This window comes from Dermacentor variabilis, chromosome 3, assembly GCF_050947875.1.
Source record: "Dermacentor variabilis isolate Ectoservices chromosome 3, ASM5094787v1, whole genome shotgun sequence".
Lineage (NCBI taxonomy): Eukaryota > Metazoa > Arthropoda > Arachnida > Ixodida > Ixodidae > Dermacentor > Dermacentor variabilis.
The window spans coordinates 171,668,499-171,740,587 of record NC_134570.1 but is presented as its reverse complement, the minus strand read 5'-3'; the positions used below and the strand labels follow the sequence as shown (position 1 = coordinate 171,740,587).

The following is a 72,089-nucleotide window of genomic DNA, read 5'->3' as shown; positions in this document are numbered from 1 at the left end:
CCTTGATACCTTGTAGCCTGGACCAAGGGCATCAGTTAAGGACCTGGAAACTAGAAAAGGGGAGATATTTCGGACTTGTTTATCGGATTTTTCAGAGTGGATGACATGGTACCGTGGGAAGTTCGGTCTTTGACGACCAAAGAACTGAAATACATCTTCGGTGCGCCCTCTTTTTTGAGGGCGATCAGGAATTGAAGGGAAGGAACTTGCCATAGAAAAATGTAGTTTTCGGCAATAACGCCAGCCACCCACCATGGAGCCCTACGAGGGGACGCTACGGGGACTGTATGAACAGGTCCCGTAAACGCCAGCTGTACGTCATCACTATAACCAAATATGAAATAACCTAGGTTGGCTATTCACACAAGGTTAACCCTTGCTGCCTGGAAAAATTGGAAGTAAGCGGAAGCTAGGAGAAGACAGGAAAGATGGAAAGTGCGAAAAAGACGAAGGCTGGAGGGAGAGAGAGACAGGAAAAGGCAACTACCGATTTCCCCCGGGTGGGTCAGTCCGGGGGTGCCGTCTACGTGAAGCAGAGGCCAAAGGGGTGTGTTGCCTCCGCCGGGGGGCCTTAAAGGTCCGAACACCCAGCATCGGCTCAACCCCCAGGATCCCCTTTTCCCCGGACACGGCTGAGCCGCGCACGGCTACACGCGGGAGGGTCCAACCCTCGTGTGCTCGGGTCCGTGGTGTCGCAACACACCAAACGCCTGCTGACGCAGACGCCCCTGCGGGGCGCGAGGGCGAGCAATCTTACCAATTCGGATTTGCCCAGGGGTTGACAATTTGGATTTTCTCAATTGAAGGAAGACGAGGGGAGCAAGATCACAAATTGTTTTCATTGATATTCCGAGGGAAGATTTCAGTGCGAGATTCCCTGGTGGTGGCTTACTGAAAGCAATCATGAGTGCAGGTATTTGTAGGTCCACGCATCACTACAACATGATGACAAAAAAGAAACCAATCATTGTCATCAATGATTGCACAGATCGACTTGTTGAGCATCTGCTGACAAACGAAGGATTCCTATCTTTTGTAAATGACGGATTTGTGTTGAGCGCTCTCACTCAGACACGAAGGAGATTTGCACAGACACTTCCTTCAATAAATCATGATGCAAGCCAAACTGTGGTGGATCACCTACACAGTCTCTTGTCACAGGTTTATCTTCAGGCACCTTACAAAGATTAGTCCAAAACCCTCTGGGTGTTTTCTGACTTGCAAGGACCCAAGATGATGACACTTGCAGTGTGTTGGCAGCGTCTGTACAGATTGTTTGTTGGGAAACTCTACGAGGGCCAATTTCAAAAGCAGGTTGCATCTTTGAAAGCCATCCGAACTCACTACTCCATTAAAGTCCAGGGGGATTCAGAAGACCGCCGCAAGTTCTCAGAGATCTCGACTGTTCACCCTATGTCAGAGACGTCTACTATACCCCACAAGACATACATTTTGCAGGATCCTGTCTACCTCTTTTGCCTGGGTCCCTGTCTGTGGAGCCCAGTCCATGGGAAGAATATGTGTGCGCTTCAACAAGTGTGCGAATTAACTTTGCCGCGACGAGGTCACCTTCATTATCACACTTGGTAATGGTTCACTTGGACGTACCACTGGTTTCTGGGCTAAGATTGGCTCAACTGGCGACAGGTGCACATTATAAAATCAGAGGGGTCTTGGCCATAGTTTCCTGGAAAGTTGACGTGTTGTGTGGCGGAGACGGCTCAGGGGGATGACCGCGGCCATTCTGAGACTGAATCCTACCTGCAAAGCCATTTTCAACAGTTTGGTTGGTCTGACTCACTGAAATCTCCGCGGTGTCAAACCAGGTCCGCCGTCTGCATTGATCACGATGCCCGAATGTGTCAAGAGAAGGTAATTAGCAGTCTTGTGCAATGTCACCATCCAATTTGGCTAGAGAAGAGACATGGAATTATTTCGACGACTTGATTGCAGAACATTGTAGTCTACTCGGACTATGTGTGCTGGACATGCAAATGAGAAACTCAGGCGAGTTTGAACACATTGTTTGGTATGCACTCAAATACTTGGAAAAGTGGCTGATGCCAGACGGGGTCCTTGTGTTCAGACCTATGCATCATTTTTGCTGGACACTGATTTTGAATTGCTGAGTAAATTCGGGAAACTATTCTATACCATCGAAGCAGTGACAACTGAATTGAGCAGTTCTCATTCCTCTGAGGTGTACATGGTTCGCCAAGGTATGAAAAGAGAGCCAACACCAGATGTTTACCCTACTTTACTGTCTGAGACCCAGCTAGCAGACCTGTGTGGTGCCAGACAAACTATGGGAGACGAGTTGCTCCGCGCTGTTAAGCTGAAAGCGCGAAATCTACTCATAGGGGTACCCCTAGAGTTCACACCAGAACCTCGACAGGAATTAGTCCATTTGTTAGTATCCTTTGGTGAGCCGGCGCGAGATGCTATCAATATTGAAGGTCACCTGCACTTCAAAATCCATGTTAGGCACTGGAATCTAGCGCTAATTTTATGTCTAAATGCTCTGATCAAGAACTGCCTTGTTAACACAAGAGGACATCTTGCTTATTGTGCTCCCCCTTCAGATCAAAGAATTCGACAACTCATGACTTGGAACTTTGCTACTTGGTATCTTGTTCCATGGATTACCGAAAGTCAACTACTCTACGAATCATGTGTCCAACGTGCCCAAGAAACCCTCTTCTACTCTTGTGAATCGGTTCGAGCCACAATAGGCCAATCGCAACTCTACCATTGCAAGTGGCAGTGGAACCACGGTTTGAAGATAAAAAAAATGCTTTACAAAGTAAAGAGTTGGGGACAAGTTGCATTCATAAAGAGAACCCTAAGATTATGGCCGGACAGTAAAGTAAGTGCCGTTCTCCCGTCACTGTGTGAGATGGCAACACCGGTTCAGACGTTAACCACGAATTGGAACAAGAACTTGACTTGGAAGCACATCTCCAAGCACATACAAGATTTAAAGGTTACATACAAAATATCATACAAAATTTAAAGGTTACAGGAGCAGGTCTGGACGAAATCAGTTCTATTAATATTAAATTAGTAGCTCATCTTATCGCTCGCCCGTTATCTCATGTTATCAATTTGATCTTTGACTGGAGTATTTCCTAGTCAACTAAAAAAAAAACAAAAATTATTCCAGTATTTAAAAAGGGTGACCGCTCCTACATTTCTAATTATCGCCCTATTGCTATTCTTCCTTTCTGTAGCAAGATTATCGAAAAATGTATTGAAAAATGCTTAACCAAATACTTCTCAAAATTTAACATTCTTTCGCCAAATCAATTTGGCTTCAGGGTAGGATCCTCGACTGATTGTGCTATACTTTCTTTCACGGATAAAATAAAAGACGCTATAGATGCCGGTTTCTACGCAGGATCAATTTTTATCGACTTATGCAAAGCATTTGAATCAGTAAACCACGTCATCTTACTTACTAAACTACGAGCAGTAGGCATCGATGGCCCAGCATTAGCACTTATAAAAAGTTACCTAACAGATAGACAACAAGCTGTGTATTTTAGTTGCTCACTTTCTAATTTCAGAATAACCAATAAAGGGGTCCCGCAGGGGTCTGTACTTGGCCCGCTACTATTCCTGCTATATATAAATGATTTACCCGGTTGTTTAACAGAAACTGAGGCCTTTCTTTACGCCGATGACACTACATTACTTGCAACCGATCGTTCACTAACTTCCCTGCCTACTAAGCTAAACACTGATCTGAAAAATATTTTAACGTGGTGCCAGGTTAACTCGCTAAGCATAAATCCTACCAAAACGTCTTTTATGCTTTTTCATTCGAATCATAGGACACCAGAGTTCATTCCCACTGTCAACCTAAACTTTCTTAACATCAGTGCAGTTAATGAATGCTCATTTCTTGGAATAATTCTTGACTCAAACTTAAAATTTACGAAGCATATTGCCTATTTGAAGCGCAAAATTTCTCCCGGTATTAGAATTTTACTTAAATCTAGATATTATTTTAGCAAACCAACATTGCTGACCTTGTATTATTCTTTTATTCACAGCCATCTTAATTATTGCATTACAGCATGGGGTAACACATATCCAACTCATATTGCACCACTACAGCATTTGCAGAATCAAGCCATACGGATATTGTCATTCAGCTCATACAACTGCAGTGCTTCTGATATGCTTTTCAACCACAGAATACTTTCAGTAAAAAATATTGTTAAATATAAATTAGCCATAACGTTATTTAAGGTAATACGTAATTCTTCTCCAGTAAATATATTTTCTGCGGCTACTTTGGTTAACTTGAACCGCACAAGGTTTGCAGCTAACAACAATTTCTTATTGCCACTAATACATACTAATTATGGAAAACAATCTGGATATTTCGCAGCATTATCCACTTGGAACAGCCTCCCATTAAATGTCAAGCACTCTTCGTCTTTGAGTTTCTTCAAGAAAACATTATTCACTTTTCTACTAGATAGCCAAAATAATCCACATATCTAAGCTATTCACCTCACTCCTGCTCATTTCCTTGCCGTTTTTCTTTTTCTCTCATTTATAGCCTCTATAAGTATTTTGGTTTGTTATGTTGCGAATACCCTAAACTACTGTTTTAATTGTACGACTAGCTATTGATTTTATATTACTTTACAGTTTGTACTTATACTTTGAATAATCTTCCTCATAGTGACTACTGTATTGCTGTTTTATGCCTTGTATTTCCTTTAATGTATATATTTTCTGACAGGAGGTCCCCTTTCAGCCACATGCTCTGGGACCTCCTTCTGTATACTTATGTAAACATGTATGTCTCCTCCTTATTAAAGAAATAAACTGAAACTGAAAACTGAACCGATCTATGGGTGTTTTTTGAAGATTATGTAGTTGCAGAAACTGCAACTGGGTCCGCTGAAGCTGTTGGTTCCCAAGAGGCCACACCTGATCAGTCCCCTCCAGAGCTCCAGGAGGCGTCAGCATTAAACCTACCTACTGATCCAACTGGCTTCAATAGAGAATTTGCTATACAAGATGATTCATGAGCATTGGCGGTGTTCAGGGTTAGTCAGAAATAAGGAGACGGCTTTATTTTTAACAATAACAAAACCATATGATTGGTTAAGTCAACTTGCCTGGTACGGCGGCTACGGCACTCTCCCCGACATCCAGACAGGAGCCAGCCACTCGGTCGCCGGATCCACGGCCTTAATGGCCAAATACCGAGGATTAGAATGAAAAATTCGAATCGAAGCACTAAGAGTAGTAGGATATTGTCATTTTGCCCTTCTTGGGGCCGACACCCAAGAACGGTTACGGTGAAATCTTGCGGAAGACAAGTCAAGTACAGTTGAGAAACACGGATGTTCGTTATTCGATTTACATTTTAAAAAGTAGGAGAAGCTTAGACATGTTCTGCGTAGGTGTAAGGACCACTCGATCGTCGTGACATAGACTTTCCACAGGACTTGTCCTAAATGGGCCTGTTGGCAGCCGTATACCTTGGTTGTGGACTGGGTCGAGGATTTTGAGAGCACCATCCGATGCGGATTGGTACAGCACGGCTCCGTAGTCGAGGCGCGAACGTACAAGGGTCTTATACAGGCTAAGCAAACACCTCCTGCCACTGCCCCTGTTTGCTCGAGAAAGTACCTTAAGCAGATTCACAGTCATCAGGCAATTCGCTTTAAGATATTTCAAGTGGGGAATAAAATTAAGTTTTGTGTCTAAGATAATACCTAACAATTTGCGTTCAAGGCCGACCGATAGTCGTTCTCCATTAAGGTCATTAGCTGGTTCTGGTGATACGCCTCTTTTCTTTGAGAAGAGAACACGTGTGCTGTTTTGTGGTTTACATTTAAAACCATTTTCTTGTGACCACTTTGAGAATTTGTTTAGTCGAAGCTGTAGCTCTTGCGCAAATGCTGTTAAGATTGCACGACCTAAAAGCTATCTGTACATCGTTTACATAAACGGAATAAAAGAGTGTGCGAGGTATAAGTATGTAAGGAGTTCATTTTCGCAGCAAAGAGCATACAGCTCAGCACTCCACCTTGCGTTACAACTGTCTCCTGTATGAATGATCGAGACTACACATTGCCAACTCTAACACGAAACGTTCTGTCAGACAGGTAGCTCTCAATAATGGTCAGCAAGTTGCCACGTATACCGATTCCAGAAAGATCCCGAACGATCCCAAAGCGTCACGTAGTATCATACGCCTGTTCCATATCAACGAATATAGGTACGACAAGCTGTTTGTGGGTAAAGGCTTCCCGGATGTACATTTCCCTGCGGACAAGGTGGCCTGTCGTCGATCTACCTTCCCTGAAACCGCATTGGTATGGGTCTAATATTTTGTTGGTTTCACGATAGTAGAGCAAGCGTTTGTTGACCACCTTTTCAAAGAGTTTGCATAGGCAGCTTGTCAATGCTATAGGCCTATAACTGTTTGCAAAGGAATGTCCTTACCATGTTTCAGAATGGGAATTATAATGACCTCTTTCCACAGAGAGGGAATCTGGCCGGATGACCATATACCATTGTAAAGAAGATGTTGATGTTCCGTTTAACGGCGCATAAGCAACTAAGGCCATCATGCGCCAATCGCAAGGTATAATGTAGCAAAAAGCTGGGTAACCTCAAAAGGTCCTTTTCTAATAGAGGACACCGAGGATTCCAACAATATCAGCGTATCAGCAAAGTTTCGTCATATCAGCAAAGTTTCATCGCCTGGCCGTATGACACGTGCTGCTGGAGGCCTGTGACGTAACCTGGACAGTAATTCCCATTGGCTCTTCGAGGAGAAGACTACTACAAAAGCTGCGAGCGCTCCCGCTCAAGGTTCATTTTGGCAGCAGCGGCAACGGAAAACAGCGACGACGTACTCACAATCGTGTGCTTCTTCCACGCAGGTCTGTGCTGCACTGTTTTACTGAATTTATTTTTTTCATTTGGTTTCCTGCTGTTGCTGCTGCTGCCACGGTGTATTTTGCATTGCCATGTCTAAAGAAATCAGGGCTCTTTTCGAGGAACTGAAACATGAACTTCATGCAGAGTTCAAAGATTTTAGAGATACATTCGAGAGAGATTTTCGGAAAGAAATGAGGGAGGTGAAGAACAGCCTGACGTTCATTAGTAAAGAGTATCATAGAATGAAAGTGGAGAACAAAGAACTGAAAGAGGCGAATGTTCATCTTGAAAGTCGGTGCAGTGCCCTTGCACAGCAGTTGAAGGCTCATGACAGTCTTCTCCTCCATGCCGAACAATACTCTCGAAACACAAATGTTGCAATTAAAGGTGTTCCTTGCAACATGCCAGAGAACCTAACAGAGATAATAGGTAGAATTGCAGCAAAAGTGAATGCCTCTACTTTGCCAACTGACATTGACATAATTCACCGCGTCCCGACAGCGAACTCGGCAGTAAAAAATATACTTGTACAGTTCAATCGGAGGCAAGTCCGTGACGCTTTTCTTCAGAAAGCGCGCGCTGCAAAATTGGTATGCTCTGACATTGGTCTTGATTCTGACATGCGAATTTTTGTTAATGAGCACCTTTGCCCTGAACTCAAGCGCATTCTGGGTGAGGCAACTGCGCAGAAGCGCCAAGCCAAATGGAAGCATGTTTGGGTGCGCAATGGTAAAATCTTTGCTCGTCAAACCGACGATACGCCCACAATCAGAATTACATGCAGAGAGGACATTGCGAGGCTCACTGCGTCATCAGATAGTGACTAAAGCAAAAGGTGTCACTGGCTCAGAAAAGGTAACCTTTGAAAATATGTCGCATGTCTATGCTTCTGAAACCAAGCGCACTTGCAGTGCAACATGTTTATTCTGTAGAAGTTTTGTCATACCCTCATACATCCCTTGTGAGTATATTATACCCAAAATGAATTGCGACATGTTACGCTGTTGTGTCCCCGTGCTTAAGGTTGTGGCACTAAACAGTTTCAGTCATGATGAAGCATCCAGTTTGATTGCCCAAGTTTATATCGTACAAACTAACAGTCCCACGTGGTTATTGTTACTGTACCAGGGATATCTGCATATGTCAGCAAGAACTCGGCCTTGCAGTTGCACATGTTGCGTTTGCACACCATTTTCCGTATGGTCACGTACTTTATTCTTATCATTTCTTGATGACAGTCAATCGGTATTTTGAACGTGTTTGCCCCTGTGAACTGGGATCTAGTATGAAAAAGAAAGGCTTGTTCTCAGCGTTGCATTTAAACGTTCACTCAATGTGGCATAAACACGAACAACTAGATCAGCTGATACATAATCTTCCGGTATCTTTTGATTGTTTTATGTTTACTGAAACATGGTCTCATGATCTCATTTCGATGGAATCATTCTCGCGCTTTTTCTTGAACAGAGGGACCCGCGGGGGCGGCCTGGCAGTTTATATTAAATCTTGTTACGCATTCGAGCTTGTTGATGAATTTACAGTTATAACAAATGACTATGAAATTCTCACATTACGTCATAACCATCATATCTTATCGGTAGTGTATAGGCCCCCGAGTGGGAACAGTGACCAGTTTCTCAATTATGCAAACAAATTTCTAGAATTCTGTTCTAGTAACCGTTATATAGTGGTCATGGGTGGCGATTTCAATATAAATATAGCTGAAGATAATTACACGTCACTTAGTCTTGCCAACATAATTGAATCCAATGGTTTTACAAACGTAATAGTGTCTCCCACAAGAATTACGGCTTTCAGCCAGACAACTATAGATTTATACGTCGTGAATGCAGACACTACTGTCGAATACGCTGGTACATTGTCGTCCGACCTTAGCGACCACTGTCCAATTTTTGCGTCAATTGTACAAAAACCTTCAACTTTCACTAGAAAAGCCCTTACTACCTATCAGTCAATTAATGACACAAATCTTAATAAATTCAGAGAAATGATAAACAGTGCTGACTGGTCCGAAATTTATACTTATAACAGCGCAGATGAAGCGTACAATATATTTATAAATAAATTTCGTGAAATATATGATGCATGTTTTCCGTGGTCCACAAAGCGCCAATCTAAAAAAATGAGAAAACCATGGATTACGCCGTCTCTTTATAAACAGATAAAAAGAAAGACAAGATGTTTCAAAAATTTTTATCCAGCCGAGATTTGGCCGATCTGACTGCCTTCAAACAGTTCAGAAATAAATTAAACAGCGAGTTGCGGAAGGCGCGTAAGGAATATTATACGAATATATTTGAGAAAGACGGCCGCTGTGATGCAAAATTAGTTTGGAAATCAATAAACGCAGTCCTTAACATGCCCAAGCCCTCCAATTCTATGGGAGGTCTTACAATAAACGGTGTAACCTTAATGGGTACTGAACTAGCGGATAGCTTTAACAAACATTTTATCGGTCTCCCTAAAACAGACTACAACAAATATGCTACCTGCCTACTTTCTGTACAGACACCTGACTCCTTTTTTCTCCACCCTACGCACCCATCCGAAGTTTTTGCTACACTAATGGCCTTAAAGAATAGCTCCAGCCTTGACGCAGAGGGTCTGTGAGTAAAACCAATAAAATTTGTAGCTGACCTTCTTGCACCTCACTTATCGTATATATTTAACCTATCAATATCTTGATCTGCCTTCCCAGACAGACTAAAACGAGCCAAAGTGATCGTTATCCATAAATCTGGGACGACACAAGACATGGGCAACTATCGACCAATATCGATTCTGCCAATTTTCTCGAAACCACTAGAAAAAATTTTGCTTAAGCGTTTGGAAATTTACTTTAACGATAATCGCCTTTTTACAGATTCCCAATTCGGTTTTAGACAAGGCTTATGTACGGAATCTGCGCTACTTAAACAAAAAGAACTGTACTGAAGGCACTGGGCAGCGGGCATGGTGCTAGTGGATGAGAAGACGACGAGGTGTGCTTGCTTCCCCGTTTCGAGATAGCACCGACCTGTTTTAAGCCTACCGCTGCAACCTAGAGCTAGTGCTGCTAGGCGAACACCCCCCCGTTGCATTTGGTGGAGCTGCTGGGTTTCTCTTCAACATCCTGGAACTCCGCAGTCGGACGCTACTACCAGCTGTTACAATGGATGAACCGGGACCGTCCCAGGCTGCTGCTCCCGTGCCCCCGGCCATCGTCTGCTCTGCTGTTACCCGCCAGCGCGATCCGGCTATATTTAGCGGCACAGACAACCACGACGTGGAAGACTGGCTCGCCGAATATGACCGTGTAAGCGCCTATAAGTGGGACGACCGCGCCAAGCTCACAAATGTCATATTTTACTTGACTGACGTGGCCAACCTATGGTTCCGCAATCACGAAGCCGATTTTACCACCTGGTCGGCTTTCACGGCGACTTTGGCTGAGGTCTTCGGCCGTCCCGCAGTTCGCCGGCTTCGCGCTGAGCAGCGCTTGCGTGGTCGAGCTCAACGCCAGGACGAGACCTTCACCAGTTACATTGAAGACGTGCTCTCGCTCTGCAAGCGCGTCAACTCATCCATGGATGAAGCAGACAAGATCAAGCACGTCATGAAAGGCATCGATGAGCATGCCTTTCAAATGCTCGTCGCGAAGAGTCCCCGGACGATTGCCGAGCTCATACAGCTTTGCCAGCAGTACGACGAGCTGCGCAAGCAACGTGCATCAACACGCGCTGCTCAGCAGGACACTGCGGATCTATCCCCGTTGGACTTCGGTCGCGACGCTGCCGACATCTCTGCTTTAATGCCGGAGATAAAGCAGTTCATCCGCCAGGAAGTCGCACGCCAACTCTCTCTGGCGAATAGCGCACCCGAGCAGTCGACAACCCTGGCTCCTTCGCTTCGTCACGTCATTCAGACGCAAGTTGCCGCGGCGCTGCCATCTGCCCCTCCTCCGCAGCCTGCAGCTGATGATGATGATGTGTGTGGGTTAGTGGCGCAAGGGCCAGATATGGCCAAAGAGCGCCATGTCCGTGTTAATTTGTTTGCAGTGAAATCATGAGTACTAAGAAGTTGGTGTGCCGTGGCTGTAGAAGGGCCTTAAAAATGGTAGCGCTAAAGTGCGTAAAATCTGTATAATACGATTATGGCGATGATTTATGAAGTGTACTATGAACAATAAGACAATTAAAAAGAATGATATGATGTCTAAAGATATATCAGGTTATATAAGATATGCTAGAGCACTAATGCCTCCTTAGAGCCCTTGAGACACAAGGGCATGGAGGCATGTGCTATTTAAAACAATTATCGCAGCGGCATCCTCTGGAGCGAGGATGCTCTACGAATTTAATGGGCTTATGACGTGTAGAACTACATCTTTTAAGAAGTCGAGGACTGCCTTGGTATTAAAAAGCGGTTCATGACCAAGAAACATAGCCGGGTGCAGAGGGATGTAATAACGGTATGCTAGCGGAAAATGTTTCTTTCTTTCAGGTTCGGCTTTCCGACACTCCAAGAGGACATGGAGGACGGTCAGCCTCTCACCGCATCTACCACAGGTTGGAGGATCGTTTCCCGTGAGTAAAAAGTTGTGGGTCCCAAATGTGTGTCCTATTCTGAGGCGACAGAATAGGACTTCTGTTCGCCGAGATTTTGTTGGGGAGGGCCAGAAACCTAACCGGGGCTTTATAACGTGCAGTTTGTTATTTGTTTGCGCGTCCCACGTGCACTGCCAGTGACTTCGCAGTTTATTTCGTACGAAAGGCCTCAGGTCTGTGACAGGCACATCAGCGGTAGGGTTAACAGCTTGCGATGTGATTGACGTGGCCATCTCGTCCGCGAGAACGTTGCCTTCGATTCCCCTATGGCCAGGGACCCAGCATATTATGATATTCTGGTTAGATGAGTACGCTTTACATAATGCCGAATACAGTTCATTGAATACGGGATTTTTATGTTTGTAGAGTGACTTTAAGGCCTTCACGACGCTTAGAGAGTCTGTATAGATCGCTGCTTTTGAAAGTTTTGATCTTCTTATATGCTTCACGGCAGAGAGTAATGCGTAGGCCTCGGCCGTAAAGATGCTTGTTTCGGGATGCAGTACATCGGATTCCGAAAAGGATGGGCCGACTGCTGCATAGGATACCCCGGCATTTGACTTCGAAGCGTCTGTGTAGAAATCTGCGCAGGAGTGCTTGTACTGTAGTTCTAGGAAATGCATTCTGATTTCGATCTCTGGTGCGTGTTTTGTTATTTCTAAAAAGGATATGTCACATTCTATGACCTGCCACTCCCAAGGCGGTAACAACTTGGTTGGATGCATTAGGCGAAGCTCGAGGAGTGGGACATGTATCTCATCACTAAGCTCCCTCACTCGAAGCGAGAAAGGCTTTCTTACAGAAGGACGATTATGGAATAGTGTAGTGCAGGTCATATCGTTAACAGTGTTAAAACATGGATGTTGATGATTGGAGTGTATTTTTAGGAAATATGTAAGGCTTATGTAACTTCTCTGAAGATGGAGCGACCATTCATTTGATTCCGCGTATAAGCTTTCAATCGGGCTTGTTCTGAAAGCACCAGTGGCTAAGCGGATACCTAGATGGTGGATAGGATCTAGGATCTTTAGTGCGCTCGGAGCGGCAGAGTTATATACGACGGCACCATAGTCCAATCGTGATCGAATTAGGCTCTTATAAACATTCATCAGACACTTCCTGTCGCTACCCCATGTTGAGTGGGATAGAATTTTAAGTAGGTTCATTGTCCTTAGACATTTTTCTTTAAGATATTTAATGTGCTGTATAAAAGTAAGCTTGGAGTCTAGTATAATACCTAAAAATTTGTGTTCTTTGTTTATGGGTATTTGATGTCCACACAGTTGAACACACGGATCTGGAACCAGGCCTCTCTTTCTAGTAAAAAGAACACAAGTGCTTTTGTGGGGGTTGATCTTAAATCCGTTTTCGTCAGCCCACTTGGAAACCTTGTTCAGGCCCTGCTGTACCTGTCTCTCGCATACTGCGAGGTTGCAGGATTTAAAGCCTATTTGTATATCGTCGACGTATACGGAATAAAAAATGGCCGGTGGCAGTGAAGCACGTAGTGTGTTCATCTTAACAATAAAAAGAGTGCAGCTTAGCACACCTCCCTGGGGTACACCAGTTTCCTGCGTAAAAGGACGTGACAGTGCATTACCGACTTTTACTCGGAAGATACGATTGGACAAATAGCTTTCTATTAGGGCGAGCATATTGCCACGGATGCCCATTCCCGACAAGTCTCTCAAGATTCCGTAGCGCCACGCTGTGTCGTACGCCTTCTCCATATCTAGGAACACGGATAGGAAATATTGCTTATGTAGAAAGGCGTCGCGAATGTTTCCCTCAATGCGCACAAGGTGATCAATTGTGGACCGCCCTTCCCTGAAGCCACACTGAAAGGGATCAAGCATTTGGTTTAATTCCAGGAAATGTATGAGCCGCCGATTAACCATTTTCTCAAACAGCTTACAAATGCAACTTGTGAGGGCTATCGGGCGGTAACTTGACGCCAACGAAGGATCTTTACCTTGCTTCAGAATGGGAATCACAATCGCTTCTCTCCATGCAAGTGGAAGATACCCAGCAGCCCAAATAGTGTTAAAAAGTGCAAGTAAAGTCAATTGTGTATCAGTGTGTACGTTCTTAATTATGTCGTACATAATTCTGTCAGGTCCTGGAGCAGAGCTCTTGCACGTGATCAAGGCAGCTCTTAGCTCGGCAATGCTAAAGGGACGGTTGTAAGGCTCATTCTCTCGACCTTTTCTTGTTAATGGCTTACGTTCTTCTGTTTCTTTGTATTTGAGAAAGGATTGTGTATAATTTGTTGGACTTGACACGCTCTCAAAATATTCCCCAAGTGAGTCTGCCTGGTCTTGCAGTGTATGTCCCTGTGTGTTTACCAGGGGGAGTGCATGTGTTTGCCGCCCTCTAATCCTATTTACTCTGTCCCAGGCTTTGGCCTCATCCCTGAACGAGTTAATACTTGATAAAAACTTGTGCCAGCTTTCTCTTCTGGCCTGTCGGCGGGTTCGCCTGCCTTGGGACTTTACTTTTTTAAAGTTCATAAGATTTTCCGCTGTGGGAGAAGCGCGTAGCAACCCCCACGCCTTGTTCTGATTCTTACGGGCGATCCTACATTCGCTGTTCCACCACGGCACACGTCGTTTGCATGCCAGACCACTCACTTCGGATATGCATTTTGATGCGGCATCTATTATGAGTGATGTAAGATATTCCACAGCCGCATCAATTTCTAAAGAAGACATATCGGCCCATGAGATGTTAGTGAGAGTTCGATATTTCTCCCAGTCGGCTGTATCTATCTTCCACCTAGGAGCTCGTGGAGGAAGTTCATTTTCTTTAGATGTTCTTAGTAATACGGGGAAGTGATCGCTCCCGTAAGGGTTTCTCGTAATTTCCCATTCGAGTTCGAGCAGTAAAGAGGCGGAAACTATACTAAGATCTATTGACGAAAAGGTTCTGTTCGCAAGAGAGTAATATGTGGGTTCTTTCTTATTTAGAAGGCACGCTCCAGAAGAGAAAAGGAACTGTTCAACGAGGCGACCTCGCGCATCGATACGAGAGTCTCCCCACAAGGTGCTGTGTGCATTGAAATCGCCAAGAACAACATAAGGTTCTGGCAATTCATCTATGAAGGACTGAAATTCATGTTTGCTTAGTTTGTAGTGTGGGGGTATATAAATCGAGCAAATAGTGATAAGTTTGTTTAGCAAAACTATTCGAACCGCCACTGCTTCAAGGGCCGTTCGTAGCTGTAAATGTTGACATGCTATGCTCTTTTGGATTACAATTGCAACACCTCCCGATGATGCGATTGCATCATCACCATCTTTGCGAAAAGTAACATACTGTCGGAGAAAGTTGGTGTGTTGTGTTTTTAGGTGTGTTTCCTGTAGACACAGCACTTTTGGATTGTGTTTGTGTATGAGTTCTTGTACGTCATCAAGGTTCCTAAGAAGACCTCTAACGTTCCATTGAATAATTTGTGTATCCATATTGAAGGTTAATAAGTGCTGTGTGTATGGAAACAGGTGATGCCTTAGGTTACAGAGCTCTTTCGAGGCCCTGTAACAGGGGTTCTGCCCTTTCTGGAGCGTTCGAGTGAGCCTCGCCGCTCCTTAGGCGCTTGGTGCGCCTTGGGAATAGGTGTAGTGTCCATTGCCTCTTGTGAGGCGCCGGACACATGCTCTTGCGAGCGAGAAGTTACTAGAGAGGGTCCCGCCTTGGAGGGCAAGACCCCTGCGCCCACCAGCCCGGAGGTCGATGGGGCTCCCCGAGAGATTTGGCTGCGCCGGCTGTTGCCAGCGCAGGAAGGGACCTGGGAAGTTGAGGCAGCCTCGGCTGCGCCCACCTTCGGGGTCGATGGTTCCTTCTCCTCGGTTGACGGAGCAGCGCTAGCTGCAACCGTCGCGGGGGCAGATGGCGTGACTGCCGACTCACTGCTTGTGGGTCGGACAGCCGCCGGAGGCCGTTGTGACGCTGCCCCCTGACGCGCCACTTCGGCAAAGCTTTTCTTTGGCAGGTATGCTACCCGCCTTCGTGCCTCTTTGAACGATATATTCTCTTTTACTTTTATGGTTACAATTTCTTTTTCCTTCTTCCAGGAGGGGCACGACCGTGAGTACGCGGCGTGATCCCCATCACAGTTTACACAGTGTAGAGAGTTATTACATTCTTCTGTTGCATGTTCAAGGGCACTGCATTTCGCACATGTTTGGCGGCCTCGGCAGCTCTGCGAGCTGTGGCCAAAACGTTGGCATTTGAAACATCTCAAGGGATTTGGCACATACGGTCTTACACGGAGCTTGATGTACCCGGCCTCGATTGATTCGGGCAGGACACTTGAATTGAAGGTGAGGATTAGGTGCTTGGTCGCAATTTCTTTACCCTCGCGCCTTATCTTGATTCTTTTGACATTTATGACATTTTGATCACTGAAGCCCTCCAAGAGTTCAGCCTCAGTGAGCTCAAGCAAATCATCATCTGACACAACACCACGGGTGGTGTTCATTGTACGGTGCGGGGTTACTGTTATGGGGGTCTCTCCAAATGATACTAGTTGCGGTAGTTTCTCATACTGTTTTACATCGCGGAGCTCCAAGAGGAGGTCGCCGCTTGCCATCCTCGACACTTTGTAACCTGGACCAAAAATATCAGTTAGGGACTTTGAAACAAGGAATGGTGAGATGTATCGCACTGCTTTGTTTGGCTTTTCGGAATGAATAACATGGAAGCGGGGAAAGTTCTGGGTTTGGCGTCCAAAAAACTTGAAGACATCTTCGGTGCGCCCTCGTTTTTGAGGGCGATCAGTAAGGGAGGGGAAAGAAGTTTCCATGAAAAAATGTATGCTTTCGGCAACAGCGCCGACCGCCCACCACGGAGCCCAACGAGGGGACGCGGCAGAGCTTGCGTACAAGTCTGCACGACGCCAGTCGTACGCCGTCACTATAACCGAATATGGTGTACCCAAGGTTGGATAGCCACACAGGGTTAACCCGTGCCGCCAGGAGAAAGGAAGTAAAAAGAAGAGAGAAGGAGACAGGAAAGGTCAAAAAGTGAGAGATAAAGACGAAGATTCGAGGAGGGAGAGACAGGAAAAGGCGACTGCCGATGTCCTCCAGGTGGGTCAGCCTGGAGGTGCCGTCTATGTGAAGCCGAGGCCGAAGAGGTGTGTTGCCTCCGCCGGGCGGCCTTAAAGGTCCAGACACCCAGCATCGGCTCAACCCCCAGGATCCCCTTTTCCCCAGACACCGCAGCCTGCAGCTGGTCCGCTAACGTACGCTGACGTTGTCGCGCGGCCTTACACTCCTCCGGCTCCTGATTCCTACCGGGCCACCGGCACCTTCCATGTACCGCCGCCACCTTCGCGTCCGATAGTCGTTCCTTACTCGGCTGCTGGAGCCCCTGTCGTCAACCCGTGGCGAACACCTGATAACCGGCCAATATGTTATTCATGCCATTTTCCGGGCCACGTAGCACGATTCTGCCGACGTCGCAGCCCCCGTTTACCTGACAGTGGGGGTGCCTCAAGCTACAGGCCTGCTCGACTTCCACGTCAGGACCAATCTAACCTTCCTCCGGACACCTCTTACAGTCGCCTCCCCTTCGATTCACGCCGGTCGCCTTCCCCACGTCGCCGATCCATTTCCCCGATGGTTCGCCGACCCAGCCCAGCCCGAGAGGAAAACTAGCAGTCTCAGTTCCAGAGGCAAGAACTGCGTTTCCGTCGAACATTTCAAGGCCTCATTCTGCGCCGGCGAACGAAATTGAACTGTCCGTAGACGGCGTCACCGTACACGCACTTATCGACACCGGAGCCGCCGTTTCTATTATTAGTGAGAAGCTCTGCCGCAATTTGAACAAAGTGACCATTCCCCTTACCTCTCTTTCTCTGCGTACGGCAACCTCGCATCGCGTTCAGCCTTCAGCGTCGTGCACAGACCGGGTTGTCATTCAAAGCGTTATGCATGTTATCGAATTTGTCGTCCTGCCTCGTTCCTCGCACGACGTTATTCTTGGTTGGAATTTCCTATCTGTAAATCAAGCTCTTATCGACTGCGCTCGTTGCGAACTTACGTTATCAGTGCCGTGTTTTGACCCTGACAACCATTATTCTTCTAAAGTTGTTGCCGCCTCTGACATCCATATTGCACCTTTCTCCGCCGCTCTGGTTCCTGTGTTATGTAGCTCTGCTGCGAACTCATCTGTCCTTTTTACGCCGTCGACCACTTGTGCGCGCCGCGGGAACTTTCTGCTTCCGTTTGCTGTCGTCACTTTTTGCGAAGGTTCTGCTGCCCTTTACGTGTGCAATCCGTCCGCCTGCCCATCATCCCTACTCCGTGACGAGTGCCTGGGTACCGCTGAAGCTTTCGATAGCATTCTTCCGGCCACCATGTTTGGTGATACGGCATCACTTCCGATTTGTGCCGTAACTACTCCCGCCGCGACCGATGCCCCTGTAGACGTCTTCGCTCGTGCCGTCGACGCAGAACTCACACCTGCGCAGCACACCGAAATCATCAAGCTCCTCCAGCGTTTTCGTGCCTCATTTGACATTGGCCAACCATCCTTGGGCCGGGCGTCCGCAGTCGTTCACCGTATCGACACCGGCCAACAAACACCATTGCGCCAGCGTCCGTATCGTGTGTCGGCCGCTGAACGCCGTGTCATCGACCAGCACGTTGACGACATGCTGGAGCGTGGCATCATCCAGCCCTCTAACAGTCCCTGGGCATCTCCGGTTGTCCTGTTAAAAAAAAGACGGCTCCATTCGGTTCTGCGTCGACTATCGCCGCCTTAACCGAATAACGCGCAAAGATGTCTATCCTCTGCCACGCATCGACGATGCCTTGGACAGTCTGCAGGGAGCGGAATTCTTTTCCTCGCTGGATCTACGCTCCGGGTATTGGCAAGTGCCAATGGCAGAGGGCGATCGCCAAAAGACAGCCTTTGTAACTCCTGATGGGCTATATGAATTCACCGTCATGCCGTTCGGCCTCTGCAACGCGCCTGCCACTTTCGAGCGAATGATGGATAGCATTCTTCGAGGGCTGAAGTGGAAAACGTGCCTCTGTTATTTGGATGACATTGTGGTTTTTTCCACCGACTTTGCGACGCACCTCAGCCGCCTCGAGCAAGTCCTTGCGTGCCTCTCCACTGCAGGACTGCAACTCAATCTGAAGAAATGCCACTTCGGCGCTCGCACACTTACTATTCTCGGTCATGTAGTTTCCAAAGACGGTATCCTCCCGGACCCCACGAAACTTAGCGCCGTAACCAAGTTCCCCAAACCATCCACCATGAAAGAGCTTCGCAGTTTCATCGGCTTGCGCTCATATTTCCGGCGCTTCATCCGTAACTTTGCCTCTATCATCGCCCCCTTGACGCAGCTTCTCACCGGCAGTTCTGACCTATCAGCCTGGTCACCGGCATGCGACGACGCATTCCAAGAACTGCGACGCGTTCTCACCTCTCCTCCAGTACTGCGACACTTCGATCCATCTGCACCAACTGAGATCCATACGGACGCTAGCGGTGTCGGGCTCGGCGCTGTTCTTGCACAACGCAAGGATGGCTTCGAAGAGTACGTCGTCGCGTATGCCAGCCGCACCCTTACCAAAGCCGAGGCGAACTACTCGGTTACTGAAAAGGAATGTCTGGCCATCATTTGGGCAATCGGAAAATTTCGTCCTTATGTGTACGGGCGTCCATTTGACATCGTGACCGACCATCATGCCCTATGTTGGTTATCTTCATTAAAAGATCCAACTGGTCGGCTCGCTCGTTGGGCATTGCGCCTGCAAGAGTACGACATCCGCGTTGTTTATCGCTCCGGCCGAGAACATTCAGACGCAGACGCTCTATCCCGGTCACCCCTGCCCTCCGGTCCTGTCCACTCGTCTATTTCCACACATGGAGCCTTCGCCTTCAACATTACCGACATGCCATCAGAGCAGCGAAAGGACCTATGGATCTCTTGGCTTATTGACTTCCTGTCTAGCCAGTCGCCAGCGCCAATTTCTCTGACGCTCCGTCGTCAAGCCGCGCACTTCATCATTCGGGATAACCTGCTGTACCGCCGCAACTACAATTCGAGCGGTCGCAAGTGGTTGCTTGTTATACCCCGACACCAGCGCCCTGACATCTGCGCCACGTTCCACGACGATCCCCAATGCGGCCACGCTGGTGTCTTAAAGACTTACTCTCGCATCCAGCTTCGGCACTACTGGCGCGGTATGTACCGCTTCGTTCGCCAGTACGTCCGGTCCTGCCTCATATGCCAACGACGCAAGACGCCACCTCAACATGCCACCGGTCCCTTGCAACCTTTACCATGCCCCGCGCGCGCGTTCGACCGCGTCGGCATTGACCTATACGGTCCGCTTCCCAACACTCCAAGTGGCAACCGCTGGGTTATTGTCGCTATCGACCACCTCACGCGGTACGCCGAAACTTCAGCCCTAGCATCTACCACAGCAAAAGACGTCGCCAGTTTTATCCTTCGAAACCTGATTTTACGCCATGGAGCACCTAGAGAATTACTAAGCGACCGCGGTCGCGTTTTTCTCTCCGACGTCATTGCAGCATTGCTAAAGGAGTGTCGCATCATTCACCGCACCACCACGGCATATCATCCTCAAACTAATGGGATGACAGAGCGTTTCAACCGCACCCTTGGCGACATGTTGGCCATGTATGCTTCATCTGACCACTCGAATTGGGATCGCATTCTGCCTTTCGTCACCTACGCTTACAATACCGCCACGCAAAGCACCACTGGGTTCTCCCCTTTCTTTCTCCTTTACGGACACGAACCTTCATGCACTATGGACACGATTCTGCCTTACTGACCAGATGCTTCGGAGTGCACGACTGTTTCTAGAGCGGCTGCTTACGCCGAAGAATGTCGCCAGCTCGCTCGTTCGTTGACATCCCAGGACCAGTGGCGCCAAAAGCATCGCCATGATTCATCTACTGCGGCTACGTGCTTTGCTGCTGGCTCGCTGGTCTGGTTGTGGGTGGCCTCTACTCCTCCAGGCCTTTCCTTTAAGCTCCTCTCCAAGTACCACGGTCCTTATCGGGTACTGAAGAAAACATCCGCGGTCAACTACCTCATCGAGCCAACGGAAGCGCCTTCCGACCAGCGTCGTCGCGGCCAGGAAATTGTGCACGTCTCCCGGCTCAAGCAGTGCATTGACCCTTCTGTGTTTTCCTGCCCTTAGGTCGCCAGGATGGCTACTCTTTCGGTGCGGAGTGATTGTACTGAAGGCACTGGGCAGCGGGCATGGTGCTAGTGGATGAGAAGAAGACGACGAGGTGTGCTTGCTTCCCCGTTTCCAGATAGCACCGATCTGTTTTAAGCCTACCGCTGCAAACTAGAGCTAGTGCTGCTAGACGAACACCCCCCCGTTGCAGAACTAATATTGCAAAACATTGAAAATAAGCTTCTAACATTAGGCATTTTTGTCGATTTCAGCAAAGCATTTGACTGCATTAATCATAACATTCTTTTAGATAAACTTTATGCATACGGTATAAGAGGCAATCCGCTTAAGTTGATAAAGTCATACCTTGAAAAACGGCAGCAATCCGTATTTGTTGATGGTTGTAGCTCCAGTTTTGAGTATATAAGATGCGGAGTACCGCAGGGCAGTATCTTAGGTCCGTTCCTCTTTAACGTATATATAAACGATCTCGTCCATATTTCCAAGGCGGAATTTATAATATATGCCGACGACACTAGTTTATTTTTATCTGGAAACTCATCGAATGAACTCCTCTTTGAAGCGAACGTCATATTGGAAAGCCTCCATAACTGGTCACATGTAAACAGTTTAAAGATTAATCATAATAAAACAAAGGCGGTTATTTTTCGTTCGATAAATCGGAAAGTAACCATATCAATCCCACTGCTTATTGGAGAGTACGCTATCGAAATCGTAAGTAAATATAAATCTCTTGGCGTAATATTTGACGAACATCTTAAATGGGCTGATCACTTCCGTCATCTTTCTTTAAGCTTGTCGAAATCTGTAGGAGCTCTTTCACGAGGTCGCGACTTTTTTCCCGTGAAAGTTAAAAAATTAATATATTATTCAATATTTCACTCTCAAATAAGCTAATGCCATCTTGTGTGGGGAACTGCGGCTCGCGTGCATCTAAACCAACTAATACTTCTGCAAAAAAAGCTATCCGCATAGTTTCTGGCTCAGATTACCTAGATCACACCAGACCACTGTTTATTAAACATGGAATATCTCCCATTCATCATCTAGTGTCATTTACCATTCTTCGCGCCTTGAATAACTTCAGCTTGCCTCGGGCTAAGTTCATAATCCAACTCTCATCGGTGACACAAACGCACACTCATACAAGCACCAGACGCAAAGAGAAATGGCATCTACCCCGACTTCGCACGACGCATGGCTCCCAAATGTTGCATTTCCTGGTTCCGAACACCCTTAACACAAACAAATGGTACACAGAAAATATGAACCTAAACAGAAAAACAATTGTTCAGCAATTTTTTGAGAATGTGGTGGGTTCAAACCCAAATTAGGCTAATAGTGATTTTTTTCCATTGTATAAAAAGAAATGCTGCTATGTATTGTTTGAACTTGATATATTATATCGCAATGTTGAAATGCAATTACGTTTTACTCCTTCTGTTTCTGCTATAACGCTGTATTATGCTTTTTTGTTACTTCTCAGTGCATTGTATATTTGAATTTTTACCTTGTATTGCATTAGGCTTAATTGAAATTCTACATTGTGTTCCTTGATTCGTGATGTATGTCAAATTGTACTTTTTTCCCTTCACTGCTGCCATTTTGTAAACGGGCCCCGGACCCCGTCAAGTTGCTTCAAGGCAGCTTTTTGTCCCCGGCCTTTTTCTCTTGGAGCAATAAAATGAATCTTGAATCTTGAAATTAAATAGACACCTCAGCATTCTTCTCATACATGAGAAGGTGGATGAGGTGAAATGAATAAATGTGTGGTTTTTATTGGCGCAAGGGCCAGGTATGGCCAAAGAGAGCCATGCAAGTGTTAGTGATTTCGCAGTGGAGTTATGAATTCTGTGAAGTTGATGTGACGGGGCAGTAAAGGGGCCTAAAATATAGTCACTGTAAAGTGCGTAAAATGTACGTGTAATAAAATTATGGCGATGACAAATGAAGTGTACTATGAGCATTAAGGTGCATTGCAAAATAATGATACGATATAAAAAATCCACAGGTTTCTAAAATTAACTAGAGCACCATGCCCTCGTTAGAGCCCTTGAGACACAAGGGCCTGGAGGGCATGTGCTATATAAAACAACTATCACAGCAGCATCCTCTGGAGAGAGGATGCGCTACGAATTTATTGGGCCCATAACATGTAGGACAACGTCATTTAAAAAATTGAGGACTGCTTTGGTGTTGAAAAATGGTTCTTTACCAAGAAACATAGCTGGGTGAAGAGGTAGGCAATAACGATATGCAAGAGGAAAATGCTTCGTTCTTTCACGTATGGCATTGCGACACTCCAACAGGACGTGGAGGACGGTCAGCCTCTCACCACATCGACCACAGGTTTGCGGTTATTTTCCAGTAAGCAGAAAATTGTGTGTACCAAATGTGTGCCCTATTCTGAGGCGGCAGAATAGGGCATCTGTTCGCCGTGATTTTGTTAGGAAGGGCCAAAAACCTAGCTGTGGCTTTATAACGTGCAGTTTGTTGTTTATTTCTGCGTTCCACATGCGTTGCCAGCGTTGTCGCAGTTCCTTACGCAAATAAGGCTTCAGATCTGTGACATGGACAGCAACTGTAGAAAGAGTGTTCAATGATGTGAGTGATGTGGCCATTTTGTCAGCCAGTACATTAACCTCTATGGCCAGGTACCCAGCATATTACTACATGTATATGCGATATATAAATACTGCATAAGAGGGAGTAAAGTTCAATGAAAACAGGATTTTTAAGCTTTTGTAATGAAATAACGCTTTTACGAGATTGCCGAGTCTGTGTATACAATTGCTCTGTCAAGTTTTAATTTCTGTATATGTCCTACTGCAGACAGTACTGCATAAGCGTCTGCAGTGAAGATACTTGTTTGCGGGTTCAATAAGTCAGATATGGAAAGAGAGGGACCAACAGCAGCATAAGATACACCAGCATGTGATTTACACGCGTCTGTGTAGAATTCGGAGCAGCTGTACTTCGATTGAAGTTCACGGAAATGCATAGCGATTTCAATGTCAGGTGCGTGTTTTGTGACCTCTACAAAGGATACGTCACAGTCTATCACCTGCCACTCCCAGGGTGGTAATAGTTAGTTGGAGGCATTAGTCGATGTTCGAGAACAGGGACATCCATTTCCGTGCTAAGTTCTCTTGCACGCAGTGAGAAAGGAAGTCTCATGGAGGGTTTATTATGAAAAAGTATTTGACACGTTAAGTCGTTAACAGTTTTGAAACACGGATGTTCTTTGTTGGAGCGCACATTGAGAAAATAGCTAAAGCTGATGTACGTTCTCTGAAAATGTAGTGACCACGCGTCTGACTCTGCATATAGACTTTCCACCGTGCTTGTTCTAAATGCGCCAGTGGCCAGGCGGATACCCAGATGACGAACGGGGTCTCACATTTTTAGCGCACTTGGTGCAGCAGAGTGATATAATACGGCACCATAATCTAACCGTGATCTAACTAGGTTCCTGTAAAGATTCAACAGGCACCTCCTGTCGCTACCCCATGTAGTGTGGGATAGAACTTTAAGCAAGTTCATGGTTTTTAGACATTTTTCGTTAAGATATTTTATGTGTGAAGTGAAAGTGAGCCTGGAGTCGAGAATAACACCTAGAAATTTGTGCTCTTTCTTGAAGGGAATTTGTTGTCCACCCAGTTCTACACAGGGATCAGATACCAGGCCTCTCTTTCTTGTGAAGAGAACACAAGAGCTTTTCTGCGGGTTGATTTAAAATGCATTTTGGTCTGCCCACTTGGACACCTTGTTTAAGCCCAGCTGTACCTGTCTTTCACACACTGTAAGGTTGCGGGATTTGACACCTATCTGTATATCATCTACGTAGACGGAAAAAAAATGGCCCGTAGCAGTGAAGGACGAAGTGTGTTCATTTTAACGATAAAGAGAGTGCAACTGAGTACTCCTCCATGGGGTACACCTGTTTCCTGTATAAAAGGTCGCGACAATACGTTGCCGATTTTCACGCGGAAGCTACGATCCGACAAATAGCGTTCAATTATGTTCAGCATATTTCCTCGGATGCCCATCTCCGACAGGTCTCGCAAGATCCCGTAACGCCATGCCGTGTCATGCGCTTTTTCTATGTCAAGGAATATCGATAGGAAATACTGCCCATGTACAAATGCATCGCGGAGATTTCCTTCAATGCGCACCAGATGATCGGTTGTCGACCGCCCTTCTCTGAAGCCACACTGATAAGGATCGAGCATATTGTTGAGCTCAAGGAAATGTATAAGTCTGCGATTTATCATTTTTTCAAACATCCTACACATACAATTTGTTAGAGCTATCGGACGATAAGTCGTTGCCAAGGAAGGGTCTTTTCCCTGCTTTAGATAAGAACCACAATCGCTTCTTTCCATATGGATGGGAGGTATCCCGAAGCCCAAATAGTGTTGAATAGTGTAAGAAGCGTAACTTGTGCGTCAGTATGTAGGTTTCTGATCATGCCATACATGACTCTGTCAGGTCCTGGTGCTGTTTGCTTTTGCATGTGTTCAAGGCAGCTCTCAACTCGGCAATACCGAAAGGCCGGTTGTACGGTTCATTCTGCCTGGATTTTCGTATGATTGGCTTACGCTCTACTATTTCTTTATGTTTAAGAAAGGATTGGGAATAGTGCGTTGAGCTCGACACTCGCTCAAAATGCTCCCCAAGTGAGTCTGCCTGGTCTTTCAGTGTATCGCCCTGTGTGTTTACCAGAGGGAGTGAATATGTTTGTCGCCCTCTTATCCTATTAACCTTATTCCAGACTTTGGCCTCATCTGTATAGGACTTTATACTCGATAAAAACTTCTCCCAACTTTCTCTTCTAGCCTGTCAGCGGGCTCTCCTGCCTTGGGACTTTACTTTCTTAAATTTAATAAGATTCTCCGCAGTGGGAGAGGCGCGTAGCATGTCCCACGCTTTGTTCTGTTTTTTACGAGCGATCCCACAATCGTCGTTCCACCACGGGACACGCCGTTTGCATGCCAGGCCATTTACTTCTGATATGCATTTTGATGCGGCATCTATTATAAAGCCTGTAAAATACCCAACAGCAGCATCAATTCCTAACGAGGACATGTCCCATGATATACTAGTTAGGGTTCGGAATTTCTCCCAGTCAGCTGTGTCAGTCTTCCACCTTGGAGCGTGTGGTGGATATTCGTCTTCCTTAGGTGATCTTAGCAGTATAGGCAAGTGGTCGCTGCCGTAAGGGTTGTCGGTAACTTCCCATTCAAGTTCAGGCAGTACAGAAGGGGAGACTATGCTAAGAACTATTGAAGAATAGGTTCTGTTTCCAAGAGAGTAATATGTGTGTTCCTTCTTATTCAACAGGCATGCACCAGAAGAAAAAAGGAACTGTTCAACAAGACGTCCTCGCGCATCTATACGAGGGCCGCCCCACAGGTACACTCTAAGCCAAAAAGGACTAAAAAGGGTAGGGGGGTTAGTCTCTTTGGGGAGCAAGTGCATTGCCACAACCATTAGTCCCTGAAGGGCGAAGCATTCGTCCCTTCGAGAGTAACTGCAAAAGCACGAACTGTTCCTCCTGTAGCAGTTGCTCCCAAGGGGACTAACAGATGCTCCTTACACATGCTCCCACAAAGGACTACATGTTCATCCTTCAAGATGCTCCCCCTCAGGCTAACAGTTCGTCCTGTAGGACTAAACATTCATCCCTGTACATACTCCCCACAAGGACTAAGTCTTCATCCTTTCCTATCCTCCCCCTCAGACTAACAATTTGTCTAATAGGACTAATAGTTTATCCTCGCAGATGATCCGGTGGGGAGTACCACTTTCTCCCATAGGACCAACTTTTACACTAGCTTTGCACTGCCAGGGATGAATTGTTCCTCCACTGGGGATTAATGTTTCATCCTCAAACGTTGCATATAGAGCCTTCTCAGTGTCCGCATTGGCTGAGGGTTGCATGCTGCAACTTGGTCAAAACAGTGTCAAAACGGAAAATTGGGGTAGGGGTGTGAAAAATAATTTATTTTTCAAGCATCATAAATGCTATGCAACATTACTGCTTCGGCAAGGTCTGTGCCACACGGACAAGTGGTGTCGCTTTAATGCCACTGCTTACACCAATCAGGCGGCACAGCAGGTCAAAAGTTTTCTGTGCTTTTGCATAAAAAAAATGTCAAAAGTCCAGTACAATGCCATTTGTGTGGCGACAGCTTGTAGTAGGTTGGGCGCCTGGATCTCCAGCGCTTCCAGCTGGACCGTAAACTCTGGCAGCTCCAGAATGTTGCCGCTGTAGGTGACAGTTGGTACAACATGCACCACTTCAGGCTCCTGGAAGAGTGATGCATTGCAAGTGGCCTTAGGAGTAATATTCAGAAAAAGCAATATGTATTCAGAATAAGATACATGACGGGTTCAGGGTTTTTAAATTTTTTTTTCCCAAAATCTGGCAAACATTTTTTTTTCATTCTGCTAATTTCTACCCCAAATATTCTTTTCAGTGAACAAATCTCATCAGATGAACTTTCAATGGCTTTTTGATCAGCTCACTAATGTTATATATGCTGATATGAGCAGTTATAATTTCATAATTTGCACTTGTAAGTTTTACAGTGCCCAGAAAAATGTATTGAGAAGCAGCCTTGCAAGAGTACACTAACACAAACAGAATTGCCACCTATTTGGAAACGTTATGCAAGTACATGGCTGGAACAAACACTGCAGAAAGTGCATCGAACTTGCACAGTTCAGCCACCACAGAAACTTTAGCATAACAAGTGCACAGCCCCATGCTCCCCAGCTGTCTGCATAATTTACTGTCTCCGCTGAATTTATTTTTGAGAGGACGTAAAAAATGTAAACTTTAGTAAAAAGAAGTAATGATTGCTAAGGCAACAGGGGCTGACGAGTGGTCTCGAATTTGCTAGGAGCCTTTTGTATCAGGCACACTCAGTTTATACGGATTCATAGGTGCCCATGAATTGCTTTCTTAGTGCTCAGATTGTTTTAGAGATGCTTTTCTGCTCTAAATAAATGCTGCAAAAATTTTCTGCACTTTCACATCAATCGCATAGGCACCTTAGGTATAGTCATGTTGCTTTTTCAAATCAAGGCATTTTCTAAAATGAGTGATTTATAATAAGCATAAAATGCGTACTTTATGCCTATTCCACAGTTTAGGAAATGCCCTATTAATGAGACATCAAGACATCTCGTTAAAATAATGAATGCAAAAGTTGCTTCCCCTTGCACTGCTGTTTATTTCATGTATCTATTTTGCTGCTGCTGTGGGAATATGCATATCCTGAACTTCAGAACAGGCATAAAATAGGCCTTTTATGCTTATAATAAATTACTGGGTTTAGAAAATGCCTGGCATTTGAAATATCGGACACATGGCTATACCTAAGGTGCCTATTCTATGCTCATACACCATTATCAACCTTGATAGCCTGTTTACATACAAAGGTACAACCGGACATGGCAAAACCATTGCACCTTACAGCAGCTGTGAGCATTCTAATGTGTTCCTAAAAGAATGAAAGAACTCACGCGACTGCACACAAACGCCTCAACCCGTTCCTTCACCAGGCTGGGCAGCACAAATATGGCCGCGGTGAGCATCAAGTCTGAAAAATAACAAGGTGGTAAAAAGAAAGATTAATAAATACGGCAAATATGAAAGATGAACTAGCCTCTTGCCGCATACTGAAGTCGAACATCCTGCTTGCTCTCTTTTGTTTGCATTATATACTATATGCACAGCAGTTTGTATCCCCTAACTTTGAATATACAAAACCTAAAACTCTAGTAGCCACAGGCTTTTGTTCATTCTGCTCTTTAATAATGGTGGTAACCACAAGCAGGGGTGCCGATGCTGAGATATAGTGTTTGCCCCCTGCCTCAAGCTTGGGAAGCATGCACATGACTAAGTCACTAAGCACCGTTGCCACAGTTGCAGGCACACTACACGCTTTTAATGGATCATAACCAAAACATTCTGTGCTGCTGAGTCCTTGTGCAGGACCACTACGTGCATGTCTCTTGTAGAAACGGAAGCAGCTGATTGTCACTACACTGATGCGTGGTCAGGAGTACAGCACGTATGAAAAAACCTTACTGCACAGACACTCTCAAGGCATACGCGTACACATTGTTCTCTCGCCAATGACAGCATGAGCTTAGTAGGAAACGCACTGCACACAGCTCATTAAAAATATTTCACTCTAGGTGACAGCAGGTGCTGCATTTCCATGAAATAGCACTGGTTTTCACTCAGTAGCAGATTGCTATACGGTCATTTCATACAAAACATCCGAGGCACCTAAAGCGACCATCAGCGATTTTCTTGAAAAAATTGGGCTAGATGGCTATTGTGTGCATAAGGTTTCACCAAAGTATTTTAGTTGCAAAAAATGTTTTGAACATGTGAGCGCTGAGATCTCCGCAAGGAAGCAAAAGTTGGTTGCAAGTACATATGTTTTAATCAGGTCCGAAACTAGGTGCAATAGCAAATTTTATTTTAGACCATTGTATTGGCATCCTTCTTTCATATGACGTCATAATTGAATGCATTTTACAATTTTCCATGTTTATTTGGCTCAGTAAAATGCAATAAAAGTAGCATTTTCTTAACTTTTTTCAATAAACTGCGTTATTTTTTCAGCTACTATAATTTTTCTCCCTTTGTGCCTGTTGCTATAGTGTATGCTAAATATAATTTGGAATTATTAATAAATATATCTTTTAAAAAGAATACCTCCAAAGTTGGCAGGAAATGAATTTTATGCAATATTCAAGCCAAATTTAAGCATTAAGGCTCTCCTGATAAAAGCATGTCAGATAGCTCAATATACGCACCAAGCTCTTAGCTTGAGATTCAGAAATTTTCGTTCGAGTATATTTTGCCTGAAGCAAGAAAACAATATTTGAAGTCGACATCCAACATCACCAGCAGGCACTCTGTACATGCCGCTGCTCTCGTCGTCTGCGCGTTGTCTGCTCTTTTCCTTGTCATCTGCCGCCCAGCAGACTACGGCTAGTATATGGGGTGATCGTTTTTCAGTTTTATGGAATTTTTCAAAAATCCCGTGTTGCAGATACCACTATTCTAGTCCTTGGGCTAAATTATTCAGAGCTGGACATGCACCAAAAATCAAAAAACCATCTTCAACAAATTTACGAGCGCTCACTAATGAACTTCCTAATTAGTTAATGTACGGCACATATTGATTGTCAGACCTATTCATTTAGAATGAATTTCCAGAATGACACCGATGTCAAAATACTTCCCAAAGTATGGGATGAAATAGTTACTCTTGTACTTCAATGCATAAAAGCATTTTGTTAAAGAAAAGTAAGCGGACCAACAGTGAATCTTTACGGAGAGTTTGATGGCGCATATCGAAACTGGTGGCATTCTGGAAATTCATTCAAAGTGGATATGCCTGTCAATCTCACCAGCTACATTGTGTAAATTTCAATACGTATTTCAATTAGGAAATTGATTAGCAAACATTTGTTATTTTGTTGAATATGTGTTTCGATTTTTGATGCAAGTAATGTTCACCCCTCTGAACAATTCAGCTCAAGGACTAGAATTATGGTATCTGCAGTAGCCAATTTATAAAGGTTAAATAAAACTGAAAAATGATCACCCCGTATGCTAGCTGTTGAGTGCTGGGTGGCAGATGAAGAGAAGAGCAGACGACAACACACAGACGACGACAGAAGTGGCATGTACACAGTGCCTGCTAGTGATATTGGTTGTTGACTTCAAAAATTGTTTCCTCGCTTCAGACAAAATTTACTCAACCGAAAATTACTGAATCTCAAGCTAAGAGGTCGGTGCGTATATTGAGATATTTGAAATATCTTGATCTGGAGTGTCTCAATGCTTAAATTTGGCCTGAATATCACAAGAAATTAAATTTCTTGCCAACTTTGCAGGTATTTTTCAGAAAAATGATGATGATGTGTGTGGTTTAGTGGCGCAAGGGCCAGATATGGCCAAAGAGCGCCAAGACAGTGTTAGTGATTTCGCGGTGGAATGATGGGTCCTGTGAAGGAGATGTCACTTGGCTGTAAAGTGGCCTAAAAGTAGTCGCTGTAAATTGCGTAAAATCTACGTGCTATAAAATTATGGCGATGACTAATGATGAATGCTATGAACACCAGAATGTATTGGGAAAAATGATCCAATGTACAAAATATGTGAGATGCTAAAATTTTCTAAGAGCACTACTGCCTCGCCAGAGCCCTTGAACCCAAGGGACGAGAGGCATGTGCTATACGAAACAACTATCACAGCGCTATCCTCTATAGAGAGGAGGCGCTACGAACGTATGGACTAATTACATGTAATAAAACATCTTTCAGGAAACCTAGGACAGCGCTGGTATCAAAGAGCGGTTCTGCACCGAGTAACATAACAGGATGAAGGGGGATGTGCTGCCGGTATGCTAAGGGAAAATCTTTCTTTCTTTCATATTCGGCTTCCCGACACTCCAGCAGGACGTGGAGGACGGTCAGCCTCTCCCCGCATCTACCACAGGTTGGAGGCTCGTTTCCAGTGAGTAAAAAGTTATGCGTGCCAAATGTGTGTCCTATTCTTAGACGACAGAATAGGACATCTGTCCGGCGTGATTTTGTTACAGGAGGCCAGAAACCTAATTGTGGCTTTATTACATGCAACTTATTATTTGTTTCCAGGTCCCACAAGCGTTGTCAGTAGTTTCGCAGTTTCCTTCTTAAGAAAGGTTTCAGGTCTAGGACAGGGACTGCAGCGGTAGAATTAACAGTGTGTGATGCAATTGATGTGGCCATCTGGTCCGCTAGAAAGTTACCCTGGATGCCCCTATGGCCACGCACCCAGCATATAATCACATGCTGGTTAGATACATATGCTTTACATAAGACGGAATAGAGTTCAATTATTATAGGATTTTTGTGCTTACAGAACGACATCAAAGACTTCACAACACTAAGGGAGTCCGTATATATAACTCATTTTTTGAGTTTTGATTTCCTTATATGCTTCACGGTCGACAATATTGCGTCGGCCTCAGCCGTGAAGATACTAGTTTCCGGATGCAGTAAATCGGATTCCGAGAAGGATGGACCGACGGCTGCATATGACACCCCCTGGCATGACTTCGATGCGTCTGTGTAAAACTCCGTGCAGGAGTGTTTGTATTGCAGTTCCCGGAAATGCATCTGGATTTCAATCTCTGGAGCGTGTTTTGTAACCTGCATGAAATATATATCGGACTCTATCATCTGCCATTCCGAAGGAGGTAGCAGCTTAGCTGGAGGCATTAGGCGGAGCTCGAGGAGTGGGACATGCATTTCATCACTAAGCTCCCTCACACGCAGCGAGAAAGGCTGTCTTACGGGGGGACGATTGCGAAAGAGTGTAGCATATGTCATGTCATTAACGGTATTAAAACAGGGATGTTCAGGATTTGAGTGGACTTTCAGAAAATATGTTTGGCTGATGTATGTTCTCTGGATATGAAGTGACCACTCATTCGATTCTGCATATTGACGCATGTACTTATCTTTATCGGGCGACCACGTTTCGCCACCTAACAAATGTAATCGCACAGCGCGGGATGCGCCTGCATGTATCCGAAGTTTCTGAAAAGTTATCGATGCTTCTATCCGGCTGTCTGTTGTCGCCGAACCCTGTCTTATCTGATTTCATCGCGTGACGCGAATGGTGTAGAACTTTGTGGAAGGCACGCGGGTCCGAACGATTAGTCTGGAACATTCGACGACTGCAGTATAAAAGCCGACGCGCTTGACCCGCTGGTCAGATTTTCGACGATCGCCGACTGTGTTCGCCGCTATCGTTGTGCTTTAAGTGTACCCTATTTCGTGGGCACAGGTTCGCCCAATAAAAGCTAGTTTTGTCTTTCACAGTACTGCTACTGTGTTATTCAGCGTCACCACCACGTGACATCTGGTGGAGGTGCTTTTGGTCCATGTACCGGACGCCCCCGACAAGCCGTGATCCATGCCCGGACCGTAAAGAGAGCACCAACGTAGTCGCGGACCATCAAGTAAGCCGTCGTCTACAACAGCTGCCCCCGGAGCACGGACTTCTACCTGAGAAGACCAAGAAGATTGTGGCCAAGACAGCCACAATGGCTGCCCCAGTCTCACCCATCGTACTTCAACGACCCAGAGAGCCCCCTACCTTCCGTGGAACTACGTCGGAGGATCCTGAAACCTGGCTCGAAACCTTCGAAAGGATCTCGACCTTCAATCACTGGACCTCTGAAGATAAGCTACGATACGTGTACTTCTCCTTGGAAGATGCCGCGAGGACTTGGTTCGAGAACCGGGAGTCCACCCTAGCAACATGGGACCTGTTCCGCAGTAACTTCCTGAGGACGTTCACGAGCGTTGTCCGAAAAGAAAGGGCCGAAGTTCTGCTGGAAACCCGAGGCCAACTACCTAATGAGACCATCGCTATCTTCACAGAAGAGATGACCCGACTTTTCCGGCACGCCGACCCGGAAATGTCCGAAGAGAAAAAAGTGCGTTTCTTGATGCGAGGCGTAAAGCAAGAACTTTTCGCCGGACTAATCCGAAACCCACCGAAGACCGTAGCCGAGTTCCTGACAGAGGCTACGACGATTGAGAAAATGTTAGAAATGCGCACTAGGCAATATAACCGCCAAGTGCTCACGCCTCAGTGCGCCATCCAAGCGCTGGGCTCCGTTTATCTCCAAGAGACCATAAGGGCCATTGTGCGCGAAGAACTCCGCAAGGTCTTGAATTCGTCGCAACCTCAAGTAGCCTCGATTGCTGACATCGTGAAAGATGAGGTTCAGCGATCACTGGGAGCTCCTGAGGTGCAACCTGAATTACCGCAGCCCCAGCCAGAAGCGATGACCTACGCCGCCGTCGCACGCCGTCAAGGGCCCCCGCCGCGACCGCTCCAGGGCCCTGTCACGCCGCAGTTCCGTCGTCCGCCGCCGCCGCCAGCACGACCACCCGTCGCCCAGCGCACCTACGCGAGGAAGACGAACATTTGGCGCACCCCCACCACCGCCCGCTCTGCTACCACTGCGGCGAAGCCGGCCACGTCTACCGACGATGCCCATACCGGGAGATGGGACTGCGAGGTTTCGCCGTCAACGCTCCGCGCCCGCAGCAAGGTGAACGCCCTCGCGATATCGCCGACTACCTTGCCGCTACTCAGTGGAGCTCTCGACGACCGTCGCGTTCACCATCACCAGGCCGCTACCTGTCGCCGCAGCGCCGAGCATACACTGGCCCAGCCCGGGGCCGATCCGTAAGTCCATATCCGGAAAACTAAAAGCAGCAACCGATGGAGGTGCGGTTGCTGTTCGTCGAACTGACGAAGATCCTCCGCCGCCAACGAAGACGCCGAAGACGCCGAAGAAACTACCTCAACGACATACCGACACGCCGCCGTCCCGACGAAGTGTGAAAGCAAAGAATACGACGACGAAAGACGACCTGACGACGTCCCATATCAGCCACAGGTCAACGCGATACAGCCGTGATCCGACGCCACGACCTAACTGTAACGCAAGACAAAAAACCACCGACCTCGACGTGCTTCTAGACGGCCACGCAGTTACCGCCTTAGTGGACACAGGGGCTGATTACTCCGTCATGAGTGGACACATCGCCGCCCAGTTGAAGAAGATTAAGACTGCATGGGAAGGCCCTCAAATTCGGACCGCTGGAGGACACCTGATTACGCCGACTGGAATCTGCACGGCAAGAATTACCGTTCATAACCGGACTTACCCTGCCACCTTCGTTATCCTCCAACAGTGTTCACGCGACGTCATTTTCGGCATGGACTTCCTAAACCAACACGGCGCAGTCATCGACTTGAAGTCGAAGTCGATAACCCTGTCTGAAGATCAAGCGATACCGCCGGAGAGCTCTCGTAGTCATCATGCCTTAAGCGTGCTCGAAAGTCAAGTCAGCATCCCGCCTCGCTCCAGTATTGTCATTTCCGTCGGCACAAAAACACCTGCCGACGTAGAAGGCGCCATCGAGGGTGACCAACGTCTACTGCTAGACCGTGAAATTTGCGTCGCAAGAGGGATCGCTCGACTCCACGGAGGGAAAACGGAAGTGATGCTAACCAACTTCAGCCAAGAGTTCAAGCACATCAGCAAGGGCACGACAATCGCGCACATCGAGGAAATTGTGGAAACGAGCAATGCCTTAGTCCTCACAGATTCTGCCGCATCTACCCCGCCGACCATAGTCCCCGAACCAGACTTCGACGTAAATCCAAGTCTCCCCATAAGCAAGCAGCAAGAGCTCAGAAGTCTTCTCCGACGATACAAGGACTGCTTTTCGACTTCATTAAAGATTCGACAAACACCAGTTGCAAAGCATCGCATAATAACCAAAGAGTGCGCTCAACCACTCCGCCAGAGCCCTTACAAAGTTTCGACGCGAGAACGTGAAGTTATTAGGCAACAAGTCGACGAAATGCTCCGCGACGACATCATCCAGCCGTCGAAAAGCCCGTGGGCATCCCCTGTGGTCCTGGTAAAGAAAAAGGACGGAACCCTGCGTTTCTGCGTCAATTACCGTCGTCTGAACAAGATCACGAAAAGGACGTATACCACCTCCCACGAATAGACGACGCATTGGATCGGCTCTACAACGCTAAATACTTCTCGTCGATGGATCTCAAGTCTGGCTACTGGCAAATAGAAGTCGACGAAAGAGATCGCGAAAAGACCGCCTTCATCACCCCAGACGGCCTCTACGAGTTCAAGGTTATGCCATTCGGACTGTGCTCGGCGCCTGCAACGTTCCAGCGCGTCATGGACACGGTTTTAGCAGGATTGAAGTGGCAGACCTGTCTCGTTTACTTGGATGACGTCGTCGTCTTCGCCGGAAATTTTGACGATCACCTTAGGCGGCTTGCAACAGTACTAGAGGCCATCAAATCAACAGGGCTCACTCTGAAGCCAGAAAAGTGCCGCTTCGCTTACGACGAGCTTCTGTTCCTAGGCCACGTCATCAGCAAATCCGGAGTACGCCCCGACCCGCAGAAAACAGCTGCCATCGCAACGTTCCCGCAGCCCATTGACAAGAAGGCAGTGAGTAGATTCCTTGGCATGTGTGCCTACTACAGGCGCTTTGTCAAGGACTTTTCACGCATCGCTGAGCCGCTAACGCAACTAACCAAATCTGATGCCGAGTTCAAATGGCAAACGGCGCAGGCCGACGCATTTCAAGAATTAAACGACGCATGCAGTCACCGCCGGTACTCGCACATTTCGACGAAGACGCCGATACCGAAATCCACACTGACGCCAGTAGCCTAGGCCTCGGTGCCGTCCTAGTCCAGAAGAAAGACGGACATGAACGGGTGATATCTTATGCTAGCCGGTCGCTGTCAAAAGCGGAAGGCAATTATTCTACGACTGAAAAGGAATGCCTCGCCATCATTTGGGCTACAGCGAAATTCCGCCCATACCTATATGGCAGGCCATTCCAAGTCGTCAGCGACCATCACGCGTTGTGTTGGCTAGCTAACTTAAAGGACCCTTCAGGACGGCTGGCGAGGTGGAGCCTCAGACTGCAAGAATATGACGTCACGGTGATCTACAAGTCCGGACGAAAACACTCGGACGCCGACGGCCTATCACGCGCCCCCATCGATCCCCCGCCGGAAGACGACGAGGATGACGACGCCTTCCTCGGAATAATAAGCGCAGAAGACTTCACTAAACAGCAACGCGCAGATCCGGAGTTAAAAGGCCTCGTCGAGTATTTGGAAGGGAACACCGACGTAGTACCTAGGGCATTTAAGCGCGGATGATCTTCGTTCACATTACAAAACAACCTGCTCGTAAAGAAGAACTTCTCACCAGTCCGCGCCAGCTTCCTTCTTGTTGTTCCGTCAGCGCTGCGTCCAGAAGTAGTGTACGCTCTACATGATGATCCAACCGCTGGGCACCTCGGATTCTCCCGAACGCTGTCGAGGATACAGGAAAGGTATTACTGGCCGCGTCTGACCGCCGACGTCGCTCGTTACGTCAAGACATGTCGAGACTGTCAGCGACGCAAGACACCACCGACAAGGCCAGCAGGATTACTACAGCCGATCAAACCTCCTTACCGACCATTGTTGGGACCGTTTCCGGCGTCATCATCCGGAAATAAGTGGATCGTCGTGGCGACGGACTATCTCACCCGCTTTGCTGAAACTAAAGCTCTACCGAAGGGCTGCGCAGCCGAAGTGGCGAAATTTTTCGTCGAGAACATCCTTCTGCGACATGGTGCCCCAGAAGTCCTCATCACCGACAGAGGAACAGCGTTTACAGCAGAGCTCACCCAAGCAATTCTGCAGTACAGCCATACAAGCCACAGGAGGACAACTGCCTATCACCCGCAGACGAATGGTCTCACGGAGCGCCTGAACAAGACCCTAGCCGACATGCTAGCAATGTACGTCGACGTCGAGCACAAGACGTGGGACGCGGTCCTGCCGTACGTAACCTTTGCTTACAACACGGCGGTGCAAGAAACACAGATCACGCCGTTTAAGCTGGTTTACGGCAGGAACCCGACGACGACGCTCGACGCCATGCTGCCGCACGTCACGGACGAAGAGAATCTTGACGTCGCGACCTTTCTACAGCGCGCCGAAGAAGCCCGACAACTCGCCCGCCTACGGATCAAGAACCAGCAGCGTATCGACAGCCGACACTACAACCTCCGATGACGCTTCGTCGAATACCAGCCCGGTGACCGTGTTTGGGTTTGGACCCCTATACGCCGACGAGGACTGAGCGAGAAGCTTTTGCGTCGCTATTTCGGACCGTACAAGATCATCCGACGTGTTGGGGCACTGGACTATGAGGTCCTGCCAGACGGCATTTCGCTATCACAGCGGCGCCGCTCACGACCTGAAATAGTCCACGTTGTGCGACTCAAGCCGTACTACCAGCGATAATGAACTTTGGGACTTCGCGTAACTGACCTTTGGACTTTGTTTCTTTTCGTTGTTTTGTTACTTATGTTTTATAAGTGTCCTTTTGTGTTTCGCTCTCTTATATTTGTAGCATCGGGACGATGCTTTTTAAGAGGGGGGTATTGACGCGTGTACTTATCTTTATCGGGCGACCACGTTTCGCCACCTAACAAATGTAATCGCACAGCGCGGCATGCGCCTGCATGTATCCGAAGTTTCTGGAAAGTTGTCGATGCTTCTATCCGGCTGTCTGTTGTCGCCGAACCCTGTCTTATCTGATTTCATCGCGTGACGCGAATGGTGTAGAACTTTGTGGAAGGCACGCGGGTCTGAACGATTAGTCTGGAACATTCGATGACTGCAGTATAAAAGCCGACGCGCTTGACCCGCTGATCAGATTTTCGACGCTCGCCGACTGTGTTCGCCGCTATCGTTGTGCTTTAAGCGTACCCTATTTTGTGGGCACAGGTTCGCCCAATAAAAGCTAGTTTTGTCTTTCACAGTACTGCTACTGTGTTATTCAGCGTCACCACCACGTGACAATATAAACTTTGTACGGGACTCGTTCTGAAAGCTCCTGTGGCTAAACGGATACCTAGATGGTGAACAGAGTCTAGCATCTTTAGCGCACTCGGGGCGGCAGAGTGATAGATTACAGCACCATAATGTAATCGTGAACGGATCAGGCTCTTATAGAGATTAATTAGGCACTTCCTGTCACTACCCCACGAAGTATGGGATAGAAGTTTCATTAGGTTCATTGTTTTCAGACATTTTTCTTTAATATGTTTAATGTGGGGTACGAAAGTGAGTATAACAGTATAACACCTAGAAATATGTGCTCTTTGTTTACGGGCATTTGTTGTCCACATAGTTCTAAGCAAGGATCTGGGATCATTCCTCTCTTTCTTGTAAAAAGAACGCAAGAGCTTTTGTTAGCATTGATCTTAAATCCATGCTTGTCTGCCCACATTGAGACTTTGTTCAGGCCATGCTGTACCTGCCTCTCGCAGACTGCGAGGTTACAAGATTTGAAAGCTATTTGTATGTCGTCCACGTAGACAGAATAAAAGATTGCTGGTGGTAATGAAGCGCGAAGCGTGTTCATCTTCACGATGAAACGTGTGCAGCTGAGCACGCCTCCTTGGGGTACACCCGTTTCTTGCATAAAAGGTCGTGAAAGTACATTGCCGACTTTTACCCGGAAGGTACGCCTGGACAGATAACTTTCTATTAGGTTAAGCATATTTCCATGGATACCCATTTCTAACAAGTCTCTTAGGATTCCGTAATGCCACGCTGTATCATAGGCCTTTTCCATATCGAGAAATATCGATAGGAAGAACTGTTTATGTATAAATGCGTCCCGGATATTTGCTTCAACACGTACGAGATGATCGGTTGTGGAGCGCCCTTCTCGGAAGCCGCACTGATAAGGATCAAGCATTTTGATCTGTTCAAGGAAATGAATGAGTCGCCGATTTAACATTTTTTCAAACACCTTACAAATGCAATTTGTGAGGGTTATCGGGCGGTAGCTTGCTACTGAGGAAGGGTCTTTGCCTTGATTCAAAACAGGGACCACAATGGCTTCCTTCCATGCGGTTGGAAGGTACCCTGCATCCCAGATGGTGTTGAAAAGTGTGAATAGTGTAACTTGCGTATCATTGTGTAAGTTTTTGAGCATTTCATACATGACTCTATCAGATCCTGGTGCGGAGCTCTTGCATGCGCTCAGGGCAGCTCTCAATCCGGCAATACTAAAAGGACGGTTGTAAGGCTCATTCTCTCGACATTTTCTTGTTAATGGCTTCCGTTCGTCTATTTGTTTATATTTCAGGAAAGATTGCGAATGATTTGAACTTGATACGCTCTCAAAGTGCTCCCAAAGTGAGTCTGCCTGAACTTGCAGTGTATCGCTCTGTGTATTTACCAGAGGGAGTGAATATGTTTGTCGCCCTCTAATTCTATTGACCTTGTTCCATACTTTGGCCTCATCTGTATAAGAGTTTATACTCGATAAAAACTTCTTCCAACTTTCTCTTCTAGCCTGTCGGCGGGTTCTCCTGCCTTGGGACTTTACTTTCTTAAAGTTGACTAGATTCTCTGCAGTGGGCGAAGCGCGTAGCAAACCCCACGCTTTGTTTTGATTCCTACGTGCGACTCTACATTCATCGTTCCACCACGGGACATGCCGTTTGCATGCCCAGCCACTTACTTCACGTATGCATTTAGATGCGGCATCTATAATGAAGGCTGTAAAGTAATCCACAGCAGCATCAATTTCTGACGAGGACATGTCATCCCATGATATGCTAGTTAAGGTTCGGAATTTCTCCCAGTCTGCTGTGTCAATCTTCCACCTAGGAGACTGTGGTGGATATTCGTTTTGTTTAAGTGTTCTTAATAGTATGGGGAAGTGGTCGCTTCCGTAGGGATTGTTCGTAACTTCCCATTCGAGTTCAGGCAGTATGGACGGGGAAACTATGCTCAGATCAATTGAAGAAAATGGTTTGCAAGACAGTAATATGTGGGTTTCTTCTTATTCAGAAGGCACGCACCAGAAGAAAAAAGGAACTGTTCAACAAGACGACCTCGCGCATCTATACGAGAGTCGCCCCACAGGGAGCTGTGCGCGTTGAAATCGCCAAGAACAACATAAGGTTCTGGCAATTCGTCTATAAATGACTGAAATTCATGTTTGTTTAATTTGTAGTGTGTATATTTAGAAGAACAGCTCGAACCGCCACTGCTTCAAGGGGCGTTTGTAGTTGTAAACGCTGACAGGAAATGCTTTTATGAATAAAAATGGCAACACCGCCTGATGATACGATAGCATCATCGCGATCTTTGCGAAACTTGACATACGGTCGGAGAAAGTTTGTGTGTTGTGGTTTTAAGTGTGTTTCCTGTAGGCACAGCACTTTTGGATTGTGTTTTTGGATAAGTTCTTGTACGTCATCAAGGTTCCTAAGAAGACCTCTGACGTTCCATTGGATTATTTGTGTATCCATATTGGAAGTAAATAAGTGCTGTGTGTATGGAAATGGAGGTGATGCCTCAGGTTACACAGCTCTTTCGAGGCCCTGTAACGGGAGTTCTGCCCTTTTTGGAACGTTCGAGGGAGCCTCGCCGCTCCTTAGGCGCTTGGCGCGCCGTGGGGATACGTGTAGTGTCCATTGCCTCTTGTGAGGCGCCGGACACGTGCTCTTGTGAGCGAGAAGTTACCAGGGAAGGTCCCGCCTTGGAGGGCAAGACCCCTGCGACCACCAGCCCGGAGGTCGATGGGGCTCCCTGGGGAATTTGGCTGCGCCGGCTGTTGCCAGCGCTGGAAGGGGCCAGGGAGGTTGGGGCAGCCTCGGCTGCGCCCACCTTCGGGGTTGATGGTCCCTTCTGCTCGGTTGGTGGGGCAGATGGCGTAACTGCCGACTCACTTCTTGTGGGTCGGACAGCCGCCGGAGGCCGTTGTGACGCTGCCCCCTGACGCGCCACATCGGCAAAGCTTTTCTTTGCCAGGTTTGCTACCCGCCTTCGTGCCTCTTTGCACGATATATTCTCTTTTACTTTTATGCTTACAATTTCTTTTTCCTTCTTCCAGGAGGGGCACGACCGCGAGTACGCGGCGTGATCCCCGTCACAGTTTACACAGTGGAGAGAGTTCTTACAAACTTCAGTGGCGTGTTCAAGGGCACTGCATTTCGCACATGTTTGGCGGCCCCGGCAGCTCTGCGAACTGTGGCCGAAATGCTGGCATTTCAAACATCTTAGGGGATTCGGCACATATGGTCTGACACGGAGCTTGATGTACCCGGCCTCTACAGTCTCGGGCAGAATACTTGAACCGAATGTGAGTATTATGTGCTTGGTCGCAATTTCTTTGCCATCCCGCTTCAGCTTAATTCTCTTGACATTGACAACATTCTGCTCACTGAAGCCCTCCAGGAGTTCAGCCTCTGTCAGCTGGAGCAGATCATCATCCGAGACAACGCCGCAGGTGGTGTTCAGAGTACGGTGTGGAATTACTGTCAAGGGAACATCCCCAAATGACACTATACTGGGCAATTTTTCATATTGTTTCTGATCATGCAGTTCTAAAAGGAGATCACCACTTGCCATCCTTGTCGCCTTGTAAACTGGACCAAGGGCCTCAGTTAAAGACTTTGATACTAGAAATGGGGAAATTGCACGCACTTGTGTGTCTGACTTTTTCGAGTGAATCACATGAAATAGTGGGAAGTTGGGTCTTTCACGACCAAAGAACTTGAACACATCTTCGGTGCGCCCTCTTTTGTGCGGGCGATCAAGGAGGGGAGGGAAGGAACTAGCCATAGAATAATGTAATTTTGGCAATAACGCCAACCACCCACCGTGGAGCCCTACAAGGGGACGTCACAGGGACTGTAAAAACAGGTCCTGCAAACGCCAGCTGTACGTTATCACTATAACCAAATATGAGATAACCTAGGTTGGTTATTCAGACAAGGTTAACCCTTGCTGCCTGGAAAAATTGGAAGTAAACGGAAGCTAGGAGAAGACAGGAAAGGTGGAAAGTGAGAGAAAGACGAAGGCTGGATGGAGAGAGAGACAGGAAAAGGCAACTACCGATTTCCCCCGGGTGGGTCAGTCAGGGGGTGCCGTCTAAGTGAAGCAGAGTTCAAAGAGGTGTGTTGCCTCCGCCGGGGGGCCTTAAAGGTCGGAACACCCGGCATCGGCTCAACCCCCAGGATCCCCCTTTCCCCGGACACGGCTAAGCCGCGCAAGGCTACACGCGGGAGGGTCCAACCCACGTGTGCTCGGGTACGTGGTGTCGCAACACACTAAACGCCTGCTGACGCAGACGCCCCTGCGGGGTTTCAAAAAAAATAATTATAATTTTATTATTAATTTCAAATTATCTTTAGCATACAGTATGGCAAAAGGCAGAACGGAAGAAAAATTATGGTAGCTGAAAAGCAACGAAGTTTATGGAAAAGGTTTCTGAACGCAACTTCTATTGCTTTCTTTTTTACTGAGCCAAAAAAAAACAATGAAAATTCTAAAATGCATTCAATTGTGATGTCATATGAAAGAAGGATGCAAAATACAATTTGTTATTGCACCTAGTCTCAGACCTGAATAAACAATATGTACCTCCAACCAACTTTTGCTTCTTTGCAGAAATGTCAAAGAGCACTCATGTAAGCAAAACATTTTCTGTAACAAAAATACTTTGGTGAAAGCTTATTCACACAATAGCCATCTAGCCCTTTTTTTTTCAAGAAAATCAATGATGGTCACGTTTTGTGTCTGGGGCGTTTTGCATGAAATGACCCTATACAAATGTGCACAGAGGCGTCGGGGAAAGCAGGGCAAGTCGGCTGCCTGTTCTACCACCACATCAGCCGCTGCGCATGTTCTCTGTCATGGTTTGTAAATGCTCCTTGACATTGCATGGCAATGAAATCTTGTTAAAAGTTAGTGCTTTGTGCTGTCTTGTCTATCCCAGTCATTCTCTTTGCACGCGTAATGCGAAACGTGGGATCCTTCTTCACTTACATCAAGTTGTTTTTTCATCAACTTTCATTGGCATTAATTTAACATTTCTTTAATTCAATTAGTAAGTACAAATAATTTCCCCTACGTTGTCCTTTGTGTCATTGTTTGTTGGCTTCTCATGATACAAGTGTTTTCATGTGGCGCAACAAGAAGTTAATGTACCTTTGCTGAAAGTAAACATACCGTTCTGCTCCGGCTGGGGGACGCCATCTTTCATTTTCTCCAGCCCTATAAGAAAACCTTCAAGGTGGCGTTTCTTCTGCGCACTTTGAAGAATTTTGTGGGCTATTGGGTCAAGGACTCCTCTCAATACATCAAGCAGGGTCACATTAGTGATTGCTTTAAATTCCTGGAGGATCTAAAAAGTACAAAGTTGGAAAGCGAGAAATTAAGAGCAAGAATTCCAGGCAGCTTTATGGTGTCAGACACTACGGAAGTGCTTCAATTGCTGTGGTAACTGGTTCCTTAAGTTGACACTGGAATGGTGAATAATCTCGCAGGACTGTGATGTTTGTATATCTAGAATTGGAAAACAGCCTGGTGAATCAAATAGGATGCCACCTCCTTTATCACAAGATCTTTAACAGTGGCTCGAGAAGTAGGATAGGAATAGAAGAAAGGGTAGAATTGATGCTTTAATGCCGAGATTTACAGAAATTGGCAGAAATTGAGGTATTACAGAAAGCTCACTACATTAAATTATGTAAAAATCCATAAGCAGGAAAGAATATGCGGGCATTGACCCGAGTATACCATGAAACTACAGAAATTGAATAAGAACAGAAGAGCCGATTTGACTTCATGCAGACAGTTTTTGGTGACATGGTCAATGCAGAGTCCTTAAACACTGTGCAGCTTATAAGTTCTCAAGCAATTATCTAATTAACCATTGAAGACTGCATGCATTAGGTCGCACTAAAATGTGCATCGTGTGAGAAAAGAATGCACAACAAATGCGTACCACAGAGCCAACAGCAAGGGCCGGATATTTTTCAACAATGTCCTTGACACCTGGCGTTTCTTCTGAAATCCACTTCCTCCTCTCAGCAAATGTGCGCATCATAGCATCTAAGAGGTAAATGGTGTCTGGAGAGGCTTTCCTTGCCTCTTTCTGCATGGATTCCACATGCATGAGCAGGCTCATGTCATCTTCAGCATCGCCCATGTCATGAGCCTGGAAAGGCAAGCACGGTTATGAAATACAGGATTTTCATGTCATGTATGCAATATGTTGATGATGATGATGTGTGGTGTTTTATGGCGCAAGGGCCAGGTTTGACCAAAGAGCGCCATGACATGTGGTAATGTTGACGATGTATTGTGGATGACATGCACAATGAACTCATCATGGTAGATGTGATATGGCTGTAAAAGGGCCTAAAAAACTTACGCTGTAAGTGGAGTGGAATATATAGATGGTAAAATAATGACGGTGACTAGGATGTGATGTGGGCTATTGCAATGGGCTTTCGTTAAAAGATGATGTAATAAAACCATAACACTGACTCCAGAGCTTAAAGAGAGCCCTTGAATGCAGGGCTGTTAGTCGCGTGCTTAAAAGTTGCCTGGCCAAATGATTTTCAGGGTGTCCGTTGTGGCTAAAAACTCTAAGACTGTTTGCAGATTAAAAAGAGGTTCATCGCTAAGAAAAAATGCAGGGTGAAGGGGTAAATTCTCGCGATATGCAGCAGGGAAATACTTTTTCCTCTCTGTTTCTATTTCAGGGCACTGAATAAGAGCATGGAGGACAGTGAGATTATTGCCGCACTTAACACAGGTTGGAGGATCGCCCCCAGTCAAGAGATGAGAGTGGGTGCCGTATGTGTGGCCTATCCTTAATCGGCAAAGAAGTACCTCCTTGTATCTTGCTATTTTCCCATTTATCCAGTTCCCCAGTTTTGGTTTTATTATGTGAAGCTTATTCATTGCTTGTTTATCCCATTCGCCTTGCCAATGATCCCGCAATTTACTGCGTAGAAAAGGCTTTAGGTCTGTGGCAGGGATGGGGATATTTGAATCTGCATCGCTAAAAGTTACTGACCCAGCGCTTTCGTCAGCAGCTTCGTTGCCTTTTATACCTTTGTGACCAGGTACCCAGCATATCACTGTCACTTGATTGCACATATATAGGGAGCACAACAGACTGTACAGCTCACTAAAAACTGAGTTTTTATATTTTCTTGGTCTAAGTAGGGCTCTGACTACACTTAATGAGTCTGTAAATACAATAGCCCTAGCAAGTTTTGTGAGCTTTATGTTTTGAGCAGCCGAGAGTATAGCGTAGGCTTCAGCTGTAAATATACTTGTGTGTGGATTTAGTGCTCCAGATACTGAAAATGAAGGTCCCAGAGCTGCATAGGAAACTCCTTTAGAGGACTTGGAAGCGTCTGTATAATATTCTGTACAGGAGTACTTCTCCTGAAGTTCACGAAAATGGAATTGTATATGTGCTTCTGGTGCCCTCTTAGATATTTCTACAAAAGAGACGTCGCATTCAATGGTCTGCCATTCCCATGGTGGGAGCAGGCGAGTGGGTGCCATTAGGACATTCTCTGGGACAAAGACGCCTGTTTCTTCTGCCAGTGTTGTCAAACGAAGGCTCAACGGAGGTGTAATAGCTGGGCGGTTACGAAATAATCTGGCTGTAGAAACTTCATGAATAGATGAGTGAGATGGATGCTGAACATCTGATTTGACCTTGAGAGCATAGGAAAAAGTTAAATATGTCCTTTGGAGATGTAATGACCATTCATTACACTCCACATACAGGCTTTCTACGGGACTTGTCCTAAAAGCGCCTGTAGCCAGGCGTATACCCATGTGGTGAATGGGATCTAGCATCTTTAAAGCACTAGGCGCAGCAGAGTTATATACTATTGCTCCATAGTCGAGGCGGGACCGTATAAGGCTTTTGTAGAGGCTCAAAAGGCACCTCCGGTCACTTCCCCAAGATGTGCGGGATAAGAGCTTTAGTAAATTCATTGTCTTCAGACATCTCGCTCTCAGATACCTAAGGTGAGGGACAAATGTTAGTTTCGTGTCTAAGATGATTCCTAAAAATTTATGTTCGTGGCTGACAGGTAGCCGTTGCCCATTAAGATAGATAGCAGGATCAGGTAATATACCTCTCTTTTTAGAAAATAGAAGGCATGTGCTTTTTTGGGGGTTTAACTTGAAACCATTCTCGTCAGCCCACTTAGATATCTTGTTTATACCAAGCTGTATATGTCGCTCACAGATAGAAATATTGCATGATTTAAATCCTATCTGTACGTCATCCACATACACTGAATAAAACATTGTTCGTGGTATGACGCTGTAGAGGGAATTCATTTTTACGATGAAGAGCGTGCAGCTCAGTACACCTCCTTGTGGCACACCTGTTTCCTGCTTAAATTGACGAGATAGCACTTTACCAACCCTCACACGGAACGTACGATTAGAGATGTAGCTTTGGATCAGATTCAAGAGATTGCCTCTGACACCCATACAAGCCAGATCACGAAGAATTCCATAACGCCAGGTTGTGTCGTATGCCTTTTCCATATCTAAAAATACGGCTAATAGAAACTGCTTGTGCACGAAGGCATCTCTGATATTCGCCTCCATACGGACAAGGTGATCTGTTGTACATCTACCCTCCCTAAAACCACACTGCAAGGGGTCTAGTATTTTGTTGCTCTCAAGATAATGAATTAGGCGTCTGTTTACCATTTTCTCAAAGAGTTTGCATAGGCAGCTTGTCAGGGCTATAGGCCTGTAGCTGCAGACCAAAGTTGGATCCTTGCCCTCTTTGAGAACAGGAATGACGACTGCTTGCTTCCAGGCAGATGGAATGTAACTGGCAGAGAATATGGAATTAAAGAGTGCTAGTAGTGTTTTGTGTGTTTCGGCGTTTAGGTGTTCTATCATCTCATAAACTATTCGATCGCCTCCAGGAGCTGATTTATTGCAACAGTCCAATGCTGCCTGCAATTCGACCATGTTAAATGGCCGGTTGTAAGGTTCATTTTTATTTCCTTTCCGGTTCAAAGGCTGGCGTTCCGCTTGTCGCTGATATCTTAGAAATGTATCTGAGTAATGGGATGAGCTCGAGATGTACTGGAAATGTGCCCCTAGCGAATCAGCTTGGTCCTCAATAGTGTCTGCTTGTGTGTTTACTAAAGGTAGAGGGTGAGTTTCACGGCCTTTTATTTTGTTGACCCTGTTCCAGGCTTTCCGTTCGTCTGTATATGAACTGATGCTACTGATGTATTTTTGCCAACTTTCCCGTTTGGCCCGGCGGCGCGTTCTTCTACCTAGTGACTTTATTTTCTTGAAATTGATAAGATTCTCGGCAGTTGGAGATTCGCGAAGGTGACTCCAAGCCTTATTTTGATTTTTACGAGCTTCTTTGCACTCCGCATTCCACCAGGGAACACGTCGCCTAGTGGATGATCCATTTGATTCGGGGATACACAGTGACGCCGCATCAACTATAAATGCTGTCAGATATGCCACGGCGTCATCAATAGAAAGTGCAGAGATGTCTTCCCAGGTCATGCGGGTAAGTTCTTTATAATGTTTCCAGTCGGCTGACTCGACTATCCAGTGGGGGATGCATGGGGAGCATTGATCATGTTTTGTTGAATTTATGATAATTGGAAAATGGTCGCTCCCATATGGGTTTTTAAGCACGTTCCACTCTAGATATGGAACCAGTGTACCAGATGCAAGGCTCAAATCGAGCGATGAAAATGTTTTGTTTGCCACGCTATAGAATGTAGGCTCTTTATTATTTAGCAAACATGCACCTGTAGTGAAGAGGAGGCTTTCTACTAGGCGTCCCCTGGCATCACAACGACAACCTCCCCAAAGGGTGTGGTGTGCATTGAAATCTCCGACGACAATATAAGGTTCGACCAGTTCATTAATAAAGCTTTGGAATTCTGTTTTTGAAAGATGGCGATTCGGAGGGATGTATACTGAGGAAATCGTTACTAATTTATTAAACAGTATCGCACGAACTGCAACTGCCTCTAGGGGTGTTTTAAGTTGTAATTGTCGGCAAGCGACACCCTTATCTACAATTATTGCCACACCGCCAGACGAGGCAAAAGCGTCGTTGCGGTCTTTTCGGTATATGGCATACTGCCGGAGAAAGTTCGTGTGTGAAGGATTAAGATGTGTTTCTTGGACACACAGCATCTTTGGATTATACTTATTTAAGAGTTCCTTAATGTCGTCCAGGTTGTGGAGTAAACCCCTGACGTTCCATTGTATTATCTGCGTATCCATAATGTATGTGTTTTGTGCTGTGTGTCTAAGAAATGTAGATTATATAAGCTCACGAGACCTTTTCAGGCCCCTTGATACGAGCTCGCTCTTTCTTCCCAGCGCGCTCGAGGGAGCTGCGCCGTTCCTTGGGCGTCTGAGACGCCGGATTTGTGCTTGTATCCATCACCTCGTCTGAGGTGGTGGATACTGCCCGCGGAGCAGGCACTTTCGCGAGAGTGGTGGGCCGATCTGTACGAGCAGTGGCCCTGGGTACAACAGGCCCGGAGACCTGCTGGCCCTCATTTGCGGGAGACGGAACAGCGTTGGCTGTTCCAGTCAGGGGGGCGGATGGCGTGACCGCCGTCACTCTCCGAGTGACTTGGGCGGCCGCCGAACGATGTGGCGTTGCCCCCCGGCGTGCCACATCGGTGTAAGAAGGACTGGTCTGATTGTTGGAATGGAAACGCTTGCGTGCCTCTGGGAAAGTCAGATTTAGTTTTACCTTGAGTTCTATTATTTGTTTTTCTTTTTTCCACGAAGGGCAGGATCGCGAGTAAGCTGGGTGGTCTCCTTCACAGTTGGCACAGTGGGTTGCTGAACTGCAAACGTCAGAAGAGTGTTCGATGGAGCTACACTTGGCACAAGTAGCACGCCCTCTGCAGGTTTGGGACCCGTGGCCAAAACGTTGACACTTAAAACATCGACGTGGGTTTGGAATGTATGGCCTGACACGTAGCTTGCAGTAACCGGTCTCGATTGATTCAGGAAGAATGCTGGTTCCAAAAGTTATGATAATATGCCTAGTTGGTATTTCTTTGTCATCTCGTCTTATTTTAATCCTTTGCACCTTGACAACGTTCTGTTCTTGCCATCCTTCTAGTAATTCACTTTCACTAAGTTCCAGAAGGTCATCTTCCGAGATGACCCCGCGCACTGTATTCATTGTCCTGTGTGGGCCTACTGAGACGGGAATGTCCCCAAACGCTACAAGTTTTGAGAGTCTGTCGTACTGTGGCTTGTCGCGAACTTCGAGAAGAAGGTCACCGCTTCCCATCTTTGTTACTTTGTATCCTGGGCCTATTGCTTCAGTGAGGGATTTCGCTACCAGAAAAGGTGATATCATTCGGACTGTCTTAGTTTCGTGTTGGCTGTGAACGACGTGGTATTTCGGGAAGGACTCTTTTGGTTGCATAAAAAAGCTGAAAGGTTCATCGGTGCGCCCCCTCTTCAGGGAGCGATCAGGTAATAGGGGAAAAGCTTCAGCCATAAAAATTGGAAAATTCGGCGGCGATGGTGGCCACCCACCACCGAGCCCAACAAGGGGACGCTACAAGGTCGGGAAAATACCTGCAGACGCCAGCCATGCATCGCCGCTATAACCTAATATACGATACCCAAGGTTGGATAACTACACCAGGTTAACCCTCGCCACCTGGAAGTCTGGAAGTAATAAGAAGCGAAGAGAAGACAGGAAAGATTTAAAGTAAGAGAGAAAGACGAAGATTGAAGAGAAGGACAGGAAAAGGTGACTGCCGATTTCCTCCAGGTGGGTCAGCCTGGAGGTGCCGTCTATGTGAAGCCGAGGCCGAAGAGGTGTGTTGCCTCCACCGGGGGGCCTTAAAGGTCCAAACACCCAGCATCGGCTCAACCTCCAGGATCCCCTTTTCCGCAGACACGGCTAAGCCGCGCACGGCTACGCGCGGGAGGGTCCAACCCTCGTGTGCTCGGGTACGTGGTGTCGCAACACACCAAACGCCTGCTGACGCAGACGCCCCTGCGGGGGTATGCAATATGTTGCACCCCGCACACAAAAAGAATGGCATGGCTGCAAAGAACAAGGCCTAAACTACAATCTATTTTCATAATAAAGCTTTGTAGTCTGGAAAACAAAAATACAGTTGAACCAGGCTATATGGAACTCGCAAAAAAAAACACCTATCAGTTCGATATAGAGCGTAATTCAATATAAGCCCGCTAAATCATTGGATGTCATAAAAGTGCATAACATTTGTAAAATCACTTTAGTGGTGAACCTAGCTTAGTTTCGCATGAAACAGTCCTGCATTTTCTTCCGCTTGAGCAATTTCGCTGTCTGTGACGCACGCACTTCTCCACATTGTCTAAGGAGTCGCAGTCGGAGCAGCTGAGGCCGCAACCTTCCGCATTCCCGCAGAAGCACCAGACTAGTGCAAGCGCACCAATAATTTCGGAGGATGTGGGCAAAGGACCGTCGTTGCTTTCCTCATTGTGCCCACTTTCACTTGTGCTCGGTACAATGTCGGCAATGTAGTCTTCGTTTTCGGGCTCTCCCGTGGTCGCGACACCATTATTTGCACTCACAAACTTATCCACCGTTGATTTGTCAACAGCTTCCAAAAATTCTGGCAGCTGACTCCAAACTTCGGCAACGGCTTCGTCGCATTTATCAGAATTTACAGTCATCACCAAGCACGCAGAAGCCGTGCCGGCACGGCTGAAGCAATTTTGAACAAACCAATTGTACACGGCCGTGCGTACGCGTCGGGCACCACGGGCATCGGGTTGTGAGTTTGGCCCCTTTAGCCCTAATCTCCCCCTTATTCTTCCGAGATCATGCCGAGAGTGCTCCTCGAAATGTTGCATGCTGCGGGGACGTCCCACTTCTCACCGCGTTCAACTCGATTTAAAATTTCGAGCTTCACGACGAAAGGCAAATTCTACCGTTTCGTCACGGCAACACTGCGGCAGAAGGCACACAAGGCGCGCACACAATTAACCAGAAAAGCAGCGAGACAACTCGCACTTCCGCCATCTTGCGCGACGACGGCACAATAGCCTCGACTGGCTGTCTGAGCAAGCGCTGCGGGAAGGCCAAGATAATTTTTTGCAGGGGGGTGGTGACTGCTCATCCAAGGCAGCGCATTCTTGGTAGGGAGAGCGGTTGGATGGAGCTGCGCCGCCGGGATTCCCCACCACCGCGAGGGAAAGCCAACTTCTGGGGGCACTTTTCTGCCGCTTGACGTTGGATATATCGGGAGTTGCAGCTATTTTTGCTCGATGTAAGCGTCATTTTTGCTATATATACTCATTGTAACTATACTGTGTCCAGAAATTGTTCAGTATATAGAATAATTCGACTTAAATGGGTTCGATATAGTCGGATTCTACTGCAAATCATAAAATTCAGCTTATAACACAAGGTTTTCATAAAACAAACATATTTCTTGCATTACATCCAGATACTAACGTGTGAAGATATCTTAAGAAGAAAATGTAGCCTTTAAGCAATTAACAATGGTCAAACAAAGAATGTTACCGAGATTGACAAGGGGACTCGTCTGCCTCAAAACAACAACTGGTCTGCTTAGCAGTGAATTTATATAAGCAAAGGTAACTTTCCTAGAGAGGCCATGGAGGAAGATCAGAAGAAGCTGGTGTATAGAGTACGGTGAAGGAAGTCAAAGTGGTCAATAAAAAAGGGGGGGAAAGGTGGTGGTGTTTAGTTCTTATAAGACGAGGACAGGTATACGGGCACTGCTGTTGGTTCTTCACTGAGTGGGGACATCAATAATGTGGAAGGACCCACACATGGAAGCACACACTGCAACATGGCTGGGGCCTATTTCCAGAAAACAGGAAATAGAACAATGTGCCATTTAGACCTTTAAAAGGAGAGTGACTTTCTCGCATGGAAGAAGATATGCTATCCCGACATTTCAAAAGCAAGCTTCTTCAAATGTCCAAATAATTGTCGTTTTTGTTTTACAAAAGAAACATCCTTGCACTTCATTGCATGTGTCATCACTTGGCCTTTTTGACACCTGCACTTATCAGAGGAACACCAATCTGGTCATTTCTTATACTAAGCAACCCAAGTTTTTTTTGTTTTAGCCCCACCCCGTAATAACTCTTATGGGCCCTTTATTATGTGCCTCCAATGTGGCTGTGGCAGATTGCTATATGAAAGCAATTATGTCCTCGATGAAGATCTCAGTCGAAATGACAGATAACCATTCAAATAATTTGTTTTTTCAGTTTACATGATTAGAAAATAACTATTCTTAATAGCTTAATTACATACTGTCAAATTTTGGTGGCACCAATCCTTCCTGCATAATACTTTGGTATTCATTAAGTAGGATATTATGGTAGATGTCTTTACAACTGTACAGCCCATTAAATGTTCAGAATAGAGTGCTACCTAAACAGCAGGACTGTCCTCAAAAGCATGAGACACTTCACTACATACAAGAGATGGCCGGGAGATTCGCTTCTGTGCGACCTCCTCAGTGTGCCTGGTTCTTTTGACAGGCAGGGAACCAGCGGCCTCATTTTGCGTCTTCAGCTTTCTCCTCTGATATTCAGCTTTAAAGCGGAGCTGCACCCGCCAGGAGGCCTGGAAATAAATTAAGCAACTATTGAAACATTTTTACACATAATAGAAGTAACAGTCAACACAATTAATTAGCAGGAAAATCGCTTTAATTGAACACAGTGAAGCACCATCATGTACATTTCAATGCGTGCTGCTGAGTGCTGTCCAGACTATTAATGACGGTGCTGCCACTTACGGCATAATGTTGCGGCCAGCGCAAAAATTGATTAGCATGTTTCCCTGCCCCTTCTATGTAACAGCCAACATTACAACTGGTGCCAGGGCATTGCCTTGCTCTGTAGTGTGCATATGACACTGAACAACAAAAAATTATATTACACGTTGTGTGCCAGCTAACGTTTGGACCTGTACACTTATTTTGCGCATTTACAGCACAGAAAATGTTACATGTGCTTACATATCCAGTTCCTGTTGAGTCAGCCAGACAGGGGAACTTTGTGATGAGCTCTCTAGCTGCTTCTTCGTATAGTTTTCCTAGGTACCTATAGGAAGTAATAAAATATATCAGAAACTAATTATAACCACACTGGCAGTTGCACATGCAGAGCCTTTTTCGAAATGTCAGTGGCCTCAACAGTTACATGCCAGAAGGTCATCCAAGGTGGCAGTACAGCACATAAGCAAGCATATTGTTACGTTTAGAAAGACCCCTCACCTCCACCAGAATGTTACGTGCAGAAAGACACAGACGGAAGAAACTATTTACGGGCTGTTTACACTGGAGCCAGAGCGCCAGGCCGACATTCGTTCGCACCAAGGGCACAGCCCCACTTCGTCGTTCTCACGGCGGCTCGTCTTTTGAGCATCTCGTGATAATATCGTAATAATATAACTGAAGAAGCCTGTTCCAAATATGTTAACCTAGCTTCTTATTTCCTTTACTTATTTATTTGTATATACTGCAGCCAAACATTTGGCTATAGCAGGAGTAGGAAGAGAAGAATGAATTTCACAGATACATTCCAACTAATAGCTGTGAAAAATTCATCTAAAGGGCATTCATGTACATTCCCAGGCAAAGCATTCCAGCACTGAATCATATGAGGGAAATAACTGCACAAAACTAAGTCTAAATGAGAACTATGCGGAAAAATAGTTCGAGCATGATATTGACGAGTATTTGAGGGGGCTGAAAATGAAATATAATGCTGAGAACAACATGGCGAACTTGCATAAATGTGCAAAAACTTCAAACAATCAAAGTGCGACATTTCTGGAGTATGATAACGTTCAGGTTAGAAAGGTTCCAAGAGGCTGAAAAATATCTATCATAACGACGACAGATAAGCCTAACAGCTTTTTTCTCTACTGATTCTAACAATTTAACGTCTTTTTTATGATGGGGATTTCATGTGATAAAAGCATACTCCAATATTGCGCTTATTAGGGTTATATAGGTTAATAGTCTAGTGTGTTTTGGCGTGGATCGAAGCGTGCACTGCAAATAATCGAGACGTCGAAGAGCTTCTTGCATGTTAGTTTAATGTGCAAAGACCAAGTCATATAGTGCAAAAAAAAGAACTCCCAAATATTTATCCCAGGAAAATCCAACCTTAAAGAGCATACAAAAATACGCTCACTAGCCTGCTGCTTCTCGGTATGAGAGACTAAAAGATATGAAACAAATGCAGTGCTAGCTAGAGGACTGCAGGAATTTGAAAGAACCAAGGAACTAGTTTTTCCTGGGTTTCTGCAGCTAGCATGGTTTTGTTTTATCTCTGACGCCCCATTGTTACTATATATTGCTAACAATAACCTCATATGTGCTGCTAAGTTTGTTTGGTCACCTTCACCCCGTCACACATGTGCAAGTCCAGAAACATGGAAGGAACTTGGAAAGCACATAAAGTGTGTCACTTGATAATTGCGCATGCACTATGCGTCACACAAGCTTTTTAAAAGGGACTACATATGTGGCTCCTGAATGAACAACCCTGCAAATACTTTCACCAGAGTATGCATTGTGCCCTTGCACAGTTATGAAGTAATGCCATGGCATTGACACTTGCATGGTATTATTAAGACTCTGGTGGGTTCCACAATAATTTAAAGTACTAGAAGCTAGCATCAAGTCTGCCCTCCACACAAAGGAAACAATGCTGTAAAAGCTGCGAAAGTAGTGCAGTCATGGAAGTTTCACTAGGCTTGTCCTGCAGGGAAGCTGTTTATCAGCACATTCTCCAGAACAACTATTTTCTTGGTATATTAAAACAACACTTCTGGCATAATCTTATGTCAAATTTCATATAGTTGTACACCTTTTCACTTTGAATAGGTGACCTTTGGCTGCAACACCTAGCGGTGCGCTGTGGTCACTTTGGTCATGATGAGGTAAATATTTTCCAACTGTGAAGCTTTTCATGTAATAGATGTGTCACATTTTTTGACACACAAGTACGAGACTTAATAGAATTGCTTGACACAGAGCATTTTTCTGTCCATAAGTCGCATCTTTGCATAAGTCACATTCCCTTCAAAATGGCAGTTTTTCGAAAAATAAGATTGTATATGAGTTGCACCGAAAACACGGAACTTATATTTTTCACTTTCCTGGTCGCAAATGCAAGCAGTGAAGAAAGTCTGCCTAGCCTTCACAGCATTGCCTCCTAGATAAACACAGTACATGTCAGTGCCATTACAGCAATTTGTGTTCTGTGCTACCGGATTTTTCAAACATGCTTCAGTCCTTTATGGTGCAAGAAATGCTTGGAAGCATAATTTGAAAAAAAGCAGGCGTGCAGACACAGACACAAGAGAAGAGAATGAGACAACACAAATGCCAAATATCAACTGAAAGCACACTCTGTGGTGGAAAAGAGACAAAACTCATTTGTGCATGCTCCAGTTCGCTAGTGCCATCTGTCAATCAGGAACACATGCAGGCCTACACCAGAGATCTTTTATGCTCTATTAGTCACTGAATAATACAACGACCTGTCTGCCCTACGTAGAAACGGCCGCAGCTGAAAGGAACGCTATATAGGTGTGGTATTCTTGCTGCATTGTTGTGGTATCGGCACCGAGGACATACCGTGGTGCTGTCTACCGTCAGCACCCGATTATGTAGAAAGTAGGATCACGTGCAGAGCATCTGCTACGGTGTCGCCCACTGCTAGCCTTTGCAACGCATGGGTGCAGAATAACGGCCTGTTGTGGAAAGTATTTTAGCCGAGAGTCTGATTCAGTTGATTTGTATGCTGTATAAGCAAATCCTGTAGTTAATTTTCATATTTCTGTGCCTTTATTATACAGCTTTGTTGTGAATTGGTACTGCAAATACATTCTGCTGGTATTGACGATAGAGCTGCTCTAGAAGGCAAACGCTCGTTAAAAAAAGAAGAAAGAAAAAAGTGGCTGGCTCTACAAAACAGTGACAAATTACGGTGTGGGAATAGATCCACACTTCACATCTGCATGAAAACGATGGCAACGCAAAATTATTGAAGGAAGTGAAACGAGCAATCCGTCCGCACCTATTTCAAGCAAAAAATAACTTTCTTTTTATACCGTGCAGGAAGTAAACACGCAGCTGTCGTTGCTACAGGTATACTTGCACGCGGTACCACAACATACTGAGTAACGGCGGTTAGCAAGGCTGACAGTTGGGCAAGTTGGTGAGTAATGATGATAATGTGTATGTGAAGCATCCAACAGAATAGGATAAAACAGAGAAAACAGCGACTGTCTTGCTCCTGATCGACAGGTGGCACTACCATACCCAAGTGTGGGTAGATAAGTTTTGTGCTACTTTCTTTTTTGCCACAGAGAGAACTTTCAGTTGATAGACTGCGTTTGTGCTTCATTCTCTTCCCTGGTGTCTGCTTTCAAATTATGAATCCATACCAACTAACTCAACTTACTGTCGTTCTAAGCTTGGTAGTATTAACAAAGTAGGTGGGGTGATGACTCACCATTGCTCATTGATTACATCACATGTTATGATTTGTACTATATTAAAGGATTGCTACATTGTTGCCTTCTGTCTTTATGTGGGGTAGTGTGGCTTATCGGGGTGTTCAAACGCAGCTTTTATCCAATAATCTTTTGTTATGTACGTACACCAATGTATGTACCAATCAAGTGAAAAATAAGTCAACTAGCCCCTTACAGACTAATATTGCTCGAAATCCTGTACTCGAAGCATGGACAAGGAAAAAACGATGTATGCGGTGTAGACATTGAGTCAACTAGCCCCTTACAGACTTGTATTGCTCGAAATCCTGTACTCGAAGCATGGACAAGGAAAAAACGATGTATGTGGTGTAGACATTGACTGCTGCTGTTTCACTAAGGTGGGCGATACCTGTCCACAAAAATGTTCCAAGATTTTAATGCGAGGAAGCTACTACCTCAACTGCTGAATCTTCTTTCTATACCCACAACTGAAAAACAGTCTTCTTATAGCTTTTACAGGAGAACAAGAGCCACAATGGCAGCTCAATAAACGTGTCACAGTAGCACATCACACACATAACCATGCAGGATGAAGTGCAAGCATGAAATCTCACAGCAATGACATGCCCATAAAGTAAAAGGAGTGACACAGCAGAGGGATCAGAAAATTGATCACCTTGTCATTGATCCCAAAGATCCTCCTTGTCATACAGCAGCGAAGAGTGCACCCCACCTCTGTCCAGAGGAAGGGCCACATAACTGCTGCGCCTGCTCAAGGCAAAAGTGGTAGCAAAGGAAAGGAAGAGAAGGCAAAGGTTATTGACTGTAAAGATAATGCATGTAACAAAAGATGGCTGCCAGATATTTTCTTCCTTTTTATAGGATGTAAAGAGGTGGCATAAGTGATCTAAACCAGGGTGTCGAACCAAACCCGTACCCGAATTGGAAGTTCGGCCAGAACTGAACCTGAACCAATATTCTCAAATGTGCCTGAACCTGACAGAAACCTTAGCAAAAAAGAAATTATATATATTGTAATGGAGTGTTTGAACAGTTCAGTTGGTAGCGCCTGTTCGTAATCGAGAAGGAAGGTCACGCAGAGCAGGAACAGCTGGTTGCCCGAACGGCTCACGCTCGCGCTAAGCACTGGCGATCCGGCTGGCCCGCTGGTTCGACTGCAGGCACGGAGCAGACGATCTGGCTGGCCTTGTCTTTATGCTCTTCTTCTTCATTACAATTACCCCCGGTGCAAAAGCGGAGCCATCCTGGCGACTTACGACGTGGAGACGAGCGGGTCATAGAATTGTTTTAGGCGGTGAACGTGAACAACATCCCGTCCACGGCGGCGCTTGTCGGATGTCGGTGTAAGCGGCTCTATGACATAGTTGACCGGAGAGGTGCGTGCGACGATGCGGTATGGTCCATCATACTGCGAGAGAAGTTTTGTCGAAAGTCCAGGCGTGGTAGCAGGCACGGACAGCAAGACAAGTGTGCCGGGAGCGAAGTTCGGATTCGTAGCGTCGCCATCACGATTGGCTTTTTGTCGTTGTTGATCGGCGGAGGTGAACGTTCGGGCTAATTGACGGCATTCCTCGGCTTATCGGGCGACAGCTGAAACGGGAGCACACTCTGACGCGTCTGGTGTATAAGGCAAAACCGTATAGATGGTATGGGAAGGATCGCAACCGTAGAGAAGAAAGTATGGAGAAAATCCTGTAGTACTTTGTGTAGCCGTATTATATGCGTACGTGACAAATGGGAGGATGATGTCCCAGTTTGTATGCTCCGATGAAACGTACATGGCGAGCATATCACCAAGGGCGCCCCGCAGGGGCGTCTGCGTCAGCAGGCGTTTGGTGTGTTGCGTCACCACGTACCCGAGCACGCGAGGGTTGGACCCTCCCGCGTGTCGCCGTGCGCGGCTTAGCCGTGTCTGGGGAAAAGGGGATCCTGGGGGTTGAGCCGAAGCTGGGTGTTTGGACCTTTAAGGCCCCCCGGTGGAGGCAACACACCTCTTCGGCCTCGGCTTCACATAGACGGCACCTCCAGACTGACCCACCTGGAGGAAATCGGCAGTCGCCTTTTCCTGTCCTCCTCTCCAATCTTCGTCTTTCTCTCCCACTTTTCCATCTTTCCTGTCTTCTCTTCACTTCCAATTACTTCCCTATTCCTGGCGGCAAGGGTTAACCTGGTGTAATTATCCAACTTTGGGTATTTTATAGTAGGTTATAGCGGCGATGCATGGCTGGCGTCTTCAGGCTTCCAATCCTGTAGCGTCCCCTTGTTGGGCTCCGTGGTGGGTGGCCACCATCGCCGCCGAATTTTCCAATTTTTATGGCAGAAGCTTTTCCCCCATTACCTGATCGCTCCCTGAAGAGGGGGCGCACCGATGAACAGTTCAACTTTTTCATGCAACCGAAAGTGTCTTTCCCTAAATACCACGTTGTCCACAGCCAGCACGAAACAAAGACAGTCCGAATGATATCACCATTTCTTGTAGCCAAATCCATCACTGACGCAATAGGCCCAGGTTATAAGGTAACGAAGATGAGAAGTGGCGATCTTCTACTCGAAGTTCGCGACAAGCCACAATACGACAAACTCTCGAAACTTGTAGCATTTGGAGACATTCCCGTTTCTGTGGGCCCACACAGGTCGATGAACACAGTGCGCGGTGTCATCTCGGAAGATGACCTTATCGAACTTACCGAAAGTGAATTACTAGAAGGATGGCAAGAACAGAACGTCGTCAAGGTACAAAGGATAAAAATAAGGCGCGATAACAAAGAAATACCAACCAGGCATATAATTATCACTTTCGGAACTAGCAACTTACCAGACTCAATAGAAACAGGATACTGCAAACTCCGTGTCAGGCCATACATTCCTAACCCACGCCGATGCTTGAAGTGTCAGCGGTTCGGGCACGGTTCGCAAAGCTGCCGAGGGCGCACTACTTGTGCAAAATGTGCATCAAACGAGCACTCGTCCGACACTTGCAGTTCCACCATCCGTTGCGCTAACTGTGAAGGGGATCACCCCGCATACTCTCGCTCTTGTCCATCCTGGAAAAAAGAAAAACAAATAATCGAAATCAAGGTAAAAATGAACCTTTCCTTCCAAGAAGCACGCAAACGCTTCTCCATCAATCAATCTAGTCCATCCTACACCGATGTGGCGCGCCGGGGGGCAGCGCTACATCCTTCGGCGGCCGCCCAAGTCACACGGAGTGTGACGGCGGTCACGCCATCAGCCCCCCCGGCTGGAACAGCCAGCGCTGTACCGGCCCCCACAAAGGAGGACCAGCAGACCCTCGGGCCTGTTGGACCTAAGGCCACTGCGCGTGCAGATAGGCCCACCACCACCGCGAACATGCCCGCTGCGCAGGCACTATCCACCGCCTCAGACGAGGTGATGGATACAAATACAAATCCGGCGTCCCAGACGCCGAAAGAACGGCGCAGCTCCCTTGAGCGCGCCCGGAAAATATAGAGATCTCGTTTCACGGGGCCTGGAAAGGTCTCGTGAGATAATCTAGTCCATATTTCTTAGACACACAGCACAAAACACATACATTATGGATACACAGATAATACAATGGAACGTCAGGGATTTACTCCACAACCTAGACGACATTAAGGAGCTCTTACATAAGTACAGTCGAAAGGTGCTGTGTGTCCAAGAAACACATCTTAATCCTTCCCGCACGAACTTTCTCCGGCAGTATACCGTTTATCGAAAAGACCGCAACGACGCCCTCACCTCGTCTGGCGGCGTCGCAATAATAGTAGATAAGGGTGTTGCTTGCCGGCAACTACAGCTTAAGACTACTCTAGAGGCAGTTGCAGTCCGTGCGGTACTGTTTAATAAACTGATCACTATTACCTCTGTATACATCCCCCCGAACTACCAACTTTCAAAAACAGAATTTCACACCTTTATCTACGAACTGCCCGAACCCTACATTGTCGTTGGAGATTTTAATGCACTCAACACCCTTTGGGGAAGCCATCGTTGCGATGCCAGAGGACGCTTAGTTGAAAACTTCCTCCTCACTACAGATGATTGCTTGCTTAATGGGAAAGAACCTACATTTTACAGTGTCGCAAGCAAAACATTCTCATCTATCGATTTAAGCATTGCATCGAGTTTACTCTTGCCGCATCTGGAGTGGAACGTAATTAAGAATCCCTACGGGAGCGATCATTTCCCCATTGTCATAAAACTAACAAAAGGTGATGAGTGCTCTCCACATGTCTCCCGGTGGAAAGTCGATTGTGCCGACTGGACACGATACAGGGAGATGACACATTTAACTTGGAACGACATCTGTAATCTTTCTATCGAAGATGCAGTGACATATTTCACGGCCTTCATAGTTGATGCGGCGTCAATATGTATTCCCGTAACAAATGGATCTTCCTGTAAGCGCCGTGTTCCATGGTGGAACGATGACTGCAAAAAAGCGCGTAGAAATCAAAATAGGGCTTGGAACAACCTTCGAGACTCTCCAACCACGGAGAATTTGATCATTTTCAAGAAAATAAAGTCTGAGGGTAGAAGAACGCGGCGCCGTGCCAAAAGGGAGAGCTGGCAAAGATATATTTCTAGCATCAACTCTTATACTGATGAACAAAAAGCCTGGAACAGAGTGAATAAAATCAAAGGTCGGCAAACTCATCCTCTACCACTAGTAAACACGCAAGGAAATACTCTTCAGGACCAAGCTGACTCTCTTGGGGCACATTTTGAAGACATTTCTAGCCCATTGCATTACTCGGATGCATTCCTTAGATACCAGAAACAAGCTGAGAGACTGCCACTGGACCTAAAAGGAAAGAGCAATGAATCGTACAACCGTCCTTTCAATATGGCTGAATTTCAGGCTGCACTACATAATTGTAATAAATCAGCTCCTGGAACCGACCGAATAATTTACGAGATGATTCAACACCTGCATCCCGAAGCACACAAAACACTCCTCTCCCTTTTTAACGCCATATTCTCTGCCAGCTATATCCCGTCAGCCTGGAAGCAAGCAGTCATAATCCCTATCCTGAAAGAGGGCAAGGACCCGTCTTTGGCCAGCAGCTATAGGCCTATAGCCCTAACAAGCTGCCTATGTAAGTTTTTTGAGAAAATTACTAACCGTCGTTTGGTGAATTTTCTTGAAAGTAACAAGATACTAGATCCCTTGCAGTGCGGCTTCAGAGAACATAGATCCACAACAGATCAACTTGTCCGTATCGAGACAAATATCCGGGATGCCTTTGTGCACAAACAGTTTTTCATATCGGTATTTCTAGACATGGAGAAAGCATACGATACAACTTGGCGTTTCGGAATTCTTCGTGATCTAGCTGGAATGGGCGTCCGTGGCAACTTGCTAAAGGTGATTCAAAGTTATCTGTGCAACCGCACATTTCATGTTCGTGTTGGTAATGTCCTGTCTCGTCTATTTACTCAGGAAACAGGTGTGCCACAAGGTGGAGTGCTGAGCTGTACTTTATTCCTTGTAAAAATGAATTCGCTCCATACTATCATACCACGTACAATGTTTTATTCCGTATACGTGGATGATATCCAAATAGGGTACAAGTCATGTAATCTTAGTATCTGCGAGCGACAAGTGCAGCTTGGCCTGAATAAGTTGTCTAAGTGGGCAGACGAGAACGGCTTTAGACTGAACCCTGAAAAAAGTACATGCATTCTTTTCTCCAATAAGAGGGGGGTAATACCGGAGCCCGCTATTGATCTTAATGGAGAACGGCTATCTGTTAGTCATGAACATAAATTCCTAGGCCTCATTTTAGACTCCAAACTAACTTTTATCCCACACTTAAAATATTTGAAAATGAAATGCTTGAGGACAATGAATCTACTGAAGCTCTTGTCCCGCACATCTTGGGGAAGTGACAGAAGATGCCTCTTGAGCTTGTACAAAAGCCTTATACGGTCACGCCTTGACTGCGGAGCCATTGTGTATAACTCGGCCACGCCTAGTGCTTTGAAGATGCTCGATTCCGTCCACCACTTGGGTATCCGTCTTGCTACTGGTGCCTTCAGGACTAGCCCTGCAGAAAGCCTGTATGCTGAATCGAACGAATGGTCCCTACATCTCCAAAGAACATATTTAACTCTCACTTACGCCCTTAAGGTCAAATTGAATTTCCATCATCCATGCCATTCAGTTATTCACGACCTGTCTACGGCTAGGCTTTTCCATAACCGCCCAGGCACTAGACCTCCTCTGTCCCTTCGGTTGGAAGCATTGTCCGAAGAAACGGGTGTGCCGATATTAGAGAATGTCATAATGGCAACTACGCGGCTTCCACCGCCGTGGGAGTGGCAGACTATCGAATGTGACATCTCGTTTGCAGAAATATCAAAACGAGCACCTGAAGCGCACATACGGTCACATTTTCTTGAGCTTCAGGAGAAATATTATTGTGCTGAATTTTACACAGATGCCTCTAAGTCTTCGTCTGGTGTTGCTTACGCAGCACTAGGACCAGCATTTTTAATATCCGGTACATTGAACCCACATACATGTATCTTCACAGCGGAAGCATATGCAATCCTCTCTGCAGTGCAGCACATCAAGCAAACCAATCTGACTAAGGCTATAGTGTTCACAGACTCACTGAGTGTAGTGCGAGCTTTAATGAATGTACGTAAACATAAAAACACTGTCTTTAATGAACTGTATACATTGCTATGCTCAGCTTATAGTGCTAAACAAATGATCATCCTATGCTGGGTACCTGGCCACTGTGGCATAAAAGGCAACGAAGCTGCTGACGAGAAAGCTACTTTAGTAGCTTTTAGTGACACGGACATAAACATACCCATCCCAGCCCCAGATCTTAAAGCATACTTGCGTTACAAGCTCAAACTCTGTTGGCAGCAACAGTGGAATGCCGAGATATCAAATAAACTGCACTTGATCAAGCCTAAATTAGGATATTGGGTATCGGAGAGAATGTCACGATATAACGAAGTCCTCCTTTGCCGATTAAGAATAGGACACACTTACGGCACTCACTCTTACCTCTTGACTGGGGGGGATCCTCCCACTTGCAGTAAGTGTGGCCAAAACCTCACAGTCCTGCACGTTCTTATTCAATGCCCTGCAATAGAAACACAGAGGAAAAAGTATTTCATTTCTGCATATCGCGAAAATATTCCTCTTCACCCGAAATTTTTTCTCGGCAATGAACCGCTTTTTAATCCGAATCTAGTTTTAGCGTTTTTAGCTGAAACAGACAGTCTCGAAATCATTTGGCCAGGACATCTTTAGCTCACGTATACCAGCCTTGTATTCAAAGGCTTTCTTGAATCTTAAGTGTCAGTGCTATGTTTTATTGCATCATGCTTTTAACGAAACCCCATTACCATAGCCCACAGCTTTACTTAGAGTCATTATTTTAGCGACTATATATTTTACGCCATCCAGAGCGACCGATTTTAGGCCTTTTTACAGCCATGTCACATACACCATGAGAAATTCATTGTCTAATTCATTGCCTGCATCATTCACAATGCACTGTTAACATTACCTTTGTCATGGTGCTCTTTGGCCATCCCTGGCCCTTGCACCATAAAACACTACACATCATCATATCACCAAGGGTGCGATTAAAACGCTCCGTAAACCCGTTAGTTTGAGGATGGTACGCCGTGGTGGTCCGGTGAACTATGCGGCATTGAGCAAGCAGTGCTTCAACCACTTGTGACAGAAACACACGGCCTCTATCACTCAGCAGCTCCCGAGGTGGGCCATGACGAAGAATGAAACGATGGAGCAGAAAGGATGCAACGTCACTGGCGGTCGCTGCAGGTAGAGCAGCGGTTTCAGCATAGCGTGTTAGATGATCAACTGCGACAATAATCCATCGTTTGCCAGTGGGTGTTAGCGGTAGCGGCCCGTACAGGTCAATTCCCACACGGTCGAAGGCACGAGCAGGGCACGGAAGCGGCTGCAATAATCCGTGGGCTGGATGAGGCGGAGATTTGCGGCGTTGGCATTGCGGGCACGAGCGGACAAACTTTTGGACAAAAGTAAACATTCCTCGCCAGTAGTAACGTTGCCGCAGGCGGCCATACGTCTTCGAAGTGCCTGCGTGTGCGCATTGTGGGTCAGTATGGAAAGACGCGCACATGTCGGAACGCAAAGTCTTAGGGATAACCAAGAGCCACTTGCGACCATCCGGCTGGTAGTTGCGTCGATACAAGAGGTTATCCCGGACAGCCAAGTGGGCAGCCTGGCGACGCAGGGAGCGGGAAATGGGAGATGCAGGCGAGCCAGAAAGGAGATCCAGAAGAGAGGCCACCCAAGGGTATTTGCGCTGTTCTGATGCGCAGGTGGCGATGTCGACCGAGGATACCGCCTCAATGGTGGAGAGGGAGGCCGTGTCGGCTGGCAGCGGAGAGCGGGACAGAGCGTCGGCGTCAGTGTGCTTGCGACCTGAGCGGTAGATGACGTGTATATCGTATTCTTGAATGCGCAGAGCCCAGCGGGGAAGGCGTCCAGACGGGTCTTTTAAAGAGGATAACCAACAAAGGGCGTGATGGTCAGTAACGACATGGAAAGGCCTGCCATATAAATAAGGGCGAAACTTCCCGAGTGCCCAAACGATGGCCAAGCATTCTTTTTCTGTGACGCTGTAATTGCGTTCCGCTTTGGTCAGCGCACGACTGGCGTAAGCAACGACGTACTCTGAGTAGCCAGGCTTGCGCTGCGCAAGGACAGCGCCAAGGCCAATACCACTGGCATCGGTATGCACTTCAGTTGGGGCGGTGGGGTCATAGTGTCGCAGTATAGGCGGAGACGTCAGGAGATGGCGTAAGGTCACGAACGCGGTGTCGCAAGCAGGAGACCAGGAGGCTTGGTCGTTGGCGCCACTTAAGAGTTGTGTCAAAGGTGATATAATTGAGGCAAAATTGCGAACAAAGCGTCTGAAGTAAGAACAGAGGCAGATGAAGGCGCGGAGTTTTTTGAGTGTCTTAGGTGTCGGAAACTCTGTCACAGCGCGAAGTTTTGATGGGTCGGGGCAAATACCGTCTTGTGATACGACGTGACCTAGAATCATGAGCTTGCGCACGGCGAACTGGCACTTTTTCAGGTTCAGTTGCAGGCCTGCGTTGGTCAAGCACGTCAACACTTGCCTAAGGCGAAGAAGATGCGTGCTGAAATCAGGGGCGAACACAACGATGTCGTCGAGGTAGCACAAACACGTGCTCCATTTGAGACCGCACAAGATATTGTCCATCATTCGTTCAAACGTAGCAGGCGCATTGCATAGGCCAAATGGCATCACATTAAATTCGTATAAACCATCAGGCGTAATGAATGCAGTTTTAGGCCGATCAACTGCTGACATCGGGACCTGCCAGTAGCCCGAGCGTAAATCCAATGAAGAGAAAAATTGAGCGCCTTGCAAGCTGTCCAGAGCGTCGTCAATGCGTGGTAGAGGCTAGACGTCTTTTCGCGTTATCTTATTAAGACGGCGATAATCGACGCGGAACCGAATAGAACCATCTTTTTTTGTGACAAGAACCACCGGTGATGCCCACGGGCTATTGGAAGTTCGAATGACGCCGCGCTGAAGAATGTCGTCCACGTGCTCACTGATCACCTGATGTTCCTTGGCGGATACGCGGTACGGGCGCTGCCGCAATGGCGCGTTGGAGCCAGTGTCGATGTGGTGGCTGACGGTTGACGTGCGACCCAGAGTAGGCTGAGCGACATCAAAAGAAGAACGGAACTGGGCAAGCAGGTGAAGAAGCTGGGAGCGCTGCTCGGAAGTGAGGTCATCGGCAATGAAAGGTGTGAATAAGTCAGGTGATGGCGGAGCAGAAGTGGAAAGTGCACAGAAGTCAGTGAGCTCTGTATACGAAGCATCCGGCACGTCGGTTATAAACAGGTCATCAAGAGGCTGAACATGGCCAAGTGCTTCACCGCAAAGAGCCGACAGGGCTGTAGGAAGCGGATTGCAGACAGCGATGGCGCTGAGACCGGCTGAAATGTCAAGCGTGGCGAAAGGGAGGGGAACATCTTTGCGGGTAATGAAGAGTTCCGAAGGAGTGAAGAGGACAGTGCCTTCAGAGACAGCGCCACAGAAGACGGACACAACGGCAGACGAGTACGGCGGTATGGCGATGTCTTCCCGAAGGACTAGCTTAGCGGGAAGAGATGTGGCGCCGACGAGGGGTACGTCACACAGAGGGGATAATTCGACTTCAGCACGTGCACAATTGATGACGGCGTTATTTCGCGAAAGAAAGTCCCACCCAAGTATCACGTCGTGAGAGCAGGACTGAAGAACCACAAACTCCACAATATAGAGAACGCCCTGAATAACAACTCTAGCTGTGCATGCTGCTGAAGGTTACACTGGCTGGGCGCTTGCTGTGCGATGAGAAAACCCAGAAAGTGGCGTCGTAACTTTTCGTAAGGCGCGAGAGAGGCGTTCGTTTAGGACAGACACGGCTGCTCCAGTATCAATTAGCGCAACGGTGGGGAGGCCGTCCACAGTAAGGTCGACAACGTTCGAAGGCGACAATGGAGGACTTGTAGAGATCGATGATGATGATGATATGTGGTGTTTAATGGCGCAAGGGCCAGGTGTGGCCAAAGAGCGCCATGACAAGTGGTGATGTTGACGATGTATTATGGAGATGTGACTTGGCTGTAAAGTGGCCTAAAAATAGTTGCTGTAAAGTGCATAAGATCTACGTGATATAAAATTATGGCGATGACTAATGACGAATACTATGAACATTAAAATCCATCGTAAAAGAATGACATAGAATTGAAAATATATGAGATGGTAAAAATAGCTGGAGCACTGTTGCCTCGCCGGAGCCCTTGAAACACAAGGGCCTAGAGGCAAGTGCTATATGAGAAGAATTATCACAGCGCCATCCTCTGAAGAGAGGAGACGCTACGAACATGTGGGACTAACAACATGCAATACATCTTTGAGATAACTTAAGACTGCGTTGGTATCAAATAGCGGTTCTGGGCCGAGTAACATTAATGGGTGAAGGGGGATGTGCTGCTGGTATGCTAAGGGAAAATGTTTCTTTCTTTCAGATTCGGCTTTCCGGCACTCCAGGAGGACGTGGAGGACGGTAAGCCTCTCCTCGCATCTACCGCAGGTGGGAGGGTCATTTCCGGTGAGTAGAAAATTATGGGTGCCGAATGTGTGTCCTATTCTGAGACGACAGAATAGGACATCTGTTCGGCGTGATCTTGTTACAGAGGGCCAGAATCCTAACTGTGGCTTTATCACGTGGAGCTTATTATTTGTTTCCGCGTCCCATAGGCGCTGCCAGTGGTTCCGTAGTTTCCTCCGTAAGAAGGGCTTCAGGTCTGTGACAGGAACTGCAGCGGTGGAATTAGCAGAATGCGATGCAACTGACTTGGCCATCTGGTCCGCCAGATCATTACCTTCGATGCCCCTGTGACCTGGCACCCAGCATATGATGACATGCTGGTTACCTATATACGCTTTACACAGAACGGAATAGAGTTCATTAATTACCGGGTTTTTGTGGTTAGAGAATGACATCAAGGCCTTCACAACACTAAGGGAGTCCGTATATATGACTGATTTCTGGAGTTTTGATTTCCTGATATGCTTCACAGCTGACAATAGTGCGTAGGCCTCAGCCGTAAAGATACTAATTTCCGGATGAAGTACATCGGTTTCCGAGAAGGATGGACCGATGGCTGCGTAGGACACCCCGTCGTGTGACTTCGATGCATCTGTGTAGAACTCCGTGCAGGAGTACTTGTACTGGAGTTCCCGGAAATGCATTTGTATTTCAATCTCTGAAGCATGCTTTGTGACTTGCACGAAAGATATATCGCATTCTATGAGCTGCCAATCCCAAGGAGGTAGCAGCTTGGCTGGATGCATTAGGCGGAGCTCGAGTAGTGGGACATGCATTTCATCACTAAGCTCCCTCACACGCATCGAGAAAGGCTGTCTTACGGAAGGACGATTATGGAAGAGCGTAGCATATGTCATATCGTTGATGGTATTAAAACATGGATGTTGGGGATTAGACTGGGCTTTCAGGAAATATGTTTGGCTGATGTATGCTCTCTGCAGCTGAAGTGACCACTCATTTGAGTCTACGTATAAACTTTCAATGGGACTTGTTCTGAAAGCTCCAGTGGCCAGTCGGATTCCTAGATGGTGGACCGGATCTAGCATCTTTAGCGCGCTCGGGGCTGCAGAATGGTAGATCACGGCACCGTAGTCCAACCGAGATAGAATGAGGCTCTTGTATAAATTCATTAAACATTTTCTGTCGCTGCCCCATGTTGTGTGGGATAACACTTTCAGTAAGTTCATTGTTTTTAAGCATTTGACCTTGAGATTCTTTATGTGTGGAATAAAAGTTAATTTTGAATCAAGTATGATGCCCAAGAACTTGTGTTCTTTGTTCACAGGGATTCGCTGACCATACATTTCGATACTGGGTTCTGCAATGAGCCCTCTCTTTCTAGTGAAAAGCACACAAGAACTTTTGTTGGGGTTCACTTTAAATCCGTTTTCATCTGCCCATTTGGATACTTTGTTCAAGCCCTGTTGTACTTGCCTCTCGCATACTGTAAGGTTGCAGGATTTGAAGCCTATCTGTATATCGTCTACGTAAACAGAATAAAAAATGGCTGGCGGTAATGAAGCACGAAGCGTGTTCATTTTTAAGATGAAGAGCGTGCAGCTAAGTACACCTCCTTGGGGTACACCAGTTTCCTGTATAAAACGTCGGGACAATACATTGCCGACTTTCACACGGAATGTACGGTTGGACAAATAGCTTTCTATTAGGAAGAGCATATTGCCACGGATGCCAATTCCCGACAAGTCTCTCAAGATTCCATAACGCCACGCAGTGTCGTACGCCTTCTCCATATCGAGGAATACGGATAGGAAATATTGGTTATGTAGAAAGGCGTCGCGAATGTTTCCCTCAATGCGCACAAGGTGATCGGTTGTGGACCGCCCTTGTCTAAAGCCGCACTGAAAGGGATCGAGCATATTGCTGAGTTCAAGGAAATGTACAAGTCTGCGGTTAACCATTTTTTCAAAAAGCTTACAAATACAGTTTGTAAGGGCTATCGGACGGTAACTTGCCGCCAAGGAAGGGTCCTTGCCCTGTTTAAGAACAGGAACCACAATCGCTTCTTTCCATGTGGATGGGAGGTATCCCGTAGCCCAAATAGCGTTGAAAAGTGTGAGTAGTGTAAGTTTGGTGTCAGTATGTAAATTTATGATCATGTCATACATGACTCTATCAGGTCCCGGTGCAGTGCTTTTGCATGTGTTCAAGGCAGCTGTCAACTCAGCAATATTGAAAGGCCGGTTATAGGGTTCATTCTGTCTGGATTTTCGTATTATTGGCTTACATTCTTCTATTTGTTTGTATTTCAAAAAGGATTGCGAATAATGGTTTGAACTCGACACGCTCTCAAAGTGTTCCCCAAGCGAGTCTGCCTGATCTTTCAATGTTTGACCTTGTGTGTTTACCAAAGGAAGGGAATATGTTTGTCGCCCTTTTATCCTATTAACCCTGTTCCAAACTTTGGCCTCATCTGTGTACGAATTGATACCGGATAAAAACTTCTGCCAACTCTCTCTTCTAGCCTGTCGGCGTGTTCGCCTGCCTTGCGATTTCACTTTCTTAAAGTTAGACAAATTCTCCGCAGTGGGAGAGGCGCGGAGCAACCCCCACGCTTTGTTCTGTTTCTTACGAGCGATCCTACAGTCCTCGTTCCACCACGGGACACGCCGTTTGCATGCCAAGCCATTTACTTGTGATATACATTTAGTTGCGGCATCTATTATGAAGGCTGTAAAATATTCCACGGCAGCATCAATTCCTAACGAGGACATGTCATCCCATGATATGCTAGTTAAGTTTCGGAATTTATCCCACTCTGCTGTGTGAATCTTCCACCTAGGAGCCTGTGGTAGATATTCGTTTTCTTTAAGTGTTCTTAGTAGTACGGGAAAGTGGTCGCTTCCGTAAGGATCATTCGTAACTTCCCATTCTAGTTCAGGCAGTATGGACGGAGAAACTATGCTCAGATCAATTGAAGAAAAGGTATTGTTTGCAAGACAGTAATATGTGGGTTTCTTCTTATTCAGAAGGCATGCACCAGAGGAAAAAAGGAACTGTTCAACAAGTCGACCTCGCGCATCTATACGAGAGTCGCCCCACAGGGAGCTGTGCGCATTGAGATCGCCAAGTAGAACGTAAGGTTCTGGCAATTGATCAATAAAGGATTGGAATTCATGCTTCGTTAATTTGTAATGTGGGGGTATGTAAAGAGAGCTAATGGTGATGAGTTTGTTTAGGAATACAGCTCGAACCGCCACTGCTTCGAGAGGCGTTTGTAGCTGTAGAAGTTGACATGCAATGCTCTTATGGATAGAAATGGCAACACCGCCCGATGATGCGATAGCATCATCGCGATCTTTCCGAAACGTGACATACGGTCGTAGAAAGTTTGTGTGTTGTGGTTTTAAGTGTGTTTCCTGTAAGCACAGCACTTTTGGATTGTGTTGGTGGATCAGTTCTTGTACATCATCAAGGTTTCTAAGGAGACCTCTCACGTTCCATTGTATGATTTGTGTATCCATATTTAATGTAAATTAGTGCTGTGTGTACGGAAACGGAAGTGATGCCTTAGATTACAGAGCCCTTTCGAGGCCCTGTAATCGGGGTTTTGCTCTTTCTGAAGCGTTCGACGGAGCCTCGCCGCTCCTTAGGCGCTTCGTGCGCCTTGAGGGTAGGTGTAGTGTCCATTGCCTCGTGTGAGGCGCCGGACACGTGCTCTTGCGAGCGAGAAGTTACTAGAGAGGGTCCCGCCTTGGAGGGCAAGACCCCTGCGCCCACCAGCCCAGAGGTCGATGGGGCTCCCTGAGGGATTTGGCTGCGCCGGCTGTTGCCAGCGCAGGAAGGGGCTGGGGAGGCCGGGGTAGCCTCGCCTGCGCCAACCTTCGGGGTCGATGACCCCTCATTTGACGGAGCAGCGCTAGCTGCAACCGCCGCGGGGGCAGATGGCGTAGCTGCCGACTCACTGCCTGTGGGTCGGACAGCCGCCGGAGGCCGTTGCGACGCTGCCCCCTGACGCGCCACTTCGGCAAAGCTTTTCTTTGGCAGGTATGCAACCCGCCTGCGTGCCTCTTTGTACGATATGTTTTCTTTAACTTTGATTGTGACTATGTCTTTCTCTTTTTTCCAGGACGGGCACGACCGCGAGTACGCGGCGTGCTCGCCTTCACAGTTTACGCAGTGGAGAGTGTTCTTGCAAGCTTCAG

General features: G+C 46.5%; 1 protein-coding gene across 1 annotated transcript; it reads right to left on the bottom strand.

Moving 5' to 3' along the window:
* Positions 1–26,766: 26,766 nt before the first annotated feature.
* LOC142574324 (uncharacterized) lies at positions 26,767–57,550 on the bottom strand. The gene is made up of 7 exons (XM_075683438.1): positions 57,422–57,550; positions 53,249–53,333; positions 52,705–52,851; positions 44,182–44,394; positions 43,404–43,578; positions 28,247–28,323; positions 26,767–27,025 (listed from the first exon to the last, which is right to left on the bottom strand). The coding sequence occupies exons 1-7, from the start codon at positions 57,427–57,429 to the stop codon at positions 26,819–26,821; spliced, it is 912 nt and encodes a 303-aa protein (XP_075539553.1). The 5' UTR covers positions 57,430–57,550; the 3' UTR covers positions 26,767–26,818.
* Positions 57,551–72,089: the final 14,539 nt, after the last annotated feature.

Excerpts from the sequence above, each read along its gene's own strand:
- LOC142574324 (XM_075683438.1), bottom strand. Across the intron at positions 52,852-53,248 it reads ACTCAACAGGAACTGGATAT|GCCTCCTGGCGGGTGCAGCT; the intron begins GTAAGCACATGT and ends ATTTATTTCCAG. Across the intron at positions 44,395-52,704 it reads GAATCTCCCGGCCATCTCTT|GCTCATGACATGGGCGATGC; the intron begins GTATGTAGTGAA and ends TTGCCTTTCCAG.